Consider the following 72,089-nt stretch of genomic DNA (forward strand, 5'->3'; position numbering starts at 1 on the left):
TCATATTTTCAAAGATTGACACAAACTTGAAAACTTGCAAAAACTTTAATGTTTCTTCAAGTTTGTGTCTAACTATTCAATGATGATTACTATCAAAAGATAGCCTTCACCAAGGTTTTCCAAAAGCATTTTAAAAATATTTTCAAAACCAATATCCCACCATGTTCCTTGGGCTTAATGCACATGACTTGTACATTAGCTTTCCCAATGATGGGAAAACACATAACTATGTATTTTGATGAACTTAAAACTCAAGGAAATGCACTAACTCAGCATGTTGAGTTTTGTTCATCTTCCTAACATCTCACTTGTATCTATTGTGCATAAAACACATACAAGTCATCTTATAGGTCTTTGTAAGATGTTAATTTTGGTTTTGCCCTAACCTAGGGTTCATGCATATTTATCTAGGCATCTTGTGGATATTGACCATCCACCTAGGATGTCATTTGGTATACCACTTGATGATAACTGCCATTTGTCCTTAATTTTAAGGAAATACCATAATGCATGATAATGTTATGGCATACATCAAAAAGAAATAATTTTTAGAAGAAAATTTCCTATAACTACATGATGTATGTATGTCATGACATGGTATTTTTGAGTTTTTCATAATAAGTCATGAATGCACAAATAAAACATGATGTCATGGCATATAATGGGCAACCAAACATGGCAAGATTTAGCATAATTAAAATATACCTAGATTATCTATCTAAGTATCCTTAACCCTTAGCTAATCCTAAAGCATAAACCCTAGATTGCCCAATTTCCTTAAGAAAATGCCAAAACCCAACTTGACATTTCTTTAATCTCTTGATTTGTTTATGCCACTTAAAAATTAAGCATATCCTCAAATGTTGGCATATTCCATTTTTCCTCAAGAGTAATCACATAAATCAAGGCCCGGATTGCCTTAAATTTCTAAGAGAATACCAAAATCCCAACTTGGTATTTCTCTAGGTTTTCCCAATTTATGCCATTTTAAGATAAAATCAATTTTCCACCATTAGGCACATTTTACTCTTTCAAGGAGTAAATAAATCCATTTCATTTTCAAAGGTTAACAAAAACCTTGAAAATGCTCCTTGAGTGTCAATTTCTTCAAAGTTAGGTTAACTACCCTTCTTCTCAGAGTTGACATTCTCTAACCCATCTATGTGATAGAGAAAATGCTCCTAGGAACCCAAAACTTATTGGTGCTCCTTGGATGCTCTAGGTATTCACTAGGGATAACTTCCCTAGATACCTTCCTAGTGACCTTGTTTGGCTTCTTAGAAGTCTTGGTCACTTTTTCTAGGTCAACTCTAGGGATTGCTTCCCTTGTAACCTTCTTTGTGACTTTCTTAGACTTCTTAGAAGTCTTAGTCACATTTGTTGCAAAAATACTCTTAGGGATAACTTCCCTTGTATTTTTGGCTTGACCACTAGACCTAGGGTTGGTTCCATAACTATATGGAACCCTATGGTAAGAGATTACATCCTTCTTAGCCTTTGGTTTGTATCCCAAACCCCTATGGCCATTAGATGACCTTTGTGCTCCTAGACCTAGGCTATGCTCATTTTGCCCTTTTAGGATATTTTTCATCCTTTTTAGGGTCTTTTCTATTTTATCAAGCCTTGACCTCAAGACTTGATTTTCTATCACTAAGTCCTTAGTTTTTGGTTTTCCATTAAATTTATGAGCATTTTTATTTCTAGGCTTGTAGCTAAGGTCCTTAGTGTAATTGCCTAGATTTTTATCTACCTTCCTAATCCTAGGTGTGGTAGTTTTAGCATGGTAAGCTACATTATTTTCCTTAATTTTACCATGCTCTCTATTCTTATGGTAAATAACATTAAAATGATATAAGTTAGAACTAGCATGCTTTTTACCATAATGTAAAGGGATATGCTCAATAAAAGTTACATTCCTTTTTACCTTAGAGGCTCCCCCTTGACTTGAGCTTCCTCCTTGAGCCTTGACCATCTTCTTCCCCTTAGGGCATTGACTCCGGTAATGCCCCTTTTGATTGCAAGAGAAGCACACAATGTGCTCCTTGCTCTTCTTTGTTCCGGGGATGGTCTCCTTTGGCTTCTCCTTGCCCTTAGGTGCCACTTGGCCCTTCTTCTTGGCCAATTTAGGGCACTTGCTTTTGTAGTGCCCATGTTCCCTACATTCAAAACATATAATATGATTCTTATTATTAATTGAACTATTTATACCTTCTTGTGTAGGGGTGGCGCTTGCTCCTCCATTTGATATGAATGTAGAGGCTTCCTCTTGATCCGAAATCGATTTCCCTCCAATTGATTTATCTTGACTTGTGGAGTTGGAAGCTTCTTCATCCTCTTCTTCTCTTGACCCGGATGTGGAGGATTCTCCTTCTTCTTGATCCGGTGTCACCAAGAGTTGCTCCCCCTCAATCCTAGAGGTGGAGGCTTCACCTTCTTCTTCATCCTCTTGTACATGAAACAAGGAATATGCTCCTTCCTTGCTCTTTTGATTACACTCCCTTGAGAATGAAGCTTCTTGGATTTCCTCTTCTTCGGAAGTTGAGCATCTCTCAACTTCGGAGTCCTCCTCTTGATCTTGCTCCAATGAGTCACCCTCTTTGGATTCTTCTTGGTTAGGTACAGTGGAGGGGATCTCATGAGCCTTTTCCAATTTTCTCCATAGCTCTTTGGCATCTTCAACTTCTCCAATTTTCTCCAAGATGTTGCTCGGCAATAGATTGACCAAAAGCTTGGTCACTTTGTCATTGGCCTCACATCTTTGGATTTGTTCTTGGCTCCATTTGCTCCTTTTGAGAACTTTGCCCTTTGAATTCCTTGGAGCCTTAAAACCTTCCATTAGAGCAAACCATTGCTCTATCTCCATCATCAAGAAATTTTCAATTCTTGATATCCAAGAATCGAAGCTTGTGGATGTGTATGGTGGAGCCACCCTTGTATCAAATCCAAGTCCATCTTGGAATTGCATCTTGAAGTTGAGCTTCTTGAATTCTTTGACTTTGATGAATTTGCTCCAACTTCTTCACCCTCTAGCTTTGCTTGTTATGTTTGCCCCTTCCGGCGGTGATTCCGGTGAAGAGCAACCTTTCTCTGATACCACTTGTTGGGACCGAAAAGTAGCTAGAGGGGGGGTGAATAGCTCGTCGCGTGCTCTTTGCTCGGCGTTGCTTGTTTCTTCAAAGATGCGCAGCGGAAAATACAGAAACAAACCACACAACGCTAACAAGGTTGGTTTACTTGGTATCCACCTCACAAGAGGTGACTAGTCCAAGGATCCACACCTACTCACGCACCCTCCACTAATAAAACTCTCCTTTATGGTAACTACCAAAGGCGGAGAAGCCCTACAAGACTCAATACAAGAAGAAAGGGAAAGGTAATGAAATACAAGCTTACAAGCTTACAATGAGAGCAAAAACCCTAACCCTAGTTTCTTCTTCTTGCTTTGATCCGCCTCTTGACTTGGAAGAACCTCCAAGAGCCTTCAAGAACTGGCGATCTCGAGCTTGAGAAGAGCTGTGGAGAAGCTGGTGAAGATCTGAAATGAATCGGTGAAGCAATTACCGCAGTCATCGCACGCCTGCAGCTCAAATACGACGCAACGGTCGGATCCCGATCAATTCGAAAACTCCCAATCAATCGGGGAGGCTTTGGATCGATCCACGGATCGATCCAGAGCGCCTCTGTGCTCTGGAGAAAATGCCTGGATCGATCCACGGATCGATCCAGCGCTTATCGCGCGAACCAGCAGCGTCCCAATCGATCGGCTGATCGATTGGGACCTCTGGATCGATCCACGGATCGATCCAGAGGCTCTCTGTTTGCTGGGAAAGGCCTGGATCGATCCACTGATCGACCCAGCTCCTGGATCGATCCACTGATCGATCCAGCTCTTGGTTTTTGCCCAAAACCAAGTCCCAAGCCTCTCAATCCAACATTCGGTCAACCTTGACCTATTGGTATATCATGCCTAGCATCTGGTCACTCCCTTGACCTGCCAGGACTCCCCACCAAGTGTCCGGTCAATCCCTTTGACCCACTTGGACTTTTCTCTTCGTGCCAAGTATCCGGTCAATCCCTTTGACCTACTTGGACTCTCACCAAATGTCTGGTCAACCTTGACCCATCTGGATTTCTCTTGCCTGGCTTCACTCACCAGGACTTTCCCAATTGCCTAGCTTCACTCACTAGGTCTTTCACCTGGCTTCACTCACCAGGATTTTCTTCATGCCTAGCTTCACCCACTAGGTCTTTCACAATTGCCTAGCTTCACTCACTAGGTCTTTCACCTGGCTTCACTCACCAGGATTTTCCTCCTGCCTAGCTTCACTCACTAGGTCTTTCACCTGGCTTCACTCACCAAGATTTTCCTTCTGCCTAGCTTCACTCACTAGGTCTTTCACTTTGCCTAACATCCCAGTTAGGACTTCCCAGTCAAGTATCCGGTCATCCTTGACCTACTTGACTCTTCTTCAATCAACCTTGCATTGTCAAACATCGAAACCCAAACCAAGACTCAAGCTTGGTCAATCTTGACCTGAGGGATGTTGCACCAACAGTTATTATATTAGGATTAAGAGCACACACTTCCATAATAACTAAGGTCTAGTTCTTTTATCAAGTCAGTATAAAAAGAACTTACCTAAAATGGTCCTACTCAATATACTTAGAGTGTACTAGTGTAATTTATTAGTCAAGATAAACTAATACCTAATTACACTACAACTATTCCAATGGTTTGCTCCTTTTCATCTTAGTCGTGAGCAACTGTTTATAATTTATAAAGAACTGATAACATGATCTTCTGTGTGTGACACCACACACCATGTTATCTACAATATAAATTAATTAAACAACTACATTTATCATAAATGTAGATATTTGACCAATGTGATTCTTATTTCTAGATAAATGTTTATACCAAAAGCTAGGATTTTAGTATACACTCTAACAATTCGAATATACTTCAGACTAGGCTTACGCCCATTCTGCAATTCTGTGGGAGTAGAGAGTTCTGACTTAGAAGGTACTATGTTCACTTCCATTTCTAATGTATATCCTTAAAACGAATTTGGTAACTCATCATCGATCTAATTATTCCATAAGAGCCTTATACCTTCTTTCTACTACACCATTCTGTTGGGATGTACCAAGTGCAGTTAATTGGGATTGAATCCCTACTTCTGATAAGTGACTCCTAAATTCTCCCAAGAGGTATTTGCTACTACGATCTCACCGTAGTGTCTCGATATTTTTACTTTGGCATTTCTCCGCATCAGCCTCGTACTCTTTGAACTAATCAAAACACTTAGACTTGCGGTGTATCAAGTAAATCTATCTGTGTCTCGAATAGTTGTCTATAAAATAGACGAAATATTCAAAACTACCTCTTGTCTGGATAGTTATAGGACCACACAAATCAGAATGAACCAATTCCATTATATCTTTGGCTCCATATCCCTTAGACTTAAAAGCTTCTCGGTTATTTTCCTTCCAAGTAAGACTCTCAGGTTGGAAAGATTTCCACTACCAATGAACCCAAAAGTTCATCAGCTACCAATGAATCCTACTTAAGTTAAAATAACCTAGCCTTTGATGCCAAAGATATAATTGGTTTATTTTTGAAGGTTGCTTTCTCTTAATAGTTAGAAGATGTGTTATTAATTTCCATTCATTGCATCATGGGAGTTATTGGATTTATAAATTGTTAACCAACGTACTAGAACAGATATCTTTCCTATTTTCTTGATAACAAGTTTATTATCAAAATAGATAGAATATCTATTTTTCTATAGTTTAGAAACTGAAATCAAATTCTTTCTAAACTTGGTACGTAAAGATAATTTCTTAAAATCCATATTTTATCCCTATCAGAGGATAAGCATCTCCCACTGCAACAGCTACCATTTTTGCAGTAGTGCCCATGTAGACGGTGACTTCCCCTTCATATAGTTATCGAGTTTCCTGGAACCTCTGCAATGAATTGCGGACATGATTAGTGGCTCCCGTATCTACACACCAGGTACCGATAGATAACATCACTAATCATGTATTAACTAATGAATGAAATACACCTATTTTGTTCTTAGCTCTAAGAGGACAGTCTACCTTAAATGTCCAAGTCCTATTTCCAATCATTACAATTGGGACTATTAAGTCTATTCTATAGTATAACAACTAGGGATTGACAAACATTTTAAATCCTAAGAATCACAAAAATATTTGGTCAAGACCAACACCTTAAAATCCCCATGAATTTTGTATGCCACGATAGTGTGGACGTATACAAAAACAAAGAGGAGATTTTATTCATTAATTTTATTATCTCATTATCCTAACTTTATGACCAATAAAATTAATAGTTGGTCTATCAAATATTTTGGTCAATAACTTTGAATTTGAAATAATATTGATTCCTCAAAAAAATATCATTTAAATTCACCAACATCTAAAAAATCGTGAATTTTACATGCCACGATAGTGTGGACGTATACAAATTCAAACATTTGTAAGAGGAGAGTTTTACCCATTAATTATCTTGTCAATAAGTCTTTATGACAAATAAAATTACCTCAAACACCGTGAATTTTGTATGCCATGATAGTGTGGACGTATACAAAACCAAACATTTGTAAGAGGAGTTTTTCCCATTAATTTTATTTTCCTGTCATCCTGACAAATAAAATTACCTCATACACTGTGAATTTTGTATGCCACGATAGTGTGGACGTATACAAAAACTCGACATTTGTAAGTGGGGGTTTTAATTTTATTATCTTGTCAACTTATCTTTTTGACAAATTAATAGTTGGTTTTCCTTTGGTCACACAAATAATAGCGGTGACTCCGATGGAGAGGATACTATTAGACGTGCCTAAGTGTATACCATTACTTGACACTAACTCCATTAATAAGATTATGCCCCTTCCGATGGGGAAGATCACACACTCTTAATTAATTTCCTATAGTCATCCAAAATGGAAGTTTGATCTAGTGATCCGCAAACAAACTCATCCGATATGGAGGAAGGCACTCAGAGCCAATGCGCAAGTTTGTTTGCATCACTTACAAACTAGTAATGGAGACCGTCGAATTTATTAAAATAAATCCCTCTCCCACTTAGTTATTTAAAGTGAGGAATTTTAAGTTATCCTAGCATACATCACATGCATACACACACATCACAGTAAATAAAGCAATAAATATGAAAAAAAATTTCTAACTATTATGGCCTTTTCCTGTTACTGTCCTCCATGTACTCTAACCCTAGCTGCTGTCATCTTTAGCCACCGCCATCGGGTCGAGTTATCGCATCCATCTTGCTTCTTATTCCGCTGCGCCTCTGGTGCTCCAAAAGTACCACGCCTCGCAAGAATCTGATCCGCGACAAAAATAGAATTTTACATATATCGATCCTATATTCCACAAGGGAATGTACATGTATTCTAGATCAAAAATAAAATTCTAAAATCCTAAGGCTAATACAGCTCCTGCTGTATTAGTTACATACAATCATGGACACACAAAAATAATGCCCTTCACATGTCCAAGGGTCCAATCACACACAATATCTATAAACCATAATAGTTGGAGCCTGCAACCACAAAGTTAGCACATCCTACTATTATCCTACCTAAATTATGTATGACATGTGCATAACCTAATTTGAAAACCAAACACACAGAGGCAGACCCTAGCTCTGATACCAATTGTTGGTTAGTCCTAAGAAAATCGTACTGGTTCCACTATACAAAAATTTTCTACAAGTGTCGAACCTTTCCTTAAATAACCTATTGTGTTCTTTAGAAGTTAAATTAGGAATCACAGACGGAACTTAACATCATTGATTCCAAATTTAACTTATCTGTTCTTAATGGTTTAGATTTGAATCGCAAGCGGAACTTAACACTATTGATTCAAATCCACCTATGTTATTAATTTCATTAAATATTAATTTCCAAAATTGGCTTCCAAGACTACATGGCAAGGCATATGGCCTTCTTGGATATGGGAGCAACCGCCACTGCCTAGACAAAGCCTTTTAAGGAAAGCTAATATTTAATTTCCTTAAATAACTCTAGGTTTAACCAAAAAGAACAATCAAATCACAAATTCGAAAATAAAAAAAAAAAGAAATACAACTTCGAAACAAATCCGAAAACTCTAGAATCATATGTCTCTTGTGTTTGGTATTTCTAAAAATAACTATACAAAGAAAACTAGTATGATGCGGAAAACAATTATTAGTTATACCTTTCTTTGTAAGCAAAAATGACCTCTTGATCTTCTACCGTATTCCTCTTCTAACCTCAGACGTTGTGTAGGCAACGATCTTCCGAGATGAGAACCACCAAGTACCTTCTTCTTCCTTCTAGGTTTCGGCCACCAAGAGCGCCTCTAAAGATGAAGAGGTTCGACCACCACCAAGCTCCAAGGGATGCTAGAAATATCGCCTCCTTTTCTCTCCTTCTTCTCCAAGCAAGCTCCGGCTGCCACAAGAACTCCGAGGATGAGATGAGGTTCGGCCACAAGATGGAGAAGAGAGAAAGAGGAGGGGCCGGCCACACCCAAGGAGAAAAAGAGAGGAGAAAAATAATAGAGTCGTTCACCATGAAGGCACCTCTACCCCCTCTTTTATAATCCTTGGTCTTGGCAAATAAGGAAATTTAATTAAAAACTTCCTTAATTCTTTTGCCATTAAAAGGAAAAATTTATTTAATTAAAAACAATTTTTATTTTCATTATTATATGACCGGCCACTTATTTCCCCAAAACAAAGAGAGTTTTAATTAAAACAAAAATTAAAATTTCCTAATTTATTTCCAGAAATTTATAAAAAAATTCTCCAATAATTTTTCCCTTCATGGTGGTTTGTAAAAAGGAAATTTTATAAATTAAAATTTTTTTTTTAAACATGTGAATAAAAAGAAAGTTATCTCTAAAAATTTAAAATCTCTTTTAATCTACAAATAAGGAAAGATATCAAATCTTTTCTTAATCTTTTGTAGAAACTTATAAAAGAGAATATTTAATTTTTAAACTCTCTTTTAAATCATGAACATGGTTAAAAAGGAAAGTTTTCTCAAAATTAAAATCTACCTTTCAATCTACAAATAAGGAAAGATTTCAAATCTTTTCTTAATATTTTGTAGAAAGCTATAAAAGGAATGATTTAAATTTTAAACTCTCTTTTAAAACCATGATATCCACATAAGAAATAATTTTAACAAAAAACCTTTTTAATATGATGTGGCCGACCACCTAAGCTTGGGCTCCAAGCTATTGGCCGGCCACCTTAAGGCTCAACCTTTAGGCTTGGCCGACCCTAAGCTTGAGCTTCAAGCTTGGCTTGGCCGGCCCCTATTGGTTGGATAAGAAGGTGGGTATGTGGTGGGTATAAATCTCTATATACAAGAGACTACGATAGGGACCGAGAGGAGGAATTGGTTTTGGTCTCTCGATGAAATTAAGCATCCCGTGTTCGCCCCGAACACATAACTTAATTTCATCAATAATAATTCATTCCACTAAAGAACTATTATTGAACTACCGCACCAATCCCAAATTACATTTTGGGCTCCTTCTTATTATGAGTGTGTTAGTCTCCCTGTGTTAAAGATAATGAATGCCCACTAATTAAATGAGTTACTGACAACTCACTTAATTAATATCTTAGTCCAAGAGTAGTACCACTCAACCTTATTGCCATGTCGGACTAAGTCCACCTGCAGGGTTTAACATGACAATCCTTATGAGCTCCTCTTGGGGTCATTCTCAACCTAGATTACTAGGACACAGATTCCTTCTATAATCAACAACACATACTATAAGTGATATCATTTCCCAACTTATCGGGCTTATTGATTTATCGAACTAAATCTCACCCATTGATAAATTAAAGAAATAAATATCAAATATATGTGCTTGTTATTATATTAGGATTAAGAGCACACACTTCCATAATAACTAAGGTCTACTTCTTTTATCAAGTCAGTATAAAAAGAACTTACCTAAAATGGTCCTACTTAATATACTTAGAGTGTAATAGTGTAATTTATTAGTCAAGATAAACTAATACCTAATTACACTACGACTATTCCAATGGTTTGTTCTTTTCCATCTTAGTCGTGAGCAACTGTTTATAATTTATAAAGAACTGATAACATGATCTTCTGTGTGTGACACCACACACCATGTTATCTACAATATAAATTAATTAAACAACTACATTTATCATAAATGTAGATATTTGACCAATGTGATTCTTATTTCTAGATAAATATTTATACCAAAAGCTAGACTTTTAGTATACACTCTAACAAATACATCCTATATTTCATGTGTTTTGTTTAAAGAAGAAATTAAGCGACAAATTTACTCCTCAACAATACCTTCCTGAAGTGAATTTAGATGGTGAAGTTAAGTTTCAACCTTATGCTACTTTAGAAATGAGACTTGTGAAGAAGAACAATTAAGTCATGGTTGAGCTATTAGTTCAATGGGATAATTTGTCTATTGATGATGCAACATGGGGATTATATGATATCATTCAAGAAAATTTCTAGAGTTTGTTGCTAAACAACCTTGAGGATAAGGTTGTTTTGAAGGGCGGTGAAATGATAGGATCCTTCAATGGATTTATTTAAATAAATCCTTTAACTTTATTTCCTTTTTTATAATACATTTTTGACGTTTTCCTTTTCTAGGATTAGTTTTAGGTAAGACATTTTCTCATGAAAATGTATTTTTATTTTAGATATTTTCTTTTGAAAAGATAGTCTAGGTCTCTATTTAAAGAGATACGTTATGTAATTTTGAAAAATAAATAATTTTCTTTTTAGCTAATCAATTTCATTTGATTATTAGAGGTTGATCCTCTCGAAGTGATCACCCTATCTTCTTTTTAGTTTTTCTCTTGGGTTCCTATCAAGGAAACCTCTTGTGAGAGGGGAGGCAGCGTGATACAACGACAGCGTACGCGAGAGGAAGAAAAGAGATGATCTGTAAGGGAGATGGAGGCTAACCACGAAGATGGACTATGTCAAAACGAGGGAGATGACGACATTATCTCCCCTCCTTTTTTCTTATTTCAACACCTGTGAACAGTATTCTCGTAAAAACCTAAACTTTCAATATATTAAAAAACCAAAACACCCCTCCCTCCTTCTCTGAGTCCTTCTGACCCCACGTAATAATATCCATATCAATATTAAAAAAAAAATCTTAGTGAATGAGTCAATTGATCATCCTACTTATATATTATAATTGTCTTATTTTTTTTTTTTATCTTGTTTGATGCCCTACAGAGGCAAACTTGTAATTTATGAAACTTTGACGGGTAAAATAAGAAGTTTAGGAGCAAGCCAGCCAGGTGAAATATTCTAATTAATCTTTTCGAACCACCACCAGCGCCTCATCTCCGTTCTCGTGCCGTCCGTCGTCGTCAATTCCCACTGCGTGACCTTCTTCAATAGCTCCACCTCTCTCCCAGCCCGTACCTTCCATCTCACGCGTCCCCCCTGAATCCCGGTTGCCTCCCCGTGGAGCAGATGTCTATCGCAACCACCGCCCTCACCCGCCTCGATCGCCTCTCCCCGCTTCCCGCTTGCCCCTGCCGCGCCCGATTCGCGACTCCTGTTTCCTTCTCGCTTCTCTTTTCGCGGGATCGGCACCTACTTCCTCTGCAGCAGGCGACACCAACACATGCTTCGGCCGACGCGTATCGCTGGAGAATCGGCGCCGCTTTCCCAGGTAATGCGAGGTCAATCCCTGGAATCAGCTCCAGCATTTGGGGAAAGTTTAAAAATTCGATTTTTTTAGGTGATGCTATCGCTGGGAATCCGAGCAGGGATTTTCGGGGCTGCCTGGGTTTGGATGAGCTTCTTTTAGTTGCCGAAGTGCTCTGCGTGGCGCCAGCCGTCATGTGTTCGATCTGGGTCCTCGCGAGTAGCGCATTTACCGGAGCATTAAAGGGTTTCCATATGTCATTTGGAAGTAATTTTTTTGTCTTGCAATACTCGCTGCTTGTTGGAGCGGTGGTGGTTGGGAGTATGATTCGTTGCAGGCAGTGGCGGAGGATTTGCAGGGCGAACAAAGATGGAGTGGTGGTTGGTTTTGTTGGGAGGCTCGAGAAGGTGGAAGAGGATATCCGGAGCTCGGCCACCATCCTTAGGGTTTTATCTAAGCATCTTGAGAAGCTTGATACTAGGTTTAGACTCACTAAGAAGGCCTTAAAAGAACCCATTCGTGAGGTAATACCAATCTTATATTTTTTTCTTATAAATCGTATGCTTTGCAGATTCCTTTTTGTCATAGCATTCAGCCGGGTTTTTATCCACTAGAGCTGGTTGCAATCACATGTCCACAGCAAACTTGGATTCTATCACTACACAACTGAATGCTGTGGCATTGCACGTACCTCGTCTAAACTTTAGTCTTTTTTCGGTACACCTTAGGCAGCTATAGGCATCAAACAGTTGCTACTTACAAAAAGGTAGATCCGCTACCTTAGCGGCCCCCGTAGTGCCGGCCCCACGGATATGGAGGGAGGTTCATGCAGGTATACAGGCCATAGGCGCATGGCGGGGTAAACCCCAGGTCGTCAGTTCCTGAGAATCGACCCCTGGCCATTACGCCAGAGATACCATGCACCCACCGTCTGCGCTACGCCCTGGGGGCAACAGTTGCTACTTACAAAATCTTACAATGGATGCATCAGATGCCCTACCTTACTTACCGGAACTACTATACAGAAAGGTTAGGAGTTAACTCTGCAGTGGGTATTGTTTAGCAACATAAAAGATAGTTGTTAAATTCAGTCAAAGCTAGACCACGGGATTTTAACATCTATTGCAGAAATTTAGGACTGTTAATACCTGCACTATAATGCAGACACAACGTCTGGTCAACATATGCCTCGCCAACACTCTAGTTAATACCACAGCTACTCCACTCCAACTGTAAGTGCCAGATGAAGTGGATGTCGTATAACCATACCATGTCCTGTGAAACTTATCCAAAACACAAGTACAGTATTGACTAGGCTCCATATTAGCACGGACTATAGAACAAAGCTACTAGAAGCATAAGTATATGAAAACTAAGCACGATCTGGGAATACCTTGTCAAGGAAGATTTGTTACACATGCAGTATTCTGCTGAAAAAGCAAGACCAGGATTTCTTTGTGGTAGCGTTTCAAAAGGGTCTGGTGTTGGGTACCATTAGTATGCCAAGTCTGTTTTCTAGTAGATGTTGTGCAAGAAAAGTTGGATGTATTGAAAGATGTTATAACTTGTGAAAGTTGATTCACTAACTGATTATCCCCAGAAATCAAACCATTAAGAAAGGAGCCAATCTTTGTAGTTGCATCTTTAACACTCACCCTTCATATATGGGTTGGTATACTTCGGTTTACTGCCCACCGAATACATGCATTGATGAGATATATTGTTGGCATTTTCTCTACTACCATGTTAAAGTGAGTGGCTAATTAATTATTGGACTATTAAGAAAGGGAACGATAATTGTATCCTTAATGACTTGCGTAATCTATGCCTTGATCTATTATAAATGTGTTTATTTACCAAAATTAGTAAACCCATCTAGCTGAGGCTAGAGTTTGCAATAATCTGAGAAAGCAAGCCATTCTAGTAATGGCCATTGGACCCTTTATCGTAGTATTAATATGTAATATAAAGGACTTTGAAACCTAAGACATTGTTATTTTCACATTAGTAGCATTCTTATGTTCAATATCTTTATGAGCATGTGCAGCTAATGTTGGTGCCTAGGAGCAAACAGATTTGCCGATTCTTATGTTCAATGCATTTTTGTGTAGCTTGCTATAAGTAACTGATGCTTAATCTTACTTTATATTACATCACAATTGATTCAGTAAAATAGTAGACAAAAGTTATTTGCCTTGCTGAGTGATCAGGAATTTGTCAAACTGTTGGCAAGAGAATCTTTTTCTGATATGATATGGGAAAGCTACATTAGACAAGACCAAAAGAAGTGTAGATAGAAATATAACCTTCTCTTATGATATACTGAACCTTGAAACTTAGAATGAAAAATGTTCTTTGTCCCTTGTGCCCTTTTTACTAAACAGAAAAAAGGAAAAGGAGACATTTCTACAAAACTAGCCATCTATATTATTTTATTACTTTTCCTGACAACTTAAACTTTCTATTTTCTGTCTTCATGCTTTTCTTTTGCATAATAAGTATATGGGTTGGTTAACTCCAAAGGCATAATTTGATGCTGCAGACGGCAGCCTTAGCACAGAAGAATTCCGAAGCTACTCGAGCATTAGCTATACAAGAGGAAATTCTTGAGAAAGAGCTTAGAGAAATCCAAAAGATTTTGTTGGGAATGCAGGTGAGGCTTTGTATTACAAGAATAGTGTCTTTTTATAATCTGAAATTCTGAATTACAGATTTGTACAAGTACTAATTAACTGCAATGTCTTGGTCTGGTAGTTTCCATTGAGTTTTTTTTTTTCTGAATTAATATTTCAATCATTTAAAATTTGATGAAGTTCTAGTGGAACTAAGATGAATAAAGCAAAGGCAAGTTGAGAAATTTTAAAAGGAAAAAGTAAAGAAAGAATTAGATAAGATGAACAAGAATTTTTTTATTGTAAATCTATTATTATGCATAAGAGATATTATAAAGAGTTATTCATAGGAAAAATCTTGATAGCTAAAGTCGAGAGCAGAGTTTATGGTCATATGCCTAGAAACATTTATAAAAGAATGGTGCAACTACTGAGAAAATAGAATCTTTATCTTAAAAAATGCTAGAAATGAAAATGTTGAGATGGATATGTGAATTTACTAGGAGCTTGCGTTAGATGAATGGTATCGATATGGTCAAAGAGAACCAAATTAATTGAACTTACAAATTTAAGAGGCAAATGAAGTTACAAAAAGGAATTTTCTAAAAAATTTTAACAAGCTTAGTATACATGGCTCAAAAAGAGAGCACGAAACTGATCCAACACTTGGGACATATGACCTGTTTATGTTATTGAATGGTATATATATGTTCAAATAGGACCAAATCAATTAGAGTTATAAGTTTAAGAAGCAAATGAAGTTATAAAAGAAAACTTAAAAACCGAGTGCATGAAACTGATCCAAATATTTGGGACATAGAGCTTATTATGTTGTTGAGTGTTTGGTGAAGTCTGGGGGGTTGGTATTTTCTGCATTATCTTCTTCCTAATGGATTGGAGAAATTAAGAATTGATGTTTCCTAGGCATAAACAATTTTCTGGGTTTTGTGCACTGTGATTGTCCCTCAATGATGATGATCCTTCTAGATGGAAATGGGCAGGAGCATGATCCATACATGTAGAGCTTCATCAACTTTGCAAGTGCTATTAGTATTCCTTAACTAACCTATCACTATATAAGACAGAAGGGAAAGTAAATCTTTTTTAAGTTGCTCCGTCTAAGAAACCCAATTAAAGCAATGCTAATAGCCTAATACTAGTATTTGAATGAATTGATGGTTTTGCAGCAGGTAGAGACCCAATAGCAAACTACATGATGAACGATATGGTGGATTGGTTGTTATCAAGTTACCCATTCTCTTTAGTAAAGCAAACTATTGTTCATTAACTTGAACAGAATTATCATAAATACCTTCTTAAGTACTTTGTGTCCTGGTGTCATTGCAATCAGACCCCTTCTTGAAATTATTGAAGTTACTGAAAAAGTTCTAGCTTGGTTTATTGACACATGTTTTCCATATTCAGCTATCAAAGCAATGCTGAAAAAAAGTATTTGAATTAATGAACAGTTTTGGGTAGGTAGCAAGCGCTAGTAGAGAACTTCGGGAAGAACACTAATGTTGATTTGTCTTCTTAACTTATCAAATTATCCATTCTCTTTAACAGCACGTGAACTTAGAAAATATTCGTCATTAAAACCTTCTCAAATACTGTGTTCAATAATGATTACGAAAATATTGAAGTTGACAATAAGTTTCTCTTGTTTTATTAACACATTTTTTTCCATGCCCGATACTTAGCTGATTCTTAGTTTACTGAGTAGAATCATTAAGGCCTTTTCATCTATTTTCTTTGCCCTATAATGATTTAAAAAATACCCTTTATGTTTGAAATTATCGAAGTTGCCAATAAGTTTCTTTCTTGTTTTATTCACATTTTTTTGCATGTTCAACTCATGTACTAATGATGAGGTTAAAACAAAGTATTTGCATGAATCAATAGTTCTGGGGCAGTTAGAGGGCAGCAGTAGAGAACTTCATGAGGAACTAATGTATGTCAATTGGTTCATAACTTATTATCCATTCTATTTAGTAAATCAAACTAGAGCACATCAACTTAGAAAAGAATGATCATCAAAACCTTCTCAAGTATTTTGTGTCTTCCATGATTGAAACTATCAAAGTTACTGATCAAGTTTCTAGCTTGTTTTAACACCTTTATTACAGGAGCAACAACAGAAGCAGCTGGAATTGATCCTTGCACTTGGCAAGCTAGGAAGATTTTTGGATACCAAGGAGAGCTCTTCAGAAGGTAGTTCTGCAACTAATAATCCCATTTCAGTGAAGAAAGAACTGGAACTGGAAACCCAGTCAGAAAGACATCTTGGATGATGTAACATTAGAAACAGCTCATTTTTACCGAGTTGTAAAGATTTGGAAGAAGTATCAGATGAGCACTTACCATTGGCATATAGGTGAATAAGTGTTGCAGTATTGGAGCCCAAATGACTCGAAAAGTTGTTCAAGTCAGAGGGAGGAATTGAAACCTTTCAATGTATAGAGCTTGAACAGGATTATTCTTATTTTATTTGGAATCCGTGTTCTATTCCAAGTTTGTAATGTTTTGCTTTTTGTTGCTAGCAAAAATGATCGAGTTCTGAAAATCTAAGTGGCAAAATTTCTACCAACAAAGTGGCACAATTTCTACCAACAAGTTCTTTTTTTATTATTATTTTTTGTGTTCTTACATATATAATTTTCTTCTTATTATTATTTTCATCATATTCTAATTTTGTTAAATATTGCATCGTATTTTTAAATATAGTTGCTCATCCAGATATCTCTCATTAAGTTATCTAAAAACAGATAAATTATAGAGTCAATTTATAATCAATTGTTAAGTGGTGTTAAATGGTTAAAGGATGATAGGAGTTTTTTTTTCCTATTTGATTCCGATCTAATATCAATCTAAATATGTAATATGCTTATGCTCATGATTTTGAATAATTTGAATTCCATTCAATTATTATTTATCATAATCATGGAGGGAAAAAAACTGAAATTAAACTCTCCAATTAACCATCCGAATTTCTAGCCCCCAAGTAGGTCAGTTTTTCCGGCTGGTAAAAAAGTTTCATGAAACTAGTTCAATCGTTTGAGAAATAATCAATTCTATATCGATACAACCAACTAAAAAAATAATTTCTTATTAGAAGTTGATATACTTTTGATTAAATTGTTTTTATATTGATTTTTTTTTTTTAATTTGTAACGTGTTTCTTAACTATTGTTAGGTTACCCTAGATACTTTTTTTGGTCAGTCCACCGTGGCATACTCGTAATTTAGAATCCCTATAAAATCAGGTCAGTGTTCCCGATGCCTTTCCTACCTCCTCAAGTTTCATTTCCAATGGACGAGAACACGAAGTTTGTCGGCGCCGCCGGCGTCTGCATCGACGCCCTCAGCTCCCTCTTTCTCCGTTTTCTCTCCGATGGTCCGCGCTTATTTCTCTTCTCCTCCGGCGACGGCGGTCGGATCCTCCGCCGCTTTCTCTTCTGCTCCCTCCACATCCTTTTCTCGATCCTCTCCCTTCTCCTCTCTCGCCTTGCTTCCTTTGTACCTCCCTCCCCTCCTCTACCTCGCACCTCCGCTCCGCCGCTCCCGCTCCCTTCCACCGCCGATTCCACGAGCGCCGGCCGCGCCCTCTCGCGCGTCCTCTCCGCCGTGTCGCTCGTTCCCGTCGCGTCCCGTAAATACGACCTCGTCCGCTCCATCGCGGAGCGCATCCTCGACGGGAATCTCGTCGGTGGCTCGGACGAGCTCCAGGAGCTCAACCGCGCCTCCCTGGCCGCCGCGTTCTCTAGGTCGATCGTCCTCCTCGAGGCCGCGGTCGAGGCGGAGGCGTCTCCGGCATCGGTGGATGGAGGAAAGATCATGGAAGCGCTGGGGGCGCTGAGGTCGAGAGTGAGGAGGTGGGCCGCGCCGGCGGGAGATGGGAGGTTCGGCGCGTCTGCGGAGAAGCTAGCGGCGGAGACACTGTGGCTTGGGCAGAAGATGGCAGAGAGCGGCGCCGCCTCAGAGGCGGTGGCATCGTGGGGCTTGGCGTCACGGCTCGGAGCGCTCGCCATCTCCGCCGAGCCGCGGCTTCAAGTCGGGCTCGTTCGGGTTTGCGGTAACTATCCTTCACCCTCTTAATCCCCTTTATTCATATTCTCTCTGGCTTATGATTGATGATTGGAAGAAGCTTTGGAGCCTTTCTCTTCTTAGCGGAGAGAAGCAAATTCTGGGGCATATGGTTGATAACAATTATTTTTTGATTTTTTTTTTTAATTTCATTCAATTTATTTTCTTGCGTTCGATCACATCAGAGTAACAGAAAATTTAATTTTGTCAAATAATTCTGTGATGAACAATAGTTCTGTGCCCCTCATGTGAAGGCTGAGGGATAGGGACTGACAAATGACAATTAGAAATGCTACTTCACTTTTGGACACCATATGAAGGCTGAACCAAAGATGAGAGATAAATTATAAGGACTGACAATTAAAGATATTTATTTCCCTGAGAGATAAATGCTCCCAAGTCGCTTGCCATGAAGCAAGATACTTGATGTTGTGAATATTTCAGATCTAAATATATTAAAGAAAACACATCATTACATTTGATAAATATTAGATTGCTGCAATGAGCTAACAAGGAGCTCGTCTTCACTTCAACCATCTTGTTTAATCGATATGAAATTCATTCCTTACGTTCCTTTGTTTATTATGATTTCTCTTTCACATTTCTCTTGACTATATTGGTTATTCTTTTCTTAATTACTGAAACTACACTGTATTTTTTTTTTTGCTTCTAGTTAGTGTATTAGTCCCTCCCTGTCTGCTAGGAATTGACTTTTGCTCAAGTTAAAACGCCTCTTAATTTAGTAATCTCAAAAGTATACATATAAATTTGAATGTGACTCATAAATTCATCGACAATCATTAATAGATATTCTGGTGGCATAGTAGATAGACAGTAATTTAAGAGATTTTGGTGTTATAGTGATTGAGTCTTTCATCGAGTTCAATCGAGGAATAACATCCATGTAGCTGATACTAAATGTTTGAGACTATCAAAGCTATAGCTTGATGATGGTAGTATCCCTTATTAGCTTTGACACCTATCTTTTAACCCATATAACTATTGGGTCACTCTCTTTGGGAAATATTCCTAAATAGGTTTCTTGGCACTAATGAAATATTAATACACCACATATTGAAATCTTTCTTACCGCTGTAAATTTTCTCCAACGCTCATCTCATTTGAGTCGATATCTTAATTATGACAGTAGTGTGGATAATCCTATGAGTAATCAAACTCTAACTTGCCAAGGTGAGTCAGATTTTGTTTTCTCAAACTGAATAAGTACAGTTTAAATTGATTGCTGGATCTCAGATCTCAGTATTCATTGAATTAATTTATTCCAGAAACAGCATGAAATTGCAAACATTCAAGCAGATTACAAACTGCTTTGCAGATGCTTTTTTCCCCCCATTTTTTAAGTACACAACTGAATGAGTCATTCACTTATTAAATTTTTATCATTTAATCCTAATTTTATTTTCGTTGGTTTTGGGTCAGAGTACTTTGTCTGAAAACGTTGATAAGATCAATCTGTTTGATTACAGTTATTTGATTACAGTTACAACAATTATAATCTTAATGTTGAACCAATGTGAAAATGGTTTCTTAAAAATCAACCCTATTACAGAACCAATGCTTATGTTAAAAAAAAGAAGAAACAAGATACTAGGTAAAAATTTCTTCTTTTTTTTTTTCAGATTAAAACAATCTTCTTGTATCAATCTTTTCTTGCTAACATTCCGCTACATATTTTTCCTCTCCATTGTTACGTTCAAAGCTAAGTTATGAACCACTGATTCGGTGACACACTACTGATTATATTTTTATCCTTGTGTTCAAAGTATTTATGTTCAAGCACACCAACTCCAAGGAATTGGAGCGAGATGATGGGAAAGATACCACAACCTCTCGATTGCCGATGTTGAAGACTTGGCTGCCGTTACTTTGCCATGCATGCTGCGGAGTTGACAGTTCCATCCTAAGCATTCGAGAGAAGGCAGATATGGTCAGCATATTGGAGGAAATGATCGAGAAACTTACTTGGGAGGAGCAAGAAGATGTTTTATCTCAATGGCTTCATCACTTTATCTGTGCTGATTCTGACTGGCCTAACCTTGAATCATGCTACATGCGCTGGTACTCCGAATCTCGAAAGCTCCCTCTAAAATGACATCGTACCTTGTTCAATAGAATTACTACATATTGTCTATAGCGATTCGCTTGGAAGATCGTCCCCTTTAGACAAACAAATATTACTAGTGGGTACCAGTCAACTGGTGTTAGCTTGTGTATTTATATTGTCCTATGATGACAGGCAATGGCAGGTTATAATCTTTTCAAATATGAAATTACTGTTTAAAGGTTCAATATGTTTACCATTCTTCTACTTATCATTTTCTATATGCTTAAAGGTTCCAAACTCAATGATGTGCTTGTTGTTAAACTTGAGTCACTTAATTGCACTCGTTATTGGACTTAAGTCACCAATCTCAGACCTTAGATTGCAATTTAAATTATTAGTATTTTAATGTAAATTAAAACTAATTTAATATAAATAAACTAAGGGCCTTCGAATGGGTTGGAATGTTAATATATATTACATCTTTCAAAAAACATAGACTCACTTATACATATTCATTATATTAACATCTCGCTTTTTATTAGCACATCCATAACCATGTGGAGGTAAGGTTGCACGTGGCAGACTCTTCACTCAGTCAACACAAGAGCCATGTAACACAACTCGAGACTTGGTTAATATAGACTCCAGGTGGTATGCCAATTGTCGAGTTGACTCGATAAGCTGAGTCGTTGACCTCCCAACTTCCCTAACAATCTAAACTGTCGAGTTTTGTTAACCGGGCACAAAAAGACATGAGACATAACCCTCACTTTCCTAAGTTTTCGTCCCACTGATCCACTATCTCGTTTCCACTCTCCATGATCTCTACATGGGCTTCATACTCATAAAAGGTTAGGCATATGCTATGTGTAGGAACTCTCTCTAATGCTATTTGGGTGTTATAAAATTCATATATTAGGGTAACCATATTAGTTTGAAAATTAATATATGTTATCTTTTTTTTAAAAAAAATATAGGATTTATGTCACATACTCATTATATTAAAATCTCTATTTTATTAACATATATTTATGTTCATTTTAATATTAAAATTCATTATTTTGGATCACACTGTCCACTCATTTATTTTTATTTTTATTTATATTAAATAAATAAATATATTTTTAATTTTATTCTTGTTTATTACAGTAGTGTTCAATTAAACATAGATGTGTAGGTGTTATAACACTACTACACATTAATTGTAATACTATTTAAGTATTATAGTACCCTCACATTAACTTATGGATCCTCTAATAAGGATTTTCCAAATAAAGTTAGCTATTTTTCTTCATTGTATTTGATTTCCCAAATTCAACGTTTTATTTATATTAAATTTTTAAGGCATAATCTAGTTGGTTATTATAGGATCGATTTATATAATTGAATAATAATAATAATCAAATCAGGAATTCCGATGGCTACATTCAATTTTAATTTTCTTATTTATTTTATTTTAATAGTAAAAGAAAAATTTTGGCGCAAGATAAAATTATTATCATGTAATTAAAAATTAAGAAGACAGTTGGTGGAGGCCGCCTGACGGATTCTACCTCCTACCAAAGTTTTATTTACATTAGGATTCCAATAAAAAAAAACGTATATGCCACTTTTAATTGATAGGAAACTTCGGCCCATTACAATCCACCGGCCTAGTACCCCTGTTTAATGGGCCGTTCGGAAACGGAAGGAACCGCATCCTCAAATCTCATTATAAATTCTCGGCCACTCGTTCGCAACCTGCCATTAGATCGCTTCCTTAGCCTTCGGCGATTCCTTTTCGAAACCCTAGAATCCAGATCGAACTCGTCGCCGGGGCTATGTCTCACTTCGGGAGAACAGGGCCGCCGGACATCAAGGATACATACTCCCTCCTCGTCCTCAACATCAGCTTCCGTGAGTGCTTGCTCTTTTTGTTCGTTCTCTTTCGCGGCTTTCCGATCTGTATTTAGTGTAAAACTCGCTTGCCCTTTTGAATTGCTAGGTACCAACGCCGATGATCTCTTCCCGTTGTTTGATCGGTACGGGAAAGTGGTTGACGTCTTTATTCCGAGGGACCGGAGGTGAGCGTTGGTTGTTTGCCGTACGATTTGGTGGTTTTTGTTTATTAATTTTATCCTTTTTTTTTGTATCTGGGAACTGGAAGGACTGGGGAGTCTCGGGGGTTTGCTTTTGTGAGGTATAAGTATGCAGATGAAGCGCAGATGGCTGTCGAAAGGCTTGATGGCAAGTTTCCTCCATGTCTTTTTTCCTTCCAAAATTTGAGGTGTTAATGTTTGTTTTTTTTGTGTGAAGTAATCTGAAACTAACGGTGAATTATGAATTCTATTTGATGTTATAGGGAGGGAGGTTGATGGTCGGAATATTATGGTTCAATTTGCCAAATATGGTCCAAATGCTGAACGCATGTAAGCTATGAAATTTCTTATTTGTTTTAAAATGATAACTAGACTAATTTAATTCATATCTTTTGGTCATTTTTTAGTACAGTGATATGTAGTTGTTAGCTCTATTGAGATGCTAATAAAAAGAAAACATATTCTAGATTATCTGAGCATAGGAAATTGTAGGCTGTTTGAGGTTTATAGGCTTAGGTTGTTGAACCATTTCATATTGGGAACATCTTTGGATAATGGCCATCTAAACAAGTTAATGAGTCATTTTGGGGGGTGTGCTAAGGCCCCATTGTCAATGACACATTAAGCCAAGGTGGCTCTTTCTAATGCCAAAGACAAGGATTCAGTTTGCCATTAGAGTGTACTTCATTATTTTGTTATGTGCATTCCTTTTGACTAATGTTTTTGTGTTTGTCTTATCATTAAAATTCATTTATGCTCTATCACTTTTGTCTTTTGCCAGTCATAAAGGAAAAATTATGGAAGCAATCCCAAGCAGACGGGGAAGATCTAGAAGTCGCAGCCCTCGCCCCAGGTAAGGCGTTTCTGAGCAACTGAAGTGTTTTTTTTTTCCTGAATCTTATTGTGAATGTGGATTCTCTTTCCATATCAATAACTTTAAAAAGTTGCATTTGTTATGCAAAAATGATTCTTTTGTAGACTTGTCCTTCCTTTCTGAATGAACTTTGTGTAAAAAGTAAACTAAAGAACAAGGCAAACTTCTAACCTGCAGTTTTCAATTCAGGTGGTTCATACTTTTTACCACTTCTTCTTCTTTTATGCTTTATTTATTTATTTATTTTTACTTTCTTTGTTATATTAAGGGTAGACAAGGCTTGGTAGCCTTCATTGTCTTCAGGTTTTTTTTATCGTTTGCCTCTAATTGTTGTCAAACCACAGGCTTAAAAAATTATGCAGCTTGAAGTAAACAAGTAGTATTGTTACTTTGATCAAAGGCTTAGATATCTCAGTATCCTTCAATTCCACACTATGGGCCTGTGTCTGTTGACTAAATTGGCTTGTCAAGCCCTGATTCATGCTATGAAAAAAACTAATATTATTTTCTGCATGTTTCAGCTATATGATTATCCTTGAACAATGAAACTGTTAGCAACTGACAACTACAAGTTTTTACACCTTAATTCATACCATTCAAATTGTCTTTGGATGCTTTCTGGGCTGTTTATCTTTTTCCACTTGTATTAGCACACTTTATGATTATCTAGCAGACATAGAGACAGCTATCGAGAACGAGAATATAGAAGGCGAAGCCGCAGTAGAAGCAGAGATAGGTATGAGAGAGATAGGTATAGTGACCGTGAGAGAGAGAATCGCCGCCGAAGTCGAAGCCGAAGCCGAAGTCCTAGTAGAAGTCCTGACTATCATAGGAGCCGTGGCAGAGATAGCCGTAGGAGCAGGAGTGCTTCTTATGACAGGTAACATTTTGCAGAGGTGCCTTTTTGCTTCTAACTTATTGTGCATATTGTGACTTCTTTTCTTTGTTACCAGTGCTTCACCAATTAGGCGTAGTCCTAATCCTGCAAGGAGTTCATCACCCCGTCGCACTCCTCCCTCAAGCCCTGAGAAAGGGAGCCATGGCGGAAAGTCACCCCCTCCAAAAAGTGTCTCTCCTGCAGGTCGCCGTACAAATTCTCGAAGCCCATCTCCTCACAGCTCAAATGAGGTACTTAACATTACATATTCTGATATCTTCCTTTTGCTCTTAATTCTTAGTTATGTTTTGTAAAATTGCATAATTAATTTAAAATTCTATTTTGCAGGATTGATGGGTGCTTAGGTGTTGAAGAACTTGTGTGACAATTGCTGTGTTACTTTTTGTTCGCTGGGCTGCTATAAGGTTACATGTTGTCTTCATTAGACCGCCGGTAGCTTTCAAAATGACTAGCAGATGGTGTTAAACTAGTTTTGGAATTTCCAGGTTTAATTGTTGGACAATTCTGTTATTGTGTAACTTAATACTATCTGCTTTCTTCCCTTTATTAATCTTCTGGACCTATTTGCTCAATCATGGCTCATCTGGACTGCATTGTGCATTTTCTAGTTATCTGTTCGTGAAAAGTGCTGATGTTGCCTGTGACAAGATGATATCAGAAGGATATTTCCTTGCTGTTCATCTTCTGGCTGATGATTTTTGAACTTCATAGTTATTGTGATATGATGGTCGTGTTGGGGGTTGATGGTGCTGTTGAACCAGCCAAAACTTTGCAGGTTCAATCGGTGGACAATTCCTATTATTACATCACTTAATTTTTTTTCACGACCTATTCATTCATCATTATCAGCACTTATACTGAACTGCATTGTGTATTTTCTAGTTGCCTGATCCTGAAAAGTGCTGATGTAGCTGTGACATGATATTAGACGGATATTTCCTTGCTCGTTATCCTCTGGCTGATGATCTTTGAAACCCATAGTTGTTATGATTTGATGATCGTTGTTGGTGCTGTTGAACCAGACCTTATGGTGGTTGTATGATTCTCTGGTGATACATACTCGCTGGAGGTTGAAGTATGCACTGAACCATTTATAGTAACAAATATGTTGATGGCCTCTTAGTTGGTAAGAATCATGTCTTGTTATGTTCTAATTTCTAATAATGCTACCACATGTTTGCAAGTCTTGTAGCACACAAGAGCAGTGATAGCTGCGATGAAGACCTGCTTTCCTGTTTCAGTTTATGCATGATGATTTATATTCTGACTGTTAGCACATGGATATGATGCAGTACACACCTCAATGGTTATGCATCTATTGATGGTCTAGCACAATGAACAGCATCAACTTCTAGGTTTTGACATGGATATTTTACTTTTTTTTATGATGATTATTATATTACTGGTGATTTGGTGCCCATATCTTGTTAGGTTTTGCAAGTCATTGTTTTCTTGTAGATCCTTTCTTCGTATACTTTTAGCTTGGAGTTACTCTTGTTGAAACATAGAAATAGGAATAAGATTCCAAATATAGTTTAGAAAAACATGGTTTATGGTTTGATGATGATGATGATAATGCAGATCATGTAGGTTGTGTTTGCTATTGTGGGGCGGGGGAGGGGATATACTTGTACATATGCATTTTTACTAACAAGCATACTTGTATTCGTGCACAAAGCAAATGGAAATTAATAAGAAAAAAGGATTTCGTAGGAGGGGATTACATGTCTTTACCTGATTGTTTTATTACTAGTGATTACTGGATCCGGAGCCCCTTTTGTGTGACACCACTAGTGAAACCATGATGCAGCATTAGGTTTTTTTTTCTCTCGAATGTTTATTTGCTTTTCAAGGTACATGAAAAATAAAAGGTTATTTGATTGGCAAGTCAGCTTGCAAAGTGCCAATCGACTAGGATCATGATGTCTTAGTTAAAGCTATATTTCAGTTATATTTAGTAATTTTAAGATTGAAACGATAAATTTTAATAAAAATTTGGCTTCATATAATCTGGCTTCATATAATCTTAGTCCAGAAGTCTTATATAATCCTTAATTAAATTAAGGTTAGAATGATAATCTTAGTCCAGAAGTCTTATATAGTTGGGATTTGAACCGTACATGATCAATTCAGAAGATACAAGTTGATTAAATTAATTAATTAAAATTTAATACTGTGCTCACTTCGCCGTCTGCTCATTGTTGCCGCTGTGCTCAGATGCCCGCCGGTCGTGCCTCAGGCGCCTGCAGGTCGTTCCTCAAAAAGCAGCAACTCGTGATCGAAATTTTTCATCAATTATATTAGAATAACTTAGAAAATGTACATGATATGAATTCAGAAATTCAGTTTTTTTTAATTGTGTCACTAATTTGAAGAAATGTATTTTACCAATAAGTCATATTTAGGAATTTTTTTTTACTAATACGTCATATTTAGGAATTGAATCCTAGGTATCTGAATTATAATTTAAATATCTTATCATGGTATTATAGTCAAGAGATAACATAGTGATTAAATAAAAAAATAATAATAATCTTAATTAGTTTCATTGATTATCCTTGGGGTGATCGGTTTGATTTTACGAAAATTTTTCACTGACCAATAGGATAAATCAGGAAGCGCACGCGGTCGCCAATCCAGAAGTCCAACGTCTTTTGATTACATCTATTATTTGATAACGTCGAACCTAGGGTGATCGACCCAGTCTCATGAAAGTTCTCACCGGTCATCAAATAAATCGGGAAGCGTTCGTAGCGGGAAGTCCAGGAGCCCAGCATCATTTAGTTGCGTGTTCCATTTGGAGGAAAAATTCATGCAAATTTGTCATAGCTAAGGCTCGAACCGTGGGTACTTGGGTGATAACCTAGATGTCCTATCGCTGCACCATTGTTCTAGGGGCAACATATTGATCAAGCTACCAGGCTAGGTAACGTCGCGCCTGGAGTGACCAGCCCGGTCCTATGGAAGTTTTTCACCGGTTATCAGGGTAAATCTGGAAGCGCTCGCAGTGGCCAATTCAGGAGCCTAGTATCCTTTAGTTACGTGTCCCATTTGGAGAAAAAATTTCTGCAAATTCACCATAGCTGGGGCTCAAACCGTGGGTGCCTGGGTGACAATCTGGATGTCCTATCACTGTACCATAGTCTCGAGAAGCGCTTCACGGCCCCATATCTCAGAAATTCTTGAAGGGATTTTTTGAGGAGTCTCAATATTACTTGGTTGATAAGAACGTTTTATCGTTGAACATCTCAGTTAATAGACTCCAAATTAAAATTTTTTAATTGATAAGAGCCTGTGTGGGAGCTTGAATCCGAACATACTGATAAACAAGAAGCATCAAAAAACAGCTTAGGAGCACAATAATCAGAAATCTAATCAAACAAGAAGTTAGCCGGAACAATCATAGCGGGAGGTGCAAAAGAAAATCAAAAAAGCAACAGCATACATGAAACCATCCAAATCGCCGGACAACCTGTGCAACACCGGGGAGCCACATGGAGTTTCCACTTTCCTCCAAATCCAGTTCAAAAACATAAAAAAGGAAATAAGATGCTCGCAAAACAGGAATCGAAGAGATCGGAGCATACGGAGGTCGAGAGCGGAAGTAAGTCAGTAACAAATCTCCTCTCTCCCGTTTCTGAAAAAAACAAAGATGATTTTGCGATTCAATTCAAGGGAATTCAACAGAATCTTACTGAGGCAAACGAGGCGGGTAGTTGCAAGTGTTAAGAGTTAAAGCAGATGAAAGAACATCTGTTTCCCTTCAATTCTAGACTATTCAAATTCTTCCATGAGAAAGAGAATGAGTTATTTTCCTTGTATAAAATTACGTCCAAGGTCTAAGAAGAAAGGAGAGAAGTTGTGTGCGATGTTTATGCAAGGTCAAAGAGAAAGGATTTATCTTATATGTGAAAGGTCTCTGTATAACATTCATCCGTGAGCACAAAAGAGAGAGAAGTGGTTACTGCTAAGAACATTCAAGGTTCGTTCGTTCGTTTACTAAAGAGGGATTTGGTTTGTGAATCTTGAGAGACGGTTCAATTTTTTGTGATCGTTTCTCGCCGACGACAAGTTCTTCAACGCAGTGTCATTCTTCGTCTTTTTTTCTGAGCACTGCAAGTTTTTAGGGTTTATAGATTTCATTTTCTGTATTCTTTTCATGCTTTAGAACAAACAATGATATTAGAGTAACGAGTTTCTAAATTGCGTGAAACTCATCTCTTGGAAATCGCGACTTCGTGTCGAAGATTTCCTTTTGCGCCGGCAAGCGCCTCGCGATCATCACTGGTACAGCCGCCTACGAAGTGTGCTAGGGACCACGTCGCGCACTGGTTGTTGTGTTGGGGATCTGGTCGGTAGGCTAGCTATTGGCTGTCGTGGTCAGCGATCTCGGGTTTATCGTGACATAGAAAGAGTTTGATTAATCGGTTGATTTAATCGATTAAGTAATTTCTTCGGTTTTGCTTTTAAGAAACAAAAATGAAAGAAAGTTTTTTTTTAAAGGTTTGGTTTAAACAATCATATTTAGATTTGATCCAATTAGTTTGAACCAATCTGTTCTAATCAGATCCAGGTTTGATCAAACTATTGATTGATTTAATCAGACTAATTTGGTCCAAATAAGAACCGATCTATTTAGGACCAGATCAATTAATTAGACCAGATGCAATCATACTAGTTATGTTTAATCAAATTGGCTAGATTTGTTCTAATAAGCTATATTTAATCAAATTGGGCTAGATTATCCAATGGATCAGAATTAATCAAATAAGCTTTGGTTTGATCAATAAGTCTGAGTTACTTAAATGAGTTTTGGTTAAATAATAACAATTGAGCATTCCAATTAAATTAGTTCTAATGAAAACAAGGAAATAAGCTAACGCTTAAGGTCTAGTTTCCCAATCGACCGATCCAGAGCATTAGTCAACTGGAGCCCCTCAAATAAAGAAAATGAACTGATTTTTCTTATTTGCTTAATTATTCTATGTATTAGTTTTATGCATATGTGTGAATTAAAATGGACTGATTTTGTTACTAATTTGTTGGTTTTGTATTGATATTATTATTTTCAATTTCACATGTCATGAATAATATGCATAATGATTCATCGCGACGCACGATAGAATGAGCTGAGAGAGGAGATTGAAGAGATAAAGTATAATTCTATTTATGGACTCCGAGAACATATTGGATGGCTCAAACGACTGTTCTGGAATCTTGAGCAAGAAAAGTTTTCAATCCTGGATAATTATAGGATCTAGGTTTTGGTTCGATCGCTACCAATACACCTTAATGAAGTAGCACACCATTTATGGGGGCTCTCCGAAGGGTGAATCTCATATGCACAGTTGTGTGTGGAGCTAATTCATCATATAGACCAAGAGGATCCCGAAGAGTTTGAGGAAGATTCATAAGAGGATCTGAATGTAGATCCAATAGAGAATCCTGAAGCTGATTTACTTGAAATTGCCCTAATTGAGTCTAGGATGAACAGGATAGTGTTGATCGCTACACTAGTGTTTATTCTACTAACAGTGGTGTTAGCTTATCTACCTTATTAGAGTATTGTTGTTATTACTGTCATTATGTACGAACAGTATTAGCTATTAAGTTTAATAAAATCATATAATAAAAACTACTGTTATGTACGAAAAGTATTACTTTATAAAATGTTATGTTATGCGTTAATAAACAAAAAAGGGAATGTTATGTGTTAACCGTCTTAAAAGAATGATTAATTTATTTAAATGATGATTCATTTCATGATTTGTTTACTTAATTATTAGTTTATTTGATGTGATGTGTAAAATAGAATCAATCAATGTTGGTTGACTGGATCATACAAATAATGAGTGAAAACATAGTTACCACTTGATTTTCTAAATCAGCTTAAATAAACATTAAATCAATCATAAATTATATATATATAAAATACACTGAATTACTAAATAATATATTTATTTATGTTAGATTATGGCTACTAAGAATATCATAGTTGAACTCAATAAGGAAGAGAAACTATATAGGGATAACTATAAAATATGACACTTAAAATATAATATATTCTTGAGAAATAAGAAGTTTAGAGGCCATAAATCAGTCTATGGATGAACTTGCTGATGGCTCTATAGCACATCATAGACATGATCTTGATGCCTATAAGACATAAAAGAAAATGACTCCATTGCTAAGGGAATATTGATTAGTTCAATGGTAGACAACATAGTATTTGAATATGAGGCATACGATCGGCTCATGTTGTTTAGGAAACCTTTAGAGAGAAATATAGTGGAATTAGTCTAAGCAAGTTTTGTCAGTTGACAATCAAGTTTGACAACTACAAAAAGAACTTGAATATTATCATGACCGAACATATGAGGGAAATGACAAATATGATTTGGGATTTAAAGGTTATCGATAATGGGTTGACTAATGAACAACAAGTTCAGGCAATTATTCGTTCTCTTTTTTATTCTTGGGAAATGATGAAACAAAATCTAACTAATAGTGAAAATATCAAAACTTTCACTGATATCTCACGTCATGTTGAACTGGAGGTTGAGAGAATAGAATCCGCAATGATGTTTGATCAAACTTTTGTAACTGAATGTTCTGGATCCAATAATAAGAAAAAATAGTTTAAGAAAGGGAAAACAAGCTAGTGCTGTTGATGGATAAAGCCCAATTAAGAAGAAAGAAAAGAAGTATGGAATAAAACCTCAGAGTAAGCTGACTTGCTATAACTGTGGCAAGAAAGGTCACTTTGCTCTGGAATGTACTGAGCCGAAAAAGGTAAATCCATATTTATCTTCTTTCTATGAATATTATGTTGCTAGTTTAGTGTTGTTTTATGATTCTTATCTTTTGTGGGCTATAGATTCAGGAGCAATGTATCATGTAGCTTATAATCGAGCTACATACGTGGAGTACCGTTGGGTACCAACGGGCAACAAATTGATATATGTGGGAAATGGTACAAGGATTGAAGTCAAAGAAGTTGGTACTTACAAACTCAACCTACGTGGTGGACATATTTTGTTTCTGCATGATGTCCTATATGCTCCTAAGATTCGACAGAATCTATTTTTCGTTAATAGTCTTCTTGATTTGGGTTAGTTTATAAACTTTTATAGTTGTTGTATAAAACTAAAAATTAACTCTGTATTAATAGGTTGTGCTTATGTATCGAATAGTTTCATGATTCTTGATGTAGAACCTGGTATTGATTACGACAATAATGATTATTTTTTAAATTTGCTCTTACTAGCTGATACGGCGGATAGAAGGGGGATGCCTATATGGAGGATGAGGGTATTTTAGTCATTATTTTTCCTTTAGGTTGGGACGACGTGTGAAAGGGAAAAGGGGTCTTCATTTTTTTTTGCAGCTGGGTTAAACACACGCCGCCAGAGCCCCTCATCTTCTCCCTCACGCACGTCGCCATTGCCCCTTGCTTCTTGCTTCTTGCTTGCCGCTATTGGTAGCCGCCTCCCTCTCCCTCTTCCACGCTAGCACCAACGTGTCGTCTCTTCTTATCCCTCGGCATGCAAGCAGCCCAAGCGCAACCTCCCTCTCTTTTCTAGCATCCACAGCCATTGTCGGTAGCCTTCTCATCGATGTCGCCTCTAGCAGCTGACGCCGCCTGACCGACAATGCTATCGCGTCAATTCTCCCTCTCCTTTGATGTGCTAGCAGCCTAAGCATCGCCTCCCTCTCTTTTTCGATGTCCACAACCGTTGTCGGTAGCCTTCTCTCCAATGTTGCCTCACCGGCAGTGCTGTTGCACCGCCTCCGAACGTCGATGCCACCGACTCCCCCTCATCACCGCTTCCTCTCTTGCGAGCATTCGCCTCCTCTCTCCTGTTTAAGCATGTTGCCGCCCTCTAAAGCCGCCTCTAGCAGCCAACACATATCTCCAGTAGCCGAAGTTGCCCAGTGCACGTTGTCGCCCTTTAATTCGCGCTTCCACACACTTTTGGTGTCAATCCAACCCTCGATCTGCGTTGACATGCATTTTTGATGTGATTCAACCCCCTCATAGTCACCGCGGCTGTGCACCTCGCTATTGTTTCGACCTTCAAGCAGATATTATGTTCTGTCCTTCGAGTCGATATTGTGTTCTGACTTTCGAATCGAGGCTATGTTTCGGTCTTTGTTCCATCTAACTTATGTGCAGTGTTTTCGGCTTGTATGTCATTGTCATATCTTAACCTGCGTGTCGCTGTCATATATCGGCCTACATGCCATCTTCCGGATCCATGTTGCATCCGGCTCCGTGCCGTTAGATCCAGTTCCTTATCCGACCCACATTCATCTACTCTTCCAGGTCACGACGACTCATCTGCGTCACGGCCAGCTCACCGGTCTACTAGAGGGTGCCCCTTAGGTCAAGATACGTTTTCCATGCTTATTCTTCATGCACTTTATTATTCTACTATTTATTTGACTTCTTATATATTTTTGAGACATGCCTCGAGCATCGAGGTATCAGGGACCGGGGCAACCCGATCACTTTTTGCAGGTAGTGTTGACCAGATGTCTTATGACGTATTGGTCAATATAGGAGACAGCTCATCATACCCTTTCCCTCTGGGTTATGGCAACTCAGTCAACATTCTAGCCACATCATTCCGGTCGTTCCATCTTCTCAACTTTCAGACAGGATTACTAGTAATGCTGATGTAAATGATGAAGTTTGATATATTAGATTAGGGCACATAGGACAAGAACAAATGAATAAGTCAGCTAAAGAAGGTCTGCTCGACACTCATGCTAAAGTTAACTTGTCATGTAAGCATTATTTTGCTAGAAAAGCAATTAGGAAACCATTTGGTAAGACTATTAGAGTTGAATCACCATTGCAATTAATTCATTCGGATATTTGTTGTTTAATGAATGTGAAGACTAGACATGGAAGTTCTTATTTCATTACATTTATTGATGACTCCATATGTTTTGGTCATGTGTATTTGATTTCTCACAAATTTGAAGCAACAAATTGCTTCGAACGTTATTTAAACGAAGTTGAGAATCAATTGGAACATAAAGTTAAAACCTTATGCATTGACCTTAGAGGTGAATATTTGTCTGATCAGTTCAAGACAATATGTAATGATAAAAAGATTATTAGACAGCTCATTATCTCTGAAACTCTATAGTAAAATGAGATTTCTAGAAGAAGAAATTGAACTCTTCTAGATATGGTTAGATTTATGATAACTCAAACTAATTTGTCAATTTCATATTGGGAAGATGTGTTATTAGCTGTAACCTATATACTTAATCGAACGCCTTATAAATCTGTTCCATCTACTCTGTATGAATGTTGGACAGATATGGATAGGTAGAAAATCATATTTGAGTAATCTGAGACCTTGGGGGTTAGTTGCTTATGTTCATGATAAGACTCACAAATATGAAAAAATTAGAACTCAGATGTAAGAATTACATTTTTGTAAGGTATTATAGTACACTTCTAAGAGTTATATTTTTATTTGTGAGCGATAAGATGGAACTATCTCTAAAATATAGTCGAGAGATACTATTTTTCTTGAAACTGAATTCCAAACAAGTGGTGAAGTTGATAAGACAATTCCTTTATTTACAATAGAGGAGAGAATAATGTTCATTTATCAACAAATCAGGAATTACGATAGATGCTCGAATCTAGTCAACCTAATAGGAGTAATTTGCCAAATCATGAGTTGACTTTTTAACAACCCAACTTACGAAGAAGTGTTCGTAAGATTAAATCTCAGAAATGGTATGATATTGAGAATAAAGCATTAATAATACCTCCAGTTGATGACGATAAACCTCGGATGATTAAGGAAGCATTGAGATTCTCAGTTAGAGAAAAATGAATAATTGCAATGAATGAGGAAATAAAGTCAATGAGAAAGAATCAAGTTTGAGATTTAGTCGATCTTCCTTTGGGTTGAAGAGTTATTGGCAATAAGTGATAAAAGTTAAATCATGACTTTTATCATAATTTAACATAATATATAAGGGAGAAACTGAGTATATCTTAGGAATAAAGGTTTTTAGAGATCGATCGAAAAGACTTTCAGGTTTGTCTCAAGAGACTTATATTACTGAGATGCTACAATGCTTCAATGTGTTAGATTGTAACATTGAATAAACACCTACAATGAAAGGTAATGTTCTGAGCAAAAGTATATATCCCAAGACTCTTATAGAAATAGTCGAAATGAAGGAAAATTCATATGTAGTGCTATTGGTAATTTAATGTATACTATGTTGTATATTCGTCCTAATATAAACTATGTTGTTGGCTTAGTTAGTCGTTTCCAGTCAAACACAGGATTGAGACACTGAAAAACGATGAAAAAGATATTCAAATATCTTAAAGGAACAACATATTGTTGCATCTATTTTCGAGAATTTAAGATGAGCCTGAAAGGCTATACAAATGCACATTGAGTGGGAGACCTTGATGATAGAAAAAACACATCTGGCTATACCTTCTTACTAAATGGTGGTGTCGTCTCTTGGAATTTAAGTTGTGTGGCTTGGTTTGTGTAACATTATTAACAATAGAAGCTATGTGACTTGGTTTGTGTAGCCTTATCGACAATGAAAGTTGTGTGGCTTACGCAGCGGATGTGCAAGAAGATATTTGGTTGAGATAGTTCATGAAGCATCTAAAGATTACTGAGAACTGTGGGAGTCCTATTACAGTGTACTATGACAATCAAGCTGCTATAGCTTTTTCTAGGGATCCTAAATATCACAGTAATGATAAACATATAGAGATTAAATATAATTTTATAAGTGATATTGTTAATAAGAAATAGATAATTCTTGAGTATATTCCTATACATACTATACTTGCAGATCATTTTACTAAGTCATTGACTAAAGAGTCATTTTAAGGATATGGAAAGTCTTTGTGACTTTATAAAATGTAACATGTTGTAAAAATATCATGATCTATTCAGTGTATATGTTGTTATATTTTGATTAAAGTCTCGATGAGTATGTTGACATGTTGAGATTGGTCAACTCACATGGACAATCATCTATATTTATTCAGTATAAATAGAGGTAAAACTATTACTTATGAGACAATTTATGCAGCTGTAAATAGAGATATATCTATAAGTTAAGATTACATTGATAATTATGTCAAGATAAGATCATTTATGTAATGATCGGAGTAAATGAACCCACTATTTTTTGAATCTGCTTAAAGCCAGATTGGAATTTATATGCTGAATTCAAGATTAGACATTATATATGTTCAGATTGAAATCTATACGATGTTAAATTTTGAGAAAAATATGTGCTTTTTTTAGTAAAGAGAATAACATCGTTGTATATGATTTATACCACATATGTTATGATGACACTAAGAATAGTAGGAGAATAAATCTCTACTTCTTTACTTTGTGAGATCCTTGAGATTATAAGTTAATCTCAATCTTACCTTAAGTAACTATTTGCTGTCTACTTAAGGTTCTAATCAATGTCTTCTACTTTAGCATGTATTATATTGACTATAGATGATTCAGTCTATAGAGCATAACTAGGAAAGCGACTGATTAGAATGAATATATTCTAGCTAAAATGGAAGATTAATATTGATTTACATCTTTAACATTTATTCACTGGTCGACAGTTACATTTTTTATTGAGTACTTAAAATGTGATTGTAAATAATTGTATTGATTGAAGATGTAGAATATGCTGTCGGCATAATAGTCATTATAAGGGTTTAGAAATATTTATATTGGTGTAAATGATTAATCTGGTATAAAGGCAAGATATTAATGTTTCAAATTCATTCTATAGAGCAGCTTGTTAGGGATCGGTCGGCCGGCTTGAAGGGAGTTGGATAGACGGCACCCCCAAATCCTTGCTTCCTACACTTGTTAACTTGCGCAACGGAAATACAAAACAAACAAGCTAAACTAAAGACAAAAATAAGAAAGAATGCAAACCGCTAACAAGCTCGTTTACATGGTTCGGAGATAACTTTGTCCTACTCCACGGCTGCCCGTAAGGTGGACGATCCCTCAATCCGTCGGTGGATTAATCCCCGGAAACTATGGCTAGCACAATCCTCCTTGTCGGTGGAGAAACCTCGCCACAACTCGATCAAGAGCACTTGGATAGCTGGGGCACTAGTTGACTACTAATTAGATGTTACCCACCACTAATTTCTTCAACTATAACTAAGCTCCCAAGCTTTGGTTATATAGGCCGCGGGTTGAAAACCCCGCCTACCAGTTGACTGCCAAAACATGCAGTCGACTGTCCTCTGTGGAAATTCGACTGTTACATCCCAACGGCTCGATACCAATCGACTGCTAAAACTTGTAGTCGACTGGTGCAGTCGACTGCCAAAACATACAGTCGACTGATCCCCATTGACCGAACGAACAGAACCATTCTGTTCGCACCCAGTCGACTGCGCAGTCGACTGCTAAAACATGCAGTCGACTGCTACAGTAACGCTACAGTACTGCTACAGTAAAACCCTAAAACTAGGATTTTACTCCGAGTACAATCTCTCGTGCACTCGTACCCTCACCCTTATGACTCACTTGACGCTTCTTTGTAGCCTTGACCTCTTGCTTTCAAGCCTACTTTCTTTGGCTCTCGTCCCTCGGATGCATTCAAGCCCGCGGCTCGTCCCCAATTCTATCCTTTGCGTATGCCTCAAAGTCGCTTCCCTCGGCCCTTGTCCTCGCTGCCTTGTCCACGGTCCCTCGGATGCTCCATCCTTCACCGGACCCGAAGCCGTCAACCTGAGTCACATGTGTATCCTGCAGTCCTGTACAACTCAAGTACACATATCAAATAACAAGGGTGAATCTAACTTAAACCCTTTGCTCAAACACCAAAACACATGGTCGCACGGACCATTGGGTTTGCTCCAACAATCTCCCCCTTTTTGGTGTTTGGCAATACATTTAAGTTAGGGAAAACAAATAGCAAATAAACATGCTAATACAAATGGACTTATGTTGCCAAGGCTATACACTTGGACTTATACCGCCGAATGGACTTACGATGCCAAGGCTACACACTTGGACTTACAACGCCGAATGGACTTACGATGCCAAGGCTACACACTTGGACTTACAACGCCAAATGGACTTACGATGCCAAGACTACACACTTAGACTTACAACGCCGAATGGACTTACGATGTCAAGGCTACACACTTGGACTTACAACGTCAAATGGACTTACGATGCCAAGGCTACACACTTGGACTTACAACGCTGAAACAATGCATCATGCATTGGAACCTATCCCAAGGCCCCCCCTACACCTATGCTCCCCATTGAGCTAGGAATTTTTCCACAGAGATTTTTAAGAACCTATCCCAAGGCTCCCCCTACGCAAAGACACTTTAAGGTTTTCCCAACTAAACCTTACTTCTCCCCCTTTGCCTAACATCCAAAAATTTCTCCAACAATATCCCAATTGTTGAAAACTTGTCATCCAAATTGACCCTAAACTCATGTGTTAATCCCCCATGGATCCCATACATCTATACGAGCTGACCCGGTCAAAATCCAGTGCTGAAAACACTTTCAGACTAGTATCAGTCGATTGCAAGAAGTACCAGTCGACTGCCCTATGAAAACGAGCTTACAGAGACATTCTGTGCTCATGAACAGTGTTACCAGTCGACTGGTACATTATTCATGAAAAAATTAGTCTTTCCTGGCCAACTTCATAAATGCGCCAGAAATTCCACAGACCTCCAAAAAATCCCAAATTTTGTGGAGAGGTCTATTATATCAATGTCTACTTGGAAAAAATATATATAAAAATATATCTATCACCAATCCCAAGATTGACACAAAACACAAAACTAGCTAAAAGTTCAATTGAACTTTGACCTAAAGTCCTAGTTTTGGCTTCCTCTTGATGTATTTGCTCATACTAACCCAAAATGCATCCCTAGCATTGGTTTATATGACATTTATACATCCAAAACCAATTATCATGCAATATGACCCCAATGTCATATTTCTTGCATGAAACACAACCCAATTGTGCCAAAACCCTAAGTTTGAGACTCAAGTCTGTCTCCAAACCACTTGACACATTCCATGGCTTGTCTATACTCCCAAGTAAAACCCCCTTGAGATCCATTTGCCATGACTCCCAAATTGACTCTTAGAGCTCCCCCTAGAGCCCTTAGCCTTAGCCACCTCCCTAGGTGACTCATCCACAATAGCTAGGCCACATTGGTACACCTTCGGTGACACTTGGCCTACAAACCTAACTTTCTTAACCTTGGACACTTTGTCCTTGGTTAATTTTTCCTTATCTTTAAATGACTTTCCCTTGCCATTTATTGGCTTCTCCTTGCTATAGTCATATGCAACCCTAACATAAGACTTTCCCTTAGCTTTGGAGGACTCTCCCTTGCCATGATCATTTGCCACCCTAGCATATGATCTCTTATTAGCCTTGGAGGGACTAGATCGGTATCCCAAGCCCGATCTATCATGGTTGGGTCTTTGGCTACCCAACACCATATTTAATTCCTTAGATCCAACATTGAATCTCTTAAGGAATTGTTCTAACTTATCAAGCTTTCCTCTTAAGGCTTGATTCTCCTTCTCTAAGTTCCTAACCCTAGAGTTAATTTGTCCAAATTGGACATTCCTAGACCTACCCTTTCTAGGCATATGTCTCCCCTTCTTGGGATTAATGCCTTAGGTCTTCTTAGGTTTACCATTTCTAGATTTTTCATGAATGGGTCTCCTAGGGTTTTGATCTACAATTACCCTACTCCTATCATGATATTTGAAATCAAAATTTTGCATGGGCATATAATGATTAACATTATTTTTCCTAACATGCATGGAGGAATTTAAATTTAACTTCAAATTTAAATAAGGGTTTACCTTACCCTTTACCTTTGGAGCTCCCGCTTGACATGAGCCTCCATTCTTCCTCCACTTCTTCTCCTCCTTCTTTAAATGCGCCAACTTTTTGATCTCTTTCTTCTTTGGGCATTTGGTGTGGTAATGACCCCACTCACCACACGTGAAGCACACTATGTGCTTTTTCTCATTCTTCTTCCTACAACTCAAATTAGATACAAAATTAATTGAATTGAGTTTAGGGGATACCTTCTTCTTACCCATAGGACATCTACTTTTGTAGTGTCCCTTTTCATTGCACCCGAAGCACACAATGTGATCTTTTGACTTTGCTTCGGTGGAGGTGCTCACTAGGTTGACCTCTTCCAAGATTTCTTCTTCACTTGTCTTGGATTCTTCTTCAACCTTTGAGGATGTAGATGCTATATCTTCCTCATCCACACTTGTGGATGACCTTTCTTCATCCTTTTCCTCAAATGTGACCAAATTCACTTCCTCTTCTTCTTTTGATGTTGAATTGGTCTCCACATCCGATTGGTTCTTCTCTACTTGAGCTTCTTCATCCGTTTCTTCGGATTTTTCCTCCTCTTGTGTAGACAAAGGTTCTTCCCATGGGACCTTCTTTATCGTGCTCCACAAATCATGGGCATTCTCATAGTCACCTACACGACTCATCAAGTTATTAGGTAAAATATCAATTAAAATCGATATTACCTTTGAATTTGCCTTTGACCGTGAGGTTTGCTCTTCTGTCCAATATCGCGGTCGGAGTTTCTTCCCTTTCTTATCCTTCGGGACTTCGAACGGTTCATTTACCACCATCATGGTGTCCCAATCCGTGTTGAAGAAGATCTCCATCTTCATCTTCCAATAGGTGATGTCCCCAAGGCTTCCTCCTTCAAACTTTAGAGGTTCAATCAAATCGGTCATCTTCTTGTATTTGCTCTTCTCGGCGATTAGTCCGGTGAAGTGTGACCTTTGCTCTGATACCACTTGTTGGGGATCGGTCGGCCGGCTTGAAGGGGGGTTGGATAGACGGCACCCCTAAATCCTTGCTTCCTACACTTGTTAGCTTGCACAGCGGAAATACAAAACAAACAAGCTAAACTAAAGACAAGAATAAGAAAGAATGCAAACCGCTAACAAGCTCGTTTACGTGGTTCGGAGATAACTTGCTCCTACTCCACGGCTGTCCGTAAGGTGGACGATCCCGCAATCCATCGGTGGATTAATCCCCGGAAACTCCGGCTAGCACAATCCTCCTTGTCGGTGGAGAAACCTCGCCACAACTAGATCAAGAGCACTTGGATTGCTAGGGTACTAGTTGACTACTAATTAGAGGTTACCTACCACTAATTTCGTCAGCTATAACCAAGCTCCCATGCTTTGGTTATATAGGCCGCGGGTTGAAAACCTCGCCTACCAGTCGACTGCCAAAACATGCAGTCGACTGTCCTCTGTGGAAATTCGACCGTTACATCCCAACGGCTCGATACCAGTCGACTGCTAAAACTAGTAGTCGACTGGTGCAGTTGACTGCTAAAACATACAGTCGACTGATCCACACTGACCGAACGAACAGAACCATTCTGTTCACACTCAGTCGACTGCGCGGTCAACTGCTACAGTACTGTTACAGTAACGCTACAGTAAAACCCTAAAACTAGGATTTTACTCCGAGTACAATCTCTCGTGCACTCGTACCCTCACCCTTATGACTCACTTGACGCTTATTTGTAGGCTTGACCTCTTGCCTTCAAGCCTACTTCCTTTGGCTCTCGTCCCTCGGATGCATTCAAGCCCGCGGCTCGTCCCCAATGCCATTCTTCGCGTATGCCTCGAAGTCGCTTCCCTCGGCCCTTGTCCTCGCTGCCTTGTCCATGGTCCCTCGGATGCTCCATCCTTCACTGGACCCGAAACTGTCAATCTGAGTCACATGTGTATCCTGCAGTCCTGCACAACTCAAGTACACATATCAAATAACAAGGGTGAACCTAACTTAAACCCTTTGCCCAAACACCAAAACACATGGTCACACGGACCATTGGGATTGCTCCAACAATCTCCCCCTTTTTGGTGTTTGGCAATACATTTAAGTTAGGGAAAACAAATAGCAAATAAACATGCTAATACAAATGGACTTATGTTGCCAAGGCTATACACTTGGACTTATACCGCCGAATGGACTTACGATGCCAAGGCTACACACTTGGACTTACAACGCCGAATGGACTTACGATGCCAAGGCTACACACTTGGACTTACAACGCCAAATGGACTTACGATGCCAAGACTACACACTTAGACTTACAACGCCGAATGGACTTACGATGTCAAGGCTACACACTTGGACTTACAACGTCAAATGGACTTACGATGCCAAGGCTACACACTTGGACTTACAACGCTGAAACAATGCATCATGCATTGGAACCTATCCCAAGGCCCCCCCTACACCTATGCTCCCCATTGAGCTAGGAATTTTTCCACAGAGATTTTTAAGAACCTATCCCAAGGCTCCCCCTACGCAAAGACACTTTAAGGTTTTCCCAACTAAACCTTACTTCTCCCCCTTTGCCTAACATCCAAAAATTTCTCCAACAATATCCCAATTGTTGAAAACTTGTCATCCAAATTGACCCTAAACTCATGTGTTAATCCCCCATGGATCCCATACATCTATACGAGCTGACCCGGTCAAAATCCAGTGCTGAAAACACTTTCAGACTAGTATCAGTCGACTGCAAGAAGTACCAGTCGACTGCCCCTATGAAAACGAGCTTACAGAGACATTCTGTGCTCATGAACAGTGTTACCAGTCGACTGGTAACTGTACCAGTCGACTGGTACACTATTCATGAAAAAATCAGCCTTTTCTGGCCAACTTCAGAAATACGCCAGAAATTCAACAGACCTCCAAAAAAATCCCAAATTTTATGGAGAAGTCTATTTTATCAATGTCTACTTGGGAAAAATATATATAAAAATATATTTATCACAAATCCCAAGATTGACACAAAACACAAAACTAGCAAAAAAGTTCAATTGAACTTTGACCTAAAGTCCTAGTTTTGGCTTCCTCTTGATGTATTTGCTCATACTAACCCAAAATGCATCCCTAGCATTGGTTTATATGACATTTATACATCCAAAACCAATTATCATGCAATATGACCCCAATGTCATATTTCTTGCATGAAACACAACCCAATTGTGCCAAAACCCTAAGTTTGAGACTCAAGTCTGTCTCCAAACCACTTGACACATTCCATGGCTTGTCTATACTCCCAAGTAAAACCCCCTTGAGATCCATTTGCCATGACTCCCAAATTGACTCTTAGAGCTCCCCCTAGAGCCCTTAGCCTTAGCCACCTCCCTAGGTGACTCATCCACAATGACTAGGCCACATCGGTGCACCTCTGGTGACACTTGGCCTACAAACCTAACTTTCTTAACCTTAGACACTTTATCCTTGGTTAACTTTTCCTTACCTTTAAATGACTTTCCCTTGCCATTTATTGGCTTCTCCTTGCTATAGTCATATGCAACCCTAGCATAAGACTTTCCCGTAGCTTTGGAGGGCTGTCCCTTGCCATGATCATTTGCCACCCTAACACATAATCTCTTATTAGGCTTGGAGGGACTAGATCGGTATCCCAATCCCGATCTATCATGGTTGGGTCTTTGGCTATCCAACATCATATTTAATTCCTTAGATCCAACATTGAATCTCTTAAGGAATTGTTCTAACTTATCAAGCTTTCCCCTTAAGGATTGATTCTCCTTCTCTAGGTTCCTAACCCTAGAGTTAATTTGTCCAAATTGGACATTCCTAGACCTACCCTTTCTAGGCATATGTCTCCCCTTCTTGGGATTAATGCCTTAGGTCTTCTTAGGTTTACCATTTCTAGATTTTTCATGAATGGGTCTCCTAGGGTTTTGATCTACAATTACCCTACTCCTATCATGATATTTGAAATCAAAATTTTGCATGGGCATATAATGATTAACATTATTTTTCCTAACATGCATGGAGGAATTTAAATTTAACTTCAAATTTAAATAAGGGTTTACCTTACCCTTTACCTTTGGAGCTCCCGCTTGACATGAGCCTCCATTCTTCCTCCACTTCTTCTCCTCCTTCTTTAAATGCGCCAACTTTTTGATCTCTTTCTTCTTTGGGCATTTGGTGTGGTAATGACCCCACTCACCACACGTGAAGCACACTATGTGCTTTTTCTCATTCTTCTTCCTACAACTCAAATTAGATACAAAATTAATTGAATTGAGTTTAGGGGATACCTTCTTCTTACCCATAGGACATCTACTTTTGTAGTGTCCCTTTTCATTGCACCCGAAGCACACAATGTGATCTTTTGACTTTGCTTCGGTGGAGGTGCTCACTAGGTTGACCTCTTCCAAGATTTCTTCTTCACTTGTCTTGGATTCTTCTTCAACCTTTGAGGATGTAGATGCTATATCTTCCTCATCCACACTTGTGGATGACCTTTCTTCATCCTTTTCCTCAAATGTGACCAAATTCACTTCCTCTTCTTCTTTTGATGTTGAATTGGTCTCCACATCCGATTGGTTCTTCTCTACTTGAGCTTCTTCATCCGTTTCTTCGGATTTTTCCTCCTCTTGTGTAGACAAAGGTTCTTCCCATGGGACCTTCTTTATCGTGCTCCACAAATCATGGGCATTCTCATAGTCACCTACACGACTCATCAAGTTATTAGGTAAAATATCAATTAAAATCGATATTACCTTTGAATTTGCCTTGACCGTGAGGTTTGCTCTTCCGTCCAATATCGCAGTCGGAGTTTCTTCCCTTTCTTATCCTTCGGGACTTCGAATGGTTCATTTACCACCTTCATGGTGTCCCAATCCGTGTTGAAGAAGATCTCCATCTTCATCATCCAATAGGTGATGTCCCCAAGGCTTCCTCCTTCAAACTTTGGAGGTTCAATCAAGCCGGTCATCTTCTTGTATTTGCTCTTCTCGGCGATTAGTCCGGTAAAGTGCGACCTTCGCTCTGACACCACTTGTTGGGGATCGATCGGTCGGGTTGAAGGGGGGTTGGATAGACGGCACCCCCAAATCCTTGCTTCCTACACTTGTTAACTTGCGCAGCGGAAATACAAAACAAACAAGCTAAACTAAAGACAAGAATAAGAAAGACTGCAAACCGCTAACAAGCTCGTTTACATGGTTCGGAGATAACTTGCTCCTACTCCACGGCTGCCCGTAAGGTGGACGATCCCTCAATCCGTCGGTGGATTAATCCCCGGAAACTCTGGCTAGCACAATCCTCCTTGTCGGTGGAGAAACCTCGCCACAACTCGATCAAGAGCACTTGGATAGCTAGGGCACTAGTTGACTACTAATTAGAGGTTACCCACCACTAATTTCGTCAACTATAACTAAGCTCCCAAGCTTTGGTTATATAGGCCGCGGGTTGAAAACCCCGCCTACCAGTCGACTGCCAAAACATGCAGTCGACTGTCCTCTGTGGAAATTCGACCGTTACATCCCAACGACTCGATACCAATCGACTGCTAAAACTTGTAGTTGACTGGTGCAGTCGACTGCCAAAACATGCAGTCGACTGATCCCCACTGACCGAACGAACAGAACCATTCTGTTCGCACCCAGTCGACTGCGCGGTCGACTGCACCAGTCGACTGCTAAAACATGCAGTCGACTGCTACAGTACTGCTACAGTAACGCTACAGTACTGCTACAGTAAAACCCTAAAACTAGGATTTTACTCCGAGTACAATCTCTCGTGCACTCGTACCATCACCCTTATGACTCACTTGACGCTTCTTTGCAGCCTTGACCTCTTGCTTTCAAGCCTACTTTCTTTGGCTCTCGTCCCTCGGATGCATTCAAGCCCGCGGCTCGTCCCCAATTCCATCCTTCGCGTATGCCTCGAAGTCGCTTCCCTCGGCCCTTGTCCTCGCTGCCTTGTCCACGGTCCCTCGGATGCTCCATCCTTCACCGGACCCGAAGCCGTCAACCTGAGTCACATGTGTATCCTGCAGTCCTGCACAACTCAAGTACACATATCAAATAACAAGGGTGAACCTAACTTAAACCCTTTGCCCAAACACCAAAACATATGGTCGCACGGACCATTAGGATTGCTCCAACACAGCTAAGTTAAGTGTAACAACTTTTTTAGCAATAATTGCTCAATGTGTTTGCTGTCGCACAATTCATTTTTCCTGGTATATGAAATGAATGTTCTTACATGATTTTTGTGACTAGATAACCTTTCTGAATTAACTTGGACAAGTAGAAGATGTTAGAGTTAAAAAGATGAAAGGGTACCACTTTCCCTTCATCTTCTAGAACATTCAAATTCCTCGAGGAAGAGAATGAGTCATCTTCCTGATATAAAATTGCGTCCAATGTCTAAGAAGACAAGCCGTGTGCGAGGTTTATGCAAGGTCAAAAAGAAAGGGTTCGTCTATGTGCACAGAAGAGAGAGAAGAGGTTGCTGTAAAGAATATTCAAGGTTGGTTGGTCCATTTACTAAAGAGGAATTTAGTTTGTGAATCTTGAGAGATGGTTCGATTTTTCGTGATAGTTTCTCGACGACGACAAGTTCTTCAACGCAGCGTCATTCTCCTTCTCTGAGAACCGTAAGTTTTTACAGATTACATATTTCATTTTCTGTATTTTTTTCATGCTTTAGAACCAACAACAAGGTTGTAGAGTGCTCCATTTCAATGGAGTTCATGGGTAGCAATAGGAGGAGAAATCTCGCCATCGACATAGGGAGGATTAATTCTCTCAAATCAGACGATCCCTATCCTCTAGCCTCTCCAGTGCAATAAGGTCCTCCTTCCCGTTGGAGAGCAACAGTCATGACCTGGGTTGGTGTAGTAGTCAGGTTATGGCACATCACTGGGTGAGGGGGGGAATGGCGACTGATACGGGTTATGACGAGCAGGTTCAGGAAATGACAAGGATATTAAAGTCAAGGTGAGGTGGCGATCAAAGTTGGGATAGGATGATGTTTGTTACCTGATTTTGTTGATCACCCTACATCAAAGTCTTGAAAGCGTGCTCGAGCATTTCCTGAGCAGGATGCTCAGATAGGACCGACCAGTTATAAACTTGATCTAACTTAAGGTTGCTTGTGTGCGCTCGATAGGGAAAAGCCCGAGCGAGCTTAAAGGTACTCAGCCTTATAAAGCTCTTAGTATATGATCAGCTGAGCAAAGGCCGAATGAACATAAGGTTACTTGTGTGCGCTCGACCGGGCAAAGCCCGAGTGAGCTTAAAGGTACTTAGCCTTATAAAGCTCTTAGCATACGATCGACCGATCGAAGGCCGAATGAACATAAGGTTGCTTGTGTGTGCTCGACCGGGCAAAGCCCGAGTGAGCTTAAAGGTACTCAGCCTCATAAAACTCTTAGCATATGATCAGCCGAGCAAAGGCCGAATGAACATAAGGTTACCTGTGTGCGCTCGACCAGGCAAAGCCCAAGCGAGCATAAAGGTACTCAACCTCATAAATCTCTTAGCATACGATCAACCGAGTGAATGCCAAACCAACATAAGGTTACCTGTGTTGGATCGTGATCGTTCGATAGAGGGGGGGTGAATATCGATTATAAAAATTTTGAAAAGAGTAAGCGCAGCGGAAAAGACAAAGTGAGAACAATGCTAACACAAGAACCAATTTTACTTGGTTCGGAGCTTTTGGCGACTCCTACTCCAAGGCCCGCACACAAGGGTGCTTTCGTTGGACAATCCACTAGCAATTCGAATATTCGATTACAAACAGTTAAGTACAGGAATGCTAGAAAAATAAATACCGACAATGAAAAGAAATGGAGCAGAGAAAGAAAACTCGTCGGAGATCGCGGCATCGCAGGAGCACAAGAGAGCAGTTCTTCAGTTCTGAGTTGTTGTACTGAGCTCCGCCTTTGACCCTCTTTATATAGGAGGCTCGGGGTGCCCCGGATCCCTTCCGGGAGCCCTGGTATGACGTGGCAGACCCAACTAGTGAGCTCCATGTGTCTACGCCACGAACTGGATAATATTTGCCTCCGGGCGCCGGGACCTCCTTTCTCCAGAAAGTCCTTCTCCTGCAAGACAAGGTTAGTCTGAGGCAAATATATAATGTGTAACCTATAAAACAAAGTGTTATCACAGTTTATAAGATCAACATAAAGAGTATGACTTAGATTCCGTCTTTATGAGACTGGAATCTAGTAACGATCTCGACTTAGATATCCGAAATGGATCTAAGTCGGATCGACGCCTAATGTTCCCTTCCCGGAAACACGTCCTCACAGTCACTCCCTTCTAGTGACTTACTTTTACTCACCTGCCAGACGTCCGGTCAACCCTTCGACCCGTCTGGACTTCTCGACAGCTATCCAGTCAGCCCGTCGACCTATCTGGACTTCGTGCCAAGCATCCGGTCAGCCCGTCGACCCGCTTGGACTTCGTGCCAAATGTCCGGTCAGCCCGTCGACCCATTTGGACTTCGTGCCAAGCGTCCGGTCAGCCCGTCGACCCGCTTGGACTTCGTGCCAGACATCCGGTCAGTCCGTTGACCTGTCTGGACTTCGCCTGTACACTTGGTCAGAGTGTTAGATACGACAAACCTAACTTAACCTAATTTGTCATTCATCAAAACCTGAGTTAGACCGTTAGTACTAACTGCACCAACAATCTCCCCCTTTTTGATGGAATGACAACCTGATTAAGTTAGTGAAAAGATATGCAAAAACCAAGCATGATTTTTAAGGTTTAAGTTAGTTTTTAATTTAAATTTGATATTTTGTTACATTTAACTTAACCACCTATCCCTCCCCTTCGACATTCATCAAATAAGTGTTGGTGCAACCTTAGGTCAAGGTTGACCTGGTTGACCTGACTCGAGTTGACCTGACTCGAGTTGTATTTTGATGTTTGACTTAGGAAGATTGTTGGTGCAACCTTAGGTCAAGGTTGACCTAGTTGAGTTGTATTTTGATGTTTGACACTCGTGGAAGAGTTGTATTCTTGATATGGGACAAATGTTTGGGAGATTATTGGTGCAACGTAGGTCAAGGTTGACCTGGTTGACCTGATTCGGGAAAGAGTCCAAGTATGGAGACTTAGCAACGGAAAAAGTCCAAGCAGGGAACTTGGCACTGGAAAAGTCCAAGCAGGGAGCTTGGCACGCGAAAAGTCCAAGTGTGGAGACTTGGCACAGGAAAAGTCCAAGTATGGAGACTTGGCTGGAAAAGTCCAAGTATGGAGACTTGGCATGGAAAAGTCCAAGTATGGAGACTTGGCGGAGAAGTCCTAACGGGATGTTAGGCGTGGGAAAGTCCAGTGAGTGAAGCCAGGCGGTGGGAAAGTCCTAAGTGGATTTAGGCAGTATGGAAAGTCCCAGTGAGTGAAGCAAGGCGGTGGGAAAGTCCTAACTGGATGTTAGGCGGTTGGAAAGTCCTGGTGAGTGAAGCGAAGTGAGAAAGTCCTAGCGGGATGTTAGGCGGTGGAAATCACAGTGAGTGAAGCGGTGAAAGTCCGGGTGAGTGAAGCCAAGGAAAATCCAGATGGATCGGGGATGATCGGACATCCGGTGTTGAGAAAGTCCAAGTAGGTCAAAGGGATTGACCGGACACTTGGCGGGAATTCTAGCAGTCGAGGGAGTGACCGGATGCTAGGAATGATGAACCAACAGTCAAGGTTTACCGGATGATGGTGTAGAAGCACGAGGTTTGGGGAGTTTGGATCGGTCAGGGACCGATCGGTGATACATCGATAGCGATCGGTCACCGCACCGATCAAGAATCATCGATAGCCTCAGAGTTATCCGATCGTGCGAGACCGATCGGACAACGATCGAGGCGCAGAAGTTCGGGAGAAGAAGCTGATCGGTCCATAGGCCGTCAGGATTCGGTCCCTCGTGGACCGATCAGAGGATTCAATCGGTCCATGGACCGATCGAGACGAAGCGAAGGCAGAAATGGATCGGTCGTGGACCGATCCACATGGACTGATCGATCCACGCATCGATCGAGGCACAGCCGCTGACACAACGCTAGATTTCTTCTGTTTCTTCGCTTTCTTCGCGAGTTATAAAAGGGCTGCTGCTGCGTACCTCCTTCTTCCTTCTTCTTGTTCCCAGGATTAAAGTACTGCTATGCTCGAGGTTGAGCTTTGTTAAGCTCGCTTTCAAGCTTCGCGTGAGCTTCCGACGTCGATCAGCTGCTGCGTTTGGGTTGTGAAGTTGCTGCTTCATCGCCTCCGGTCGACAGAGAAGGCAAGCGAGTGTTGCATTCATATTGTGTTTGTATTTGCTTCTTGCTTTCCTTGTACTCCTTCTTGTTGTTACAAGTATTGTGGCAAGGTTTCTCCACCCATAAGGAGCATTTATTAGCCGGTTCTCCGGGGACTCATCCACCGACGGATTGATAGGGCTCGTCCACCTTACGGACACGCCGAGGAGTAGGAGTATCATCTCCGAACCTCGTTACATCGGTTTGTTTGAGGTTTGTCTTCTTTTCTTTCGTTTCTACGTGTTATTTTCCGCTGCGCTAACCCTAGTTTGTAGAAACGCGACGATTTGGGGTCGGCTATTCACACCCCCCTCTCTAGCCTCCGTACGAAGGATCCTAACAAGTGGTATCAGAGCAAGGCCGCTCTTCGACGGATCAACACCCGGGGGAGCACGGGCTAGAGATGGATCTCTATGGAGAAGATGTCACGATTCAACCCTTCTACGAGTCTCACGACAACTTCACATATTGGAAGGTGATCCGGCGGTAAAAATCCGGAACCCCATAAGGAGTCAATGCTGAGGGGAGGTCAAAGGGTCCAGTGGCTCGCCGGAAAAGGGCGAGCCGACCGGACTCAGAAGAAAGGGAAATCTGATAGTAAAAGGCACCCTGGTAGGGACCAGGGGTCCGACGCTCAAATAAAGCAGTGTGTAATGACCGAGCAGAAGGAGGTGCCGCCCGGACGGCGCAAAGAATCAAGGCCGTCCAGACGACGTTCATCGCCCGCCCGGCGGGCCGGGCACCCCAGTCAGACGGTGGGTAAAAGACGGGGACATCTTCTGACAGCCGTCAAGTCGTATGGCTGTGCTATACTTCTAGTCTGACAACGGGTGGTCCTGCCGTCCCATCAAAGAACATGCTCGGACTGTGGCAGCATGGTGTCAGGTAAGCTCTCTGACAAGTGCATACCGTGGTATGGGTTGCTGACACGTACGCACCTCGGTGGGCGTGCATCAGTTCCTTCTCCGTCCTATATAAAGAGGCTATTATTTCGCCAAAGGTACGCATAATACAAATTTGGCAGCCACTTTCTCCACCACTTACCTGACTTGAGCGTCGGAGGACCGTCGCCGGGGCACCCCTCCCGGCTCGGTTTTGTTGCAGGTTCGCCGGAGCACTCGAGGATCTAGCAGAGAGCGCCACGTGCCCAGCGTCCGCTGACTCTTGGTTCGGACAGGATCAAATTGGCGCCGTCTGTGGGAACGCTCCTGCATTCGAACAAGAACAATGGACGAGGCTGGACGACAACACACGGTGACGCTTTCAACAGAAGAACTCGATGCTCTGGTCGAGATAAGGGCCGCCAAACTCATGGAGCAAAAACAAAAAGCATCCGCCGAGCGGGCGGAGCAACAAGCAACATCTGCGTCTGGTGGCCGAGCGGAAGCACCTCCAGCCACCGTCGCATTCCATCGGGCCTTATTTCGCACCCCTGAAGCCATACCAGCCCGAAGAGATAGAGGATCTTCCTCAGATGAAATGCCAAGGCGGGATGACAGGAAGGGGAAAGCTCCCCGAGCGGACTCCTCCCCGAGCGGATCAATCGCCAATTTTCGGAGGCTATCCTACGAGACCCTCTGCCCAAGCACTACGTGCCTCCGACGATCGGCGAATACAATGGAACAACAGACCCGGATGATCATCTGGGTAAGTTCGATAATACAGCCACGCTCCATCAGTACACAGATGGAGTAAAGTGTAGAGTCTTCCTTACCACCCTCTCGGGATCGGCTCAACGATGGTTTCGGAGGTTGCCGGACGGATCCATCACGAGCTTCAAGGAATTCCGAACGGCCTTCCTCCACCACTTCGCCAGTAGTCGGCGTTATCAAAAGACAAGTGTCAGCTTATTCGCCATCAAGCAAGAGCCGAGAGAATCGCTTCGAGGTTATATTCAGCGATTCAACCAAGTGGCGATGGATATCCCCACGGCCACATCGGAGACGATGATGAATGCCTTCACGCAAGGCCTTGTGGATGGGGACTTCTTCCGGTCGCTCATCCGAAAGCCGCCCCGAGATTATGATCACATGCTACATCGGGCCAACGAATATATAAATGTGGAAGAAGCGCAAGCCGCTCGGAAAAAGGAAACTCCAGCCGAGCGCGCACCTGTTCATGCCGAGCGGAAACAGCACGCCGCTCAGCAGCCACCCAGAGGACCGAGGGCCGAAGCAATTCGATCCCCTCACGCCAGATCGCACGTACAAGAAGTGGCTGCCGCTCGGCCCAAGCCAAAGAAGAGGTGGACCCCTATGTTCTGCACCTTCCACCAGACGGATACGCACAACACGAGGGATTGCCGAAGCCTTCCCTTTGTGTCCAATCCTGTTTCCAGGAAAGCCGAACGACGTTCACCTCCCATCGACAGGAGACGTAGGACTCATGAAGCTGACCGGACCCGCACTGAGGGGCGACATCAGCAGACACCCGATCGGCACCGATCTCCGAGGCAGGAGAATCGGTCCGCGCGGGAGGAGGAAAATAGGAGCAATACTTCCCGGGCGAGATCAACGTTATTGTTGGTGGGCCGACCGGAGGAGACTCCAACCGAGCCAGAAAGGCGGGCGTCCGGCAGCTGCAGATCCACGCGGTCGACTGCAGCCGAAATCACTTTCGGACCCGGGGACTTAGAAGGAGTAGAAGTGCCCCACGACGACGCGCTGCTCATTAAAGCGGTAATAGCAAATTACACCATTCACCGCATATTTGTTGACACAGGGAGCTCGGTCAACATCATATTCAAGAAGGCGTTCGATCAGCTGCAAATTGATCGAGCCGAGCTGCTGCCCATGACGACCCCGCTCTACGGGTTTACGGGCAACGAAGTTCAGCCGGTCGGACAAATCCGGCTGGCCACCTCGCTAGGAGAAGAGCCGCTCAGGAGGACCAGGACAATAAACTTCGTGGTGGTCGACTCTCCCTCGTCCTACAACGTCATTTTGGGACGACCGGCGCTCGGCGAATTCCGAGCGGTTGTCTCAACCTTCCACCAGAAGATAAAGTTCCCCGTGGAGGACAAAGTAGGAGAAGTGCGGGGAGATCAGCTAGCAGCTCGGCGGTGCTATATAGAGATGATCCGAGCAGAAGCTTGTTCCGCTCGGAAGGCGCCCCGAATTGAGGTACACGCCATAACCGAGAAACCTCCTGCTTTAATTTATGATGAAAAGGAGGAAGTCCAGATCCATCCGACCCGATCGGAGGCCACGACTTTTATCGCCTCTGATCTGGGGGAAGAACAGAAGGAGAAGCTGATTCAATGCCTCCAACGAAATCATGATGTCTTCGTCTGGTCGACACATGAGTTACCTGGAATTTCGCCGAGCCTAGCGCAGCATGAATTGCATGTCCGACCGGACGCTCGGCCAGTGAAGCAGAGAAAAAGGGACTTCAGCGCCGAGCAGAATGCCATTATCCGGGCGGAGGTGGAAAAACTTCTGAAGGCCGGCCACATACGCGAGGTGCAGTTCCCGAGCTGGCTGGCCAACGTAGTCTTGGTCTCCAAGCCGGGCGGCAAGTGGAGGGTCTGCATCGACTTTCGAGATTTAAACAAGGCATGCCCCAAGGATTTTTATCCTCTGCCCCGAATAGATCAGCTGGTGGACTCTACGGCCGGCTGCGAATTAATTTGCATGCTTGACGCCTACCAAGGATATCATCAAGTGCCGCTCGCCCGGGAAGATCAAGAAAAAGTAAGCTTCATAACGGCTGACGGCACATATTGTTACAATGTGATGCCATTCGGATTGAAGAATGCCGGGGCCACCTATCAACGCTTGATGAACAAGGTGTTCAAGGAGCAGATCGGGCGAAATCTGGAAGTTTATGTGGACGACATTCTTATCAAATCCGTCCGAGCGGCCGATCTTTTCAAGGATATGGAAGAAACCTTCCGAACGCTGCGCAAATATGGAGTCAAGCTAAATCCCCAAAAGTGCCTGTTCGGAGCCAAAGGAGGGCGTTTCTTGGGGTACATAGTGACCGAGCGGGGAATCGAAGCAAATCCCAGCAAGGTTAAAGCACTGCAAGACATGCCGCCCCCAAGAAATACAAGAGAAGTGCAAAGGTTGACCGGTCGAATAACTGCTTTATCTAGATTCATCTCCAGAACCGCCGACCGGAGCCTGCCATTATTCAAGATCCTGCGCAAGGCCACTAAGTTCCAGTGGGATGAAGAATGTGACCGAGCATTTGAAGAGTTGAAGACATATCTTAATTCTCTACCAGTGTTAGCCAAGCCGGTCGGGGGTGAGTCACTTTATATGTATCTGTCGTCAACTGAGCATGCTGTAGGCTCAGCACTTGTGAGGGCGAACGGCGAAGAACAGCCGGTGTATTTTCTAAGCCACATTTTAAAAGATGCTGAATCTCGTTACACTGGGCTCGAGAAGTTGGCCTTTGCTTTGGTTCTAGCCGCTCGGCGCCTGCGACCGTATTTCTTGGCTCACACCATTATTGTCCGGACGAACAGTCCACTCGGAAGAGTGCTGTTGAATCCAGAAGCGTCCGGATGGCTTATCAAGTGGACGACAGAATTAAGTGAATTTGACATCCAATATCAGCCCCGCTCGGCGATTAAAGCCCAATCCTTGGCTGATTTTGTGACCAAAGTGCAAAGGCCAGAGCCGGAAGCTATGTGGAGAATTTATGTGGATGGATCCTCCACTCGGCTCGGAAGTGGGATCGGAATATTACTACTCTCACCTCAGGAAGAAAAGATGCACCTATCTGTTCGGCTAGATTACAAAGCTACTAACAATGAAGCAGAGTATGAGGCCCTCATAGCCGGATTGCAGGCAGCACGGCATGTGGGAGCAGGTCGGGTGACACTCTATTCTGATTCACAGTTGGCCGCTCAGCAACTTTCCGGCACCTTTGAAATCAACTGTATTCGGCTCAAACTCTACGCTGAGACCTTTGAAAAACTCAAAGCTACTTTCCGAGAGGTGCTTATTCAGAAGATCCCACGAACGGAGAACCAGGCGGCCGATGAGTTAGCCAAACTCGCGAGCTCAATAACGCTGGTCGCCATTCAGCAACCAATTGAAAAAACGCTGCTGGTGGCGCATGTCGACCGGATGCAAGGCCTCGCGTTTCCAAGTGACTGGAGGACACCTATTATAGAATTCCTCCGTTCGGGCACCACACCATCCGATGAATATGCAGCCCGGCTCATCAGAATAAGAGCCGGTCGGTTTACACTCATCGGAGATCAGCTCTACAAGAAGGCTTTCTCTCGCCCGTTGCTGAAATGTGTAAGCTCGGAGGACTCAACTTACATCCTCCAGGAAGTACATCAAGGATCATGCGGGGGTCATCCGGGCGGACGCTCATTGGCCAAGAAGATCCTCTTGGCCGGATACTTTTGGCCAACTTTACAAACAGATGCCGCTCGGACAGTATCTACATGCCTTTCGTGCCAAAAGTATCACAACTTCTCCCACCGACCGGCAGAGGAGATGAAGGCGTCAGCCGTCTCATGTCCGTTCGATCAATGGGGAATGGATATCATGGGTCCATTTCCGATGGCGGCCGGGCAAAGGAAATTCTTACTAGTGGCGGTAGACTACTTCTCCAAGTGGGTGGAGGCCGAGCCGCTAGCAAAGATCACTGAACAAATGGTTAAAAAATTCATCTGGCAACACATCATTTGTCGGTTCGGCATCCCTCGCCGACTAGTGTCCGACAACGGGCGGCAGTTCACAGGGAAGATGTTAGAGGATTGGTGCAAAAGCTACGGCATTGAGCAACATTTCACGTCCGTGGCCTATCCTCAGAGCAACGGTCAAGCTGAAGTCGCCAACCGGGAAATTCTTCGTATTCTGCGCGCTCGGCTCGACCATTTGGGAGGGAGTTTGCCGGATGAAGTGCCGAGCGTCTTGTGGGCCATCCGAACGACGCCAAAAGAAGGGACGGGAGTCACACCGTTCCATTTGGTATATGGCGGTGAGGCTGTCATACCGGTCGAAGTCGGCGTTGAGCCAGCTCGGATCCAGAGCTATAATGATGACAATGCCGAACGAAGAAACATGGAGCTGGACTTGGTAGAAGAGGAGAGGGCAAAGGCGTCCGTTCGGCTGATGGCATACCGTCAGCGGATGAAGCAAAACTACAACCGGCGCGTAATTCCCAGATCGTTCCAAGTCGGCGATCTTGTCTGGAAGAAAGTCAAGCCGGTCGGTGACGTCGGCAAGCTTGAAGCTCCATGGGCAGGCCCTTTCAAAATCATCGAAAAGCTCCGTTCGGGCGCGTATTATCTGGAGGACGAGGACGGACGACAGCTAGATAGGCCGTGGAGCGCGAACCACCTCCAGCCTTACCGGGCGAGGTGAAAGGTGTATCACTGTAAATCACCCTGTGTATTTCATTTTTCGACTAAATACTTGAAATGCAGAGATGAAAAGTCAAAAGAGCGAATATAAGGCATTATCATCGTAACCCGAAGGCCCCCGAGCCGATCGGCCGGGAGGTTTATATCCGAGCCGGGAGCTCGAACCCGAAGACCCCAGGCCGTTCGGCCGGGCTGCGTATAGAATATAAGCAGCGTTCGAAATCGAAGACCCCGAGCTGTTCGGCCGGCTACATACTAGTGTGGCAGAAAGGAAACCAAAGCCCTGCGCTGTTCAGGATGATAGAGGGAGGTTATTGCCTGAAACGAAGGCCTGAGCCGATCGGCCGGGTATATGGTTTTCCGAGCCAAGTGCTCGACAACAGAAGCCCCGAGCCGCTCGGCCGGAGGTATACGGATCAAATTGGCGCCAAGCGCTCTAAAAACGGAAGCCCCGTACCATTCGGAAGGGGGTATATTATCCGAGCCAAGATACTCGACGAAGTGGACCCTGAGCCGTTCGGCCAGGGGGTAATTATCCAAGCTAGACTTGAAAGGAAGGCCAAGGTCGCTCGACCGTAGAGCCGCGCCGACCGGCTATAAAAATCGAGCCTAAAACCGACGAGCACCGTCGTTAAAAATCGAGAGCCGCGCCGATCGGCTATAAATATCCGCGCCGTCTAGCCCAGATGTTAAACCGTAGAGCCGCGCCGATCGGCTATAAATATCCGCGCCGTCGAGCTCCGACGATAAATATCGAGAGACGAGCCGGCGTCTATAAAAACCGAGCAGAAAACCGACGAGCACCGTCGTTAAAAATCGAGAGCCGCGCCGATCGGCTATAAATATCCGCGCCGTCTAGCCCAGACGTTAAACCGTAGAGCCGCGCCGATCGGCTATAAATATCCGCGCCGTCGAGCTCCGACGATAAATATCGAGAGACGAGCCAGCGTCTATAAAAACCGAGCAGAAAACCGACGAGCACCGTTGTTAAAAATCGAGAGCCGCGCCGATTGGCTATAAATATCCGCGCCGTCTAGCCCAGACGTTAAACCGTAGAGCCGCGCCGATCGGCTATAAATATCCGCGCCGTCGAGCTCCGACGATAAATATCGAGAGACGAGCCGGCGTCTATAAAAACCGAGCAGAAAACCGACGAGCACCGTCGTTAAAAATCGAGAGTCGCGCCGATCGGCTATAAATATCCGCGCCGTCGAGCTCCGGCGATAAATATCGAGAGACGAGCCGGCGTCTATAAATAATCCAAGCGGACTAATCGACGAGCCCCGTCGTTAAAAATCGAGAGCCGCGCCGACCGGCTATAAATATCCGCGCCGTCGAACTCCGACGATAAATATCGAGAGACACTTAAAGTTGGGACGAGGGAAAAATTTCTTGCTAAAATAGAAAGGAGCAGAAGATTATCTAATATGCAAGCCAAAAAAGTCATTACATAGATAAGCGGGGCCGAACGGCGGGAATTCAAAAAAGTTTACAGAAACGCTCCTCACACATTGAAATCAAAAAGAGCGTCGGGGATGGCGTCCATCACGCTCGCCAGATCCTCGGGGGGGGGATAGTCAGCTCGGCAGACAGGTGACCTTTGGTCTTCAGATAGCCCACCGCCGCCTTGATGGCCTCCTCGAACGTGAGGGATATCTTGTCGGTAAACTTCTCTCCGAAGCCTTCCGAGCGGAGGAACGCCTTCCTCACTTCGTCCGAGCGGGCCGACTCCCCCTCTTGATACTCCTTGAGCGAGGCATGGGCAGCGTCGCTAGCAGCTTGGAGATCCTTCAAGTCTCCATCGAATCTTTGGAGATCAGCCGAACGACTCTCTTTTTCGGTGGCCAGCAGAGCATCCAGGTCCTTGATGCGTTGCTCCAACCCCCGGATCTCCACCTTCATGTGGTCCATATCGTTGATGGCCTGTTGCTTCCGAGTGGTCGCCGTCTGGATCTCCTTGTCTCGCTGCTTAATCATTGTTTCAAGCCGAACGACCTTGCTCGCCAGATCAGAGGCTCGTTTCCGTTCGGCTTCTAGCGATTTCTTGGCCTTCTCCAGAGCGGCCGTCGACTGCCTGGCGTCCCCCGCTGTTTTTTGTTTCTTCAGTTCCTCCTCCAGCTCGGCCAACCGATCGCTAATGGCGATCTGCTCCACCCAGTTCTACCAACAAATGTCCACAGGTTAGAAACCTAATTCGAATATGCAAATAAAGAAAAGGAGAGCATACCCCGGTGGCCTGTTGGAGGTTGCTATCGCCGAGCTGTCCGGGAGTCATCTTGGCTATGCGACGCCGAGCATCTATCCAAGCTTGGGCAAGAGGGCCCGTCAGAGTAATCTGCTGCTCGGGGACCACTGGCCGATCAGCAGCAGCCATGTACGCCTCTGAGGGGAGGCGCAGAACGGTCTTTATCAAGTTTTGGCCGCTCGGCTCGCTCTGAGAAGCAGCGGCCTTATCGGACGGCCCACCGGCAGAAGAGGAGGGAAGCTCACCCATACGCCTGATGGAAGGGCTGGACGGCGGCACCTCAGAGCTGGCCCTCGGAGAGCCCTGAGGAGTTGGGGTACTCTCGAGGGAAACCGTCCCGGACAGCACCGGTGCGCCCGCGCTCCGCTCGGGCAGTGGCTCATCGAGGTTAGAGGCAGGGGCAGAGGCAGGGGCAGATTCTGGTCTTCGGCGTTTCCGAGCGCGCAGCGGCACATCATCGGCCGAACGGCCCTCCACTTCAGCTTCACTCGCAGGTTCTATATTGCCCGTGGCCTCATCAGGAGGGGCAGGGGCGTCCGGGGCTTCTAGGACCGTTGGCGTCCCCTCACCTTCTTCGCCGGCCGGATCAGCCAGAGCAATGCCCCGTTCGGCGGCCTCCTGGCTCGTCACCGCCTCAATCCGAGCGGCCTTCAATTTGAGCTTCTCGGTGGCTCTGGCCCGCCACATGACCTCAGCTGCAGAAGCAGAGAATAAATCAGTTAGAACAAAATAAAGGGGAAGATAGGGAAGCTTACTCATGCTACAAGGCAGATCGGCTGGTGTAGAAGACAAGCCGAATATATGCATTACTCCTGGGAGAAGCATCTTGTCAATGTGGTAGCGCTGACCGACTAGCTGTTCGGCTGCATGGAGATAGTCTGCGTCACCTCTAAACTTGCCGAGCTCCGGTTGCGCAGGCATAGCCGTCTGCCACTTGGTGCGGAAAGTGGGCCGCTCGGGAAAGCGTATATAGAAAAAATGCTCCTTCCAGTGTTTGTTGGAGCTCGGCATATTATCGAAAAGGACGAAGCCTATCCTAGATTGGAAAACAAAGGTGCCCCACTCGGCTTGCTTGGGATAGTAGAAGTAGTGGAAGATTTTTGGGGTTAAGGGAATGCCGTTCAGTTTGAACAAAACTACCACTCCGCTTAGCAACCTAATAGAATTAGGAACTACTTGGCCGAGCGGAATGCAGAAATAGTTGCAAACTTCTAAGAAAAACTTGTGAGGAGGAAAACGTAGTCCGGCCAGGAATTGATCCCGGAAGAAGACAACAGTGCCGGGCGGAGGATCGTTAGGCCGATCGGAAGGCGTGGCTAACACTATTTCGTGGTCGGTCGGTAGGTCATATGCTCGAGTGAGGCGCATGGCGTCTTCCTCGTCGAACCGACTTTCCATGTTCGAGTACCAAAGACCCGGAGCACCGCCGGTTGATTGCGAGGTACTGGTCATGATCGAAAGGCCAGAATGCGGGATAGAAGAGGATGGTTCAAGCAATGGAAGAAAACCGGCTGAAAAGGATGATTAACAGAAAGAAGAATGCGTCTGAAGCGAGAAAAAGACTCTTACAGGCGAGGAAGATGACGGAAGAAGCCGTGTGATCGTCGGAAAGTCCGAGAACAAAGTCACCGCGAGAGGGGGAATGACAGGAGTTTGGAAACGAAGAAGACGAAATGCGGCGGAAACGAAGTCAAGGGTCTTATATCGCCGCCCGGAAACGATCTCCACCGTCCGATCCAGGTCGTCGATATCGAGGTTGTCATCGGATCGTCCGTTTCAAACGGCGGCTGTCCCATCGGAAGTGACGCAACCGCCATACTCTGACAAATGCACGGTCGCCACGTGTCAGCCGGTTACTAGCCGCATTTAATGAGCTCCCCTTACCGTGCGCAGAGCACGTGAGGGGTAGTGTGGGAGAACAACGGACATCGATTCCCAGAAAATACAAGGCATGGACAAAGTATCGCCGGACAGACAGATATCGCCGCACGGATGAGCATCTTTATGCCTGGCCGAGCGGCCTAAGGCAATGATCATTGTCCGACAGATCGGCAGTCCAGTCAGTCGGACTTTGCCTCCTTCGACTAGACTCGAGAGGAAGGCAAGTGATCCGGCGGTAAAAATCCGGAACCCCATAAGGAGTCAACGCTGAGGGGAGGTCAAAGGGTCCAGTGGCTCGCCGGAAAAGGGCGAGCCGACCGGACTCAGAAGAAAGGGAAATCTGATAGTAAAAGGCACCCTGGTAGGGACCAGGGGTCCGACGCTCAAATAAAGCAGTGTGTAATGACCGAGCGGAAGGAGGTGCCGCCCGGACGGCGCAAAGAATCAAGGCCGTCCGGACGACGTTCATCGCCCGCCCGGCGGGCCGGGTACCCCAGTCAGACGGTGGGTAAAAGACGGGGACATCTTCTGACAGCCGTCAAGTCGTATGGCTGTGCCATACTTCTAGTCTGACAACGGGTGGTCCTGCCGTCCCATCAAAGAACATGCTCGGACTGTGGCAGCATGGTGTCAGGTAAGCTCTCTGACAAGTGCATATCGTGGTATGGGTTGCTGACACGTACGCACCTCGGTGGGCGTGCATCAGTTCCTTCTCCGTCCTATATAAAGAGGCTATTATTTCGCCAAAGGTACGCATAATACAAATTTGGCAGCCACTTTCTCCACCACTTACCTGACTTGAGCGTCGGAGGACCGTCGCCGGGGCACCCCTCCCGGCTCGGTTTTGTTGCAGGTTCGCCGGAGCACTCGAGGATCTAGCAGAGAGCGCCACGTGCCCAGCGTCCGCTGACTCTTGGTTCGGACAGGATCAGAAGGTAAGGATGATGTATTTTCTTAGGACTAATATGTTAAATTAGTTTTGTGTACAAGAAGGGTTTTCCCCTCCGATGGATGAGGAAGGAAAACCTATCAAGAAGAAGGAGTGGACGAAAGAGCAAATCCGACAATCCGAAATCAATGACGAGGTAACAAAAATTATTGAATTTGCTTTACCTAATAATGTTTTGTGCAAGATAGATAGGTACAACAACGCCAAGGAATTGTGGAACAATTTGGCAAAATTTCATGAAGAGGAGCCTAGTGAGCCAAGTAGCTCACATCATGGAGGAAGCGAATTGGGAGTTGAGGGCTACTCAACATCCAAGGAAGAAGAGGAGGAGAGCTCTTGTTCAAGATCGGAGCAAGAAGAGGCATCTACCTCCGGAAGGGATGAAGAAGAAAGCTCATCTACATCCACAACCCTAGGTAACTCAAACACTGTGATTTCAAGCAAATTACACATAATGTGTTTTGAGTGTAGGAAGTTTGGGCACTACAAAAGTAAGTGTCCAAAGAGGGTTAGAAAGACTCCACCGGCGCCAAAGATCAAGGAAGTCGGAGTCCCAACACGCAAGGGCAAGGAGCACGTGGTGTGCTTCCAATGCAAGCGAAGGGGACATTATCGGAGTCAATGTCTGAGGGGGAGACAATCTCACAAGGACAAGAGACCGAGCACGTCGATAGGGGGAGCTAAGGCAAACCCTAAGGTAACATTTAAAGCTCATTCTTGCAATTCTAGTAGGATGCATGCTAGTAGTCTTATTGCCATTGTCAATAATGATAAGCATGTTAACACTAGAAATCGATACATGTGCTTAGGAGCCAAGCATGTTGGCCTAGATAAGAACAATTCTAGAAATGCTAACCCTAGAATTAACTCATCTAAGGCTAAGGAAAATCTAGGTAGAAACCCCAAGTCAACTAGACATATGCCTAGGAACACCTCAAGAAAGAATGATAAATTAAAATTTGAGGTTTTAGAGAAAGAAAATCAAGTCTTGAGGTCAAGACTTAACACTCTAGAAAAGGCCCTAAAGAATTTAGAGAAGTCAACTCTAGGGTCTAAGGGTCAAATTTCAAAGCCCAAGGACAAGAAAGGTTTGGGTCACAAACCTAAGTCCCAAATGGTCAAACCCACCTATCATAATGTTCCATTCGATTATGGAACAAAAACTAGGGCTAGGGAGACCACCACCAAGGTCACAAGGGGAGTCACCCCTAGAGTTGATCTTGATGAGTCCCAAATGATCAAGGCTTTAAAGCCTAGGAGGGTCATTAGGAGGGTTGCTAGGGAAGTTATCCCTAGTGAATATTTAGTGAACCCAATGAGCTCTAATAGGTATTGGGTTCCTAGGAGCATCTTCTCTACCCCATAGATGGGTTAGAGAGTGTCAACTCCGATTAGAAGGGTAGTTAACCCAACTTTGAGGAAATTGACACTCAAGGAGCATTTTCAAGGTTTTGAGAACTTTTGAAAATGAAATGGAATTATCATTTACTCCTTTGAAGAGTTAAATGTGCCTAAAGATTGGAAATTTCATTTTTAATCTCAATTGGTACAATTTGAGAAAATCTAGAGAACTCTCAAAAAAAATGAAACATGCCAAGTTTTGAGGATAAATTTGATCTTTAAGTGGCATGAATTAATCTAGAGTTCAAGAAGTGTCAAAATTAGGTTTTTGGCATTTTGGGGCAATCTAGGATTAAATTTGAAGTTAGCCAAGTGGTTAAGGATACTTAGATAGGTAATCTAGGTATATTTATTTATGCTAAATCTTGCCATGATTGTTTGCCCTCACATGTCATGACATCATGTTTAGTTTTATTATCATTTGAAATGTCATGATAATGCTTAGGCTAGTTTTTATGTCATGTTTATTTAAGTTTCAAACTTTATGCCATGATATCATGACATTGACACATGTTTTCATTTATGATACCATTTTATGCCATGTCATCATCTCTTGCATTAATAATCAATTGAATTGATTTAAGGATGAAAAACACATTTTGATATTGAGATCAAATTTGTGTTTAGAAAATGCATGAGACCTTAGTCTAAGATACCTAAACCCATATCTCACATTAAAAATTGCCATGGATGTGTTTGATACACTTTAGATGTGTGTGAGATATTAGGATCATGAATTAGGATCAAGGTGCATAGTTCTTGTACCTAGATGAGCCTAATTCAAGAAATGGAGGATCATAGGGAAAGCTTGTGTACAAGTCATGTACATTTAACCCTACGATTATGGTCCTAAATTAAAAGGTTTAAAATCATTTTGAAATTGATTTGGAAAACCTTGATGAAGCCATCTTAGTGATTGCATTCATCATTGAACATTGTGATACAAAGTTGAGTTAAACTTGAACTATTTCAAAGTTTTTGAACTTTGTATCAAGATTGAAAAATGGAAGTTATTTTCATAGAAAACTATTTTTCCATGATAGTATATGTTATGAGGAATGTATCCTCAAAATTTCACAATTTTTTGAATTTTCTGGAATTTTCTAGGAGTTTCTGAATTTCGGGAAGGAAATTTCAGAAATCTCCTGTCAGAGTCTGGATCGGTCTGGGGACCGATCCAGGGAAGTCCTGATCGGTCTGCGGACCGATCCAGTGAAGCATGGATCGGTCTGCAGACCGATCCAGTAAGATCCAGAGAGCTTGGTGCGATCTGGTGAAGGCCTGATCGGTCTGGTGACCGATCAGTGACGATCCAGTGCGATCGATGAAGCATGGATCGGTCTGGGGACCGATCTAGGGGGTTTTTGATCGGTCTTAGGACCGATCAGTGCGTGCCAGTTTCTGATTTTCAGCGGGTGTCTGAAATTTCAGCTTTTGGGAGTTGAGTTTCGAGTTTCTAAAGGTTTGAAACTCTCCAAGACATTGTTGGTGCAATGGTCAAAGGGGAGTTGACCTTTAGGGGGAGTTTTTACCTAATTGTCAAGGGGAGTTGACTCTTAGGGGGAGTTTTTACTCCTTAAGACTTTTGAGGATTAGTGACATAGGATTGTCACTAAGTTGATTGTTGAGTTTAGTATCAAGGGGGAAATTAAGAGTTTCAATGAAAGGTATGGGACTTTCATTAGGAGGAAACTCTTGACCTTGATTCTCTCTTTTTGATGTGTGTCAAAAAGGGGGAGAGTGTTGGAGAATGGGAGAATGTTCTAGATAATGTTCAAGGAAGAACATTGAAGAACATTGGGAAACCTAAGTTAGGTTATCGGATTAACCTAACTTGATTATGGTTTTGTCAAACATCAAAAAGGGGGAGATTGTTGGTGCAACCTTAGGTCAAGGTTGACCTGGTTGACCTGACTCGAGTTGACCTGACTCGAGTTGTATTTCGATGTTTGACTTAGGAAGATTGTTGGTGCAACCTTAGGTCAAGGTTGACCTAGTTGAGTTGTATTTTGATGTTTGACACTCGTGGAAGAGTTGTATTCTTGATATGGGACAAATGTTTGGGAGATTATTGGTGCAACGTAGGTCAAGGTTGACCTGGTTGACCTGATTCGGGAAAGAGTCCAAGTATGGAGACTTAGCAACGGAAAAAGTCCAAGCAGGGAACTTGGCACTGGAAAAGTCCAAGCAGGGAGCTTGGCACGCGAAAAGTCCAAGTGTGGAGACTTGGCACAGGAAAAGTCCAAGTATGGAGACTTGGCACTGGAAAAGTCCAAGTATGGAGACTTGGCACTGGAAAAGTCCAAGTATGGAGACTTGGCACGGAGAAGTCCTAACTGGGATGTTAGGCAGGTGGAAAGTCCTGGTGAGTGGAGCCAGGCAGTGGGAAAGTCCTAACTGGGATGTTAGGCAGTATGGAAAGTCCTGGTGAGTGAAGCCAGGCAGTGGGAAAGTCCTAACTGGGATGTTAGGCAGTTGGAAAGTCTTGGTGAGTGAAGCCAGGCAGTGAGAAAGTCCTAACTGGGATGTTAGGCAGTGTGGAAATCCTGGTGAGTGAAGCCAGGTGAAAGTCCGGGTGAGTGAAGCCAGGCAAAGGAAAATCCAGATGGATCAGGGATGATCGGACATCTGGTGTTGAGGAAAGTACAAGTAGGTCAAAGGGATTGACCGGACACTTGGCGGGGAATTCTAGCAGGTCGAGGGAGTGACCAGATGCTAGGAATGATGAACCAACAGGTCAAGGTTGACCGGATGATGGTGTAGAAGCCTGAGGTTTAAGGCTGGGGAGTTTGGATCGGTCTGAGGACCGATCCAGTGATACACTGGATAGCCTGATCGGTCACCAGACCGATCAGTAACCATCCAGTAGCCTACTGTAGGTTATCTGATCGGTCTGGAGACCGATCAGACAACGATCAGGAGGCGCAAAGAAGTTCGGGAGAAGAGAAGCCTGATCGGTCCGTAGACCGATCAGGAGGTTCCCTGATCGGTCTGTGGACCGATCAGGAGGTTCCCTGATCGGTCCATGGACCGATCAGAGACGGAACAGAAGCGAAGGCAAGGAAATGGATCGGTCTGTGGACCGATCCACATGGAGCTTGATCGGTCCACAGACTGATCGAGGCACTAGCCGTTGCGACACAACGGCTAGATTTCTTCTGTGTTTCTTCGCTTTCTTCGCAGGTTATAAAAGGAGAGCTGCTGCTGCGTACCTCCTTCTTCCTTCTTCTTGTTCCTGGGATTGAAGCTTCTGCTTCTGTGCTCTGAGGTTCTGAGCTTTGTTGAGCTCGCTTCCGAAGCTTCGCGTGAGCTTCCAGTCGTCGATCAGCTGCTGCGTTTGGGTTGTGAAGTTGCTGCTTCATCGCCTCCGGTCGACAGAGAAGGCAAGCGAGTGTTGCATTCATATTGTGTTTGTATTTGCTTCTTGCTTTCCTTGTACTCCTTCTTGTTGCTACAAGTATTGTGGCGAGGTTTCTCCACCCACAAGGAGCATTTATTAGTCGGTTCTCCGGGGACTCATCCACCGACGGATTGATAGGGCTCGTCCACCTTACGGACACGCCGAGGAGTAGGAGTATCATCTCCGAACCTCGTTACATCGGTTTGTTTGAGGTTTGTCTTCTTTTCTTTCGTTTCTACGTGTTATTTTCCGCTACGCTAACCCTAGTTTGTAGAAACGCGACGATTTGGGGTCGGCTATTCACACCCCCCTCTCTAGCCTCCGTACGAAGGATCCTAACAATAAGGACATAAGTCAAGTAAGCAACAATACAGAGTACAGATAAAGTAAAAATTATAAGAAATGATGTCAAGTCAACTTGGGGGAGTTTGAAATTTCACCATATAGTAACTTAACTTTTGTAATATAACTAAGTTTAAAAAATACCTAATTTAGCAACATAACTTAGTATATTTTGAGTAATTTTTTAAAGATAATTTTTGCAAAATTAGATGAATTTGCCAACTCAAAGAGAAAGTTTTTAAAAGCTAATATTCATGTATAAGTTTTGGGAAGTTAAACATAAGTGTTTAAGTTTCAAATTTCAAGAAATTAAATTTTCAAGCATGAGTTTTTTTTTAAAAAAAAAAAAACCAAAGTTTTAAGATCAAGGTTTAAATTTTCAAAATGAGTTTCAATTTTGAAACATTTTTCACACATGAGTTTTTTAAAACCAAAGTTTCAAGACTAAAAGACTTTTCAAAACTAATTAAAACTGAGTTTTCAATTTTCAAAATCTTAGTTTATAAGATCCAGTTTAAGCCCTTAGTTTGTAGACGCTAGTTTTTTAAAGATAGAGTTATAAAAAAAAAAAATCCAAACATAAGTTTTAAAAAATTTCAACACTAAGTTTGAAAAATCTACTTTTCAAAACTAATTAAGATTTTTCAACATTAAGTTTGTAAAAACTTCAATTTTCAAAACCTTGGTTTATAAAATTCAATCTCAAAACTGAAAAAAGATTTGAGAAAAGACATTATTTTTAAAGTAGGGAAAATAATTTTGGTGCTAATTGTGAAAGTAGGTTGATTTAATCCTCCCCCTAAACCTGACATTCAAAATAGCTGTCTGACCAATTAGGTACTTACTGACTATCAGAAGATAGCAGCTTTCACTTGGTTAGTCAAGTTAAGTGCATTGTAATCAATTAGTGTTTGACTAAACTGAATAACTTAACTTGATCAATATATGTTTGGTATTTAACACCCAGACTTGTATTGATGCACTAACATAAGCATCTTAAGTCCAGGCAATCTGCCTATGCATCTCACCCCTTCCTATGTTTGTTAATCACAAGCAAGGTAAATCTAGGGTGTTGGTGAGATGCTCAAATGCTAATCCTAGGGGAACATGATTTCTAAGGGATTGACCTAGTCTAAGGCTAAAAATCTTTTTGAAATTCTACAAATAGGAAAGTTTTGAAAAACAATTTTAACCTAGGATTTAAAACAATCATTTTTGAAAACAATTTTTAAAATCCTAGTCCATTAAACACATCCCTAATTTTCTACGTAGATTGCTAAATTCACTTTCAGGGAGTGGTTTTGTGAATATGTCTGCTAAATTTGACTTGGACTCAATGTATTTGAGTTCAATGTCACCTTTAGTAACATGATCTCTGATAAAGTGATGCCTAATTTCAATGTGTTTAGTTCGGGAATGATGCACAAGATTTTTTGTTAGGTTAATTGAACTAATATTATCAATTAAAACTTTTACATTTGTAAGGTTTAAGTTAAAATCTTTTAGGGTGTGCATCATCCATAATAATTGTGCAACGCACTCTCCTATAGCTATATATTCTGACTCGGTTGTGGATAGAGCAACACTGTGTTGCTTTCTACTAAACCAGCTGACAAGTGATGAGCCCAATAGTTGACACCCATCACTTGTGCTTTTGCGGTCTAATTTGCACCCGGCATAATCAGAGTCAGAATATCCTAACAATTCAAAGTTATTGGTTCTGGGATACCAAATTCCTACATTTGTTGTTCCTTTAAGGTATCTAAAGATTCTTTTGACTTGAGTCAAATGAGATTCTTTAACACAGGTTTGGTATCTAGCACACATACTAACTGCAAATAAAATATCTGGTCTGTAACGCCCACCCTTCTTACCCAAGGGCGGCGCTACGATCTTATACTACTTACGTACATGCTTTAGTTATACTATAACAGCGGAAAATTTTAAATCATTCCTTTTATTTAAATAAGCATGATATCACATATTCTGATTAGTTCGAATGTGCATATATTGATCATATAACTAAAAATATTAATTTGTCCGAATCGTTCTTGCCGAGCCACCACCACACACATCACTATCTGCTCCTCCTGCTGCTCCGTCGTTCCGAATATCCGTCCCCCATATCTGCGGTACAAGGAAAGTAAGCTATGAGCACTCATGGCTCAGTAAGTTCCTTTCCTACTCACTAAAACCGAATTCATATCATTGCATATCAATATCATGCGAGGTATCATAAGCATACGACATACAAGGGTATCATATTCATATTCATATAATATCACATGACATTATATCTAATCATCAGATAATTCAAGCACATATGTAGGCAATGCATCATGAATTTGAAAACTTATACTTATAAGTACTTGAAATTAATATCATCATTAGAGGGGATCCCGGTTTGTACCACATACATAATGCGCGCGCTTCATAGGTAGGTCCAAGGTAGCAAGTCTTGAACCCTACCATGCATACATACTAGGCCCGAGTCTTACTCCATCGACCTAGGGCATTCAGAGGCCCATTACTGACGAGGCCCGAGTCTTACTCCATCGACCCCGGGGCGTTTACGGAGCCCACCCTTGGTACAAACCATACAAAAATAACTTATCATGCATAACTATCATATCATGTCCCTAACAATCTTTCATGCATTTCCTTTTTCATTTCTTTTCATTATGTATAGCATTTCCTATGCTATAACATATCATTACGTAACATAATTTCATTTCTTCTCATTATGTATAGCATTTCCTATGCTATAACATATCATGGCATATTACGTAACATAATTTCATTTCTTTTCATTATGTATAGCATTTCCTATGCTATAACATATCATAGCATATTACGTAACATAATTTCATTTCTTCTCATTATGTATAGCATTTCCTATGCTATAACATATCATGGCATATTACATAACATAATTTCATTTCTTCTCATTATGTATAGCATTTCCTATGCTATAACATATCATAGCATATTACATAACATAATTTCATTTCTTCTCATTATGTATAGCATTTCCTATGCTATAACATATCATGGCATATTACATAACATAATTTCATTTCTTCTCATTATGTATAGCATTTCCTAGGTTTCTTTCCCTTTTTCTTTTATTTTCCTTCATGGCCGAAACCTACCAGTCCTTAAGCTAGGTTTCTTAAGTGGCCTAAAGCATGGAAAGCCTAAGTAAATATCATGGCAAAAGTTACTAAGAACATCATACACAAAATTGGATCATAAACAAGCTAGGACTCTTGTGATCTTACATGTCTTATATCATGTAACTAATTTTCTACATTCCAATTAAACATGAGAGCATTAATCAACTTTCATATCATAATATCATAGAGGTCTTGAGCATATTAATATTTTTGTTTAGGCTAATCTAAGCTATCCCTTTTATCATGGCCGAAAAACCCTTAAAAAGAGTTCATGAGTTTCTAGCAATGTGAACACCCTTTAAGAAACTTTATATCCTATCATAGGAGCATGTTTATTTAAATTTTTGAAGGTCTTTCTAACCCTTAACCTTTCTGGTCCGAAGCATACAAGTGAGTTTTCTTTTGGTTCCAATTAATTTCCAAGCAAGAAAACCATAGAAAGGTCCTTAGCATTTCATAGAAGGAACCTTGCACTAGTTTGGTTAGACAATAATCTTCCTAGCATCTTTAAAATATTTTTGGTTAAATCCTAGGTTAGATACTCCTCTGATCATACATCATATCAGTATAAAATCATGGAAAAGAATCCTTCTACATAGCATAGAAAATCTTATCATGAAATGAGGTCTTGTTTAAATCATCCTAGATTTGAAAACCTTTTCTTTAGCCGAATTTTCTTAAATTCTTTCCTAGGTTTTCTAATCCTTATAAATCCGAAAATCACATAAAAGCCTTGTACCACAGGTGAGGGGAAGCTTACCTTCTTTGCTTAAGTTTCCTAGAGTTGAGAACTTGCTTGTGGACCTTTCTTCCTTGCTTGCTTTGCTCGGCACCAATGGAGGAAGAAGTGGCTAGGTCTTTTGGTGGAGAGGAGGAGGAAGAAGAGGAGTGTCTCGGCACCTCTAGGAGAAGAGGAGGAGAGTGAGTTGAGGATGAAGCCACCCCTCCATGCCTATTTATACTAAAATGAGGGGAGGAAAACTTAACTTGATTCATCCTCCTTATTTATTTCTCCTCTTTAATGATAAGAATATTCTAGAGAAATGCTTCTTGAGTTCTCTCTTTTCTTTCCTTTAATTTCTCTCTTTTCTTTCCTTTAATTAAAATTCCTATCTCTCCTCTTACAATATCCTCTCCTATCACACTTGGTTAACATATGCATGCATCCACAAGAGAACCAAGGATCAAAACTTGGTTATGTATATTTTTACTTCTTTTTACTTCCTTTTCCTTTTAAGTAAAAAGAATCTTTTCTTATTCTTAACTACTTAGTCCTTTCTCTCCTTATCAATAATTCTCCTATCCCCTTTGATATCCTATACATGTTCCTTACAAGAGGTCCAAGGTTCAATCCTATTTCTCTTCTAACATATTATTGATATTCTTTTGTACATAATAATTCATATATCACCATATTATGCATTATGCATAAATATTTCATACACATATATATTATCTCATATTCCTTCCTTTTGTTTACATTAATTCCATGTATTATAAATATAGATGATTTATATTCTCAACTTTATTTTCTTTCATAAAGTTTTAATCATCTAAATCCTTCCCATCTTAATATTCAACTTAGAATATTTACACCTTCTTTTCACTACCTTCAAACTCTCATTATCCTTACTTTCTTATCTAGGCTTTCTAGGGGTGTTACATGGTCGACTTGCAGTTAAGTATAGTAGGCTACCTATGACACTCCTATAGTATTTTAAATCAATTGATTTTCCATTGGGGTCATTATCTAAGACTGTGTTCACTGCCATAGGTGTTTTTATCTCTTTAGTATTTTCCATTCCAAATCTCTTAAGTAATTCCTTAGTGTATTTTTGTTGAAAAATGTAATTTCCTTCATTTGTTTGTTTGATTTGTAATCCTAAAAAATAGGTTAATTTACCTACTAGACTCATTTCAAACTCGTGTTCCATTAGGCTTGTAAATTCATCTAAAAATTCTGAATTTGTTGAATCAAAGATTATATCATCTACGTAGATTTGAGCTATAAAAATATCTTCTTTTATTAACTTGACAAATAAGGTAGGGTCAATTTGACCTTGGTTGAACCCTTTAGAGATTAGGTAAGAAGTTAGTCTTTTATACCATGCCCTAGGTGCCTGTTTAAGTTCATATAATGCCTTTTTTAATTTGTAGACATAGTCAGGGTGTTTTAGATTTTCAAACGCAGGTGGTTGTCCTACGTAAACTTCTTTTTTTATTAATCCATTTAGGAACGCAGATTTAACGTCCATTTGATATAATCTGAACCCTTTGTGGGTTGCATAGCTAAGTAACATTCTAATGGACTCTAATCTGGCTACCGGGGCATAAGTCTCATCATAGTCAAGTCCTTCTACTTGACTAAACCATTTAGCAACTAGTCTGACTTTATTTCTAGTAATTTCCCCAGTTTCACTTAGTTTGTTTCTAAATACCCATTTTGTTTCTATTACTTTCTTATTTTTGGGTGGTGGTACTAAGTCTCAAACTTCATTACGCTCAAATTGAGTTAGTTTTTCTTGCATAGCTATGACCCAGTTTGGGTCAAGTAGGGATTCAGCTATGGTTTTGGGTTCAATTTTTGAGATTAATGATATTTGGCTTAGATTTCTAAAGGATGACCTAGTTTGAACCCTTAGATCTGGGTCACCAATTATTTGATCAGTTGGATGATTAGAGTTGACTCTTATAGTTCTAGGATGTTGATTCTCTTGAGGTTGATCTTCTTCTTCATGATTTAGGGGTAGGTTGGTTCCTTCAGAATTGTTTTCTTGAATAAATTCAATTGGTTGTAGTTGAGTTTGTTCTAGGTTTTCATTGGATTCTTCAAATTTCACATTGGTAGTCTCTTCAATC

General features: G+C 41.2%; 3 protein-coding genes across 3 annotated transcripts; all 3 read left to right on the top strand.

The window, feature by feature from the left end:
* The first annotated feature begins 11,393 nt into the window (after nucleotides 1-11,393).
* Nucleotides 11,394-16,899, top strand: LOC122052552. Its single transcript, XM_042614128.1, has 4 exons — nucleotides 11,394-11,748; nucleotides 11,818-12,248; nucleotides 14,267-14,377; nucleotides 16,463-16,899. The coding sequence occupies exons 1-4, from the start codon at nucleotides 11,547-11,549 to the stop codon at nucleotides 16,625-16,627; spliced, it is 909 nt and encodes a 302-aa protein (XP_042470062.1). The 5' UTR covers nucleotides 11,394-11,546; the 3' UTR covers nucleotides 16,628-16,899.
* Nucleotides 16,900-17,627: 728 nt separating this feature from the next.
* Nucleotides 17,628-20,729, top strand: LOC122052553. The gene is made up of 2 exons (XM_042614130.1): nucleotides 17,628-18,408; nucleotides 20,204-20,729. Exons 1-2 carry the CDS (start codon nucleotides 17,646-17,648, stop codon nucleotides 20,530-20,532), a joined length of 1,092 nt encoding a protein of 363 aa, XP_042470064.1. The 5' UTR covers nucleotides 17,628-17,645; the 3' UTR covers nucleotides 20,533-20,729.
* Nucleotides 20,730-22,221: 1,492 nt separating this feature from the next.
* On the top strand, nucleotides 22,222-25,824 carry LOC122052554 (serine/arginine-rich splicing factor SC35-like). The gene is made up of 10 exons (XM_042614131.1): nucleotides 22,222-22,380; nucleotides 22,469-22,547; nucleotides 22,631-22,710; nucleotides 22,826-22,892; nucleotides 23,344-23,415; nucleotides 24,110-24,316; nucleotides 24,390-24,564; nucleotides 24,662-24,819; nucleotides 24,943-25,109; nucleotides 25,217-25,824. The coding sequence occupies exons 1-8, from the start codon at nucleotides 22,305-22,307 to the stop codon at nucleotides 24,665-24,667; spliced, it is 762 nt and encodes a 253-aa protein (XP_042470065.1). The 5' UTR covers nucleotides 22,222-22,304; the 3' UTR covers nucleotides 24,668-24,819; nucleotides 24,943-25,109; nucleotides 25,217-25,824.
* Nucleotides 25,825-72,089: the final 46,265 nt, after the last annotated feature.

This window comes from Zingiber officinale, chromosome 3A (genome assembly GCF_018446385.1).
Source record: "Zingiber officinale cultivar Zhangliang chromosome 3A, Zo_v1.1, whole genome shotgun sequence".
In the NCBI taxonomy this organism is placed as follows: Eukaryota; Viridiplantae; Streptophyta; class Magnoliopsida; order Zingiberales; family Zingiberaceae; genus Zingiber; species Zingiber officinale.

Excerpts from the sequence above, each read along its gene's own strand:
- LOC122052552 (XM_042614128.1), top strand. The coding sequence starts at position 11,547 with ATGTCTATCGCAACCACCGCCCTCACCCGCCTCGATCGCCTCTCCCCG. Across the intron at positions 11,749-11,817 it reads AATCGGCGCCGCTTTCCCAG|GTGATGCTATCGCTGGGAAT; the intron begins GTAATGCGAGGT and ends CGATTTTTTTAG. Across the intron at positions 14,378-16,462 it reads AGATTTTGTTGGGAATGCAG|GAGCAACAACAGAAGCAGCT; the intron begins GTGAGGCTTTGT and ends CCTTTATTACAG.
- LOC122052553 (XM_042614130.1), top strand. The coding sequence starts at position 17,646 with ATGGACGAGAACACGAAGTTTGTCGGCGCCGCCGGCGTCTGCATCGAC. Across the intron at positions 18,409-20,203 it reads CGGGCTCGTTCGGGTTTGCG|TATTTATGTTCAAGCACACC; the intron begins GTAACTATCCTT and ends TTGTGTTCAAAG.
- LOC122052554 (XM_042614131.1), top strand. The coding sequence starts at position 22,305 with ATGTCTCACTTCGGGAGAACAGGGCCGCCGGACATCAAGGATACATAC. Across the intron at positions 22,548-22,630 it reads TTTATTCCGAGGGACCGGAG|GACTGGGGAGTCTCGGGGGT; the intron begins GTGAGCGTTGGT and ends GGGAACTGGAAG. Across the intron at positions 24,317-24,389 it reads AGGAGTGCTTCTTATGACAG|TGCTTCACCAATTAGGCGTA; the intron begins GTAACATTTTGC and ends CTTTGTTACCAG.